The sequence below is a fragment of the Hibiscus syriacus genome, unplaced genomic scaffold (genome assembly GCF_006381635.1).
Source record: "Hibiscus syriacus cultivar Baekdansim isolate YM2019G1 unplaced genomic scaffold, ASM638163v2 tig00111311_pilon, whole genome shotgun sequence".
NCBI classification, from domain to species: Eukaryota; Viridiplantae; Streptophyta; class Magnoliopsida; order Malvales; family Malvaceae; genus Hibiscus; species Hibiscus syriacus.
Genome location: NW_024063054.1, coordinates 1186460 through 1258548, shown reverse-complemented (window position 1 = coordinate 1258548; position 72089 = coordinate 1186460).

The window sequence follows — 72089 nt, the reverse complement described above, 5'->3', positions numbered from 1 at the left end:
CACTATCATCACCACTACACAGAGTACTTCAAATATGGTCAATGTCAATTTTTTTTGGATTCGTACCTTTTCGAGAAGAGTTGCCATTCCAAGAAGTGCCTTTTCACATGGAGTTAGCCAAAGACTCATCTTCATGTAATTCACCTATGACCAGCTCATCTTCAGCTCATACACATAGGAAGTAACTCAAATGATGAAAGGTTACCTTCTACACATTTGACCTTTCATGACAAGTTGTTGCCCATTGAAGACCATGAGACCTAGATGCATGTTGGAAGCTAAGTCACGCCTAGTTGTTGCCTATCTTCATTCCATGGACTTCAAGACATCATCCTATGGTTAAAACCTCACCAAAGCCTTGCAAGAAGACCCATGTGCGTTCAAGTAGGCTGCCATGTGCATCATTCAAGCATGTGCACTCCATGTGACATCAAATTGGCGCCAAAACACCAAGGGATGATTCCTATTCGGCCAAAGACTCTTTCCTCTTCATTTTGGCGCCCAAATAACTTCCAAATGCATTCAAAACATCCTCAGGGCCGAACCAACACATAACCATTTGGCCAAGAGCATTTATCTTTATTAAAATTATGTATTTTCATTAAAATCATGTGTTTTCAAAGGGGTTTCAACCTTAGCTGAACCATCATGTGTCTATTCGGCCTAAACCCTTTGAAAACTATAAATAGGCTATTGTATTTCCATTGTAAACTGAACCCTTTGATAATATAAAATCCTTGTGAGATTATTCTCTCTTCAAGTTCTTTTTAGAACTATATCGATTAAGCAAGCTTAATTCTTAAGTTTGTGGCGTCATTCATTTCCCTTGATACTTCTGGTTCCTAGTTCTTATAACTAGTGGGTCAAAGTCCTTTCATACCATCCCTTATAAAATTTATAAGAAACGGGTATTTGCGCCTTTATAGCATTAGTTCATTCTTAGTTTTATAAGATACTATCTATAACATCACCAACTTCCATATCACGCCATCTTCCATCTCCATTTCACTCAACCCACCACATACCACGTTCAAACACCACCAATCCTTTTCTCTTAGCTTGCATAACACTCACTCTAATTTATATTATCTATTTGTAAGAATATTTAGTTTTTGTTAAAATAATATGTTGCTTTGTAGAAAAAGAATTTTGTTAAGATGAAATGGATGTGAAATCAGGTAATCGTTTAGGTTTTAGTCAGATCTTGTAAGGTCAGGTCAAATTCGTTACATGTCGTGTCAGGTCATTTAGACTCGGATCAGGCCGAGTCTGGGTTAAATCAGTTCAGGTCAATTTTTGGTTGATTTGACATTAGATTCAGTTCGGGTTCAGATCGTGTTAATTTCAGTTCGGATCGATATGAGTTTAGGTCAAAACAGTTCATGTCCGAAGCAGTTAAATACCATGTTAATTCAGGTTCGGATGGATTTCAGTCAGATCTCGTTCAGATCAGGTAGCATCATTGACAGACAAAATTTAGGTCGGATCTGATCGCATACGAATATAGTTTAGGTCGGGTTATTTTTGGGTTAATTATTTTTTGTATTTCAAGAATGACAAATTGTAATTTGTAATTGTATATGATTTGGAGTAAATTACAAAAAAAAATATAAATAATTATGGGTCAATTTTAGTAAAAATATAATTTTAATGACTAAATTGAATAAACTTGAAATTACAAACAATAATTTAAATAAATTAAACAACATGCAAGGATGAGGGATTAAATCGAAATAATTATAAAATGTTAATTTGAAATTAATATAAAATTGACAAAATTGAATCCATTTAAAAATATGGTGAAAAAAGTTTAAAGGGTTTGGAGATTTTGATATAATTATACCGTTTGAAATGTTAAAGTATTGAATTGAGTATATTATTAAGGTGCTGGAAATTTTAGTAACTTATGTGAAATGATCATAATGGTGATTGATCACAAAGAATTAAATGGAAAGGTTGACATGAATTCTAAGAAGAATTCATAATTAGCAAATTGAAAGCAAGTTGGTAAAAGTTGGAGGGTTGATGATGAAAATAAATATTTATAGAATCGAATGAGTATTTTGGGAAGTTTGAAATTATGATGGAAATATGATTTAATTTTATTCCAATTTAGTATCGATTATGTTTTATAGAATTTATTTTATCAGAATTAGATTGTGTTAGTAGAATTCTAATATTCCGTTTGAAATGGTATTATGTATTTGATGTCGTACAAATTACGACAAATCTTGTGATTCCCGTGACTCGAAAGCAAAAGGCAAAGTTCTTAAGTAAAAGAGTATCACATTAAAGTTTCAATAGTGATGCAAATGTGTGTACAATTTATTTAATTATTTATTCTGATTGAGGAAGATTTGTGATAAGTCAACCTCATATTATTATTTTAAAGTATGAATTTTTAAGTATGATTTAATTATAAATATAGATTATTTTCATAATGCTTATATAGAAATTTATGAATGATTTTTTGGTATGACTACCCATTATGTTTTTATATGATATTTTCTGAAAATATATTCCAATGAATTTTCGAATATAATTTTAAAGAATGATCTATAACTTTAGTGAAGGAATATTTCATTAATGATTTCAGAAATGTTATTTGAATTCATTTTCGAACATGATATCTATATTTTAAATATGGATTATTTAGGGTATGAAAGAGTCAAGTTATGATTTTTTATAATGATAAGTTGAAATTATTTCTGATATGGAAATGTGGATTATTATATGAATATAATATGATATGGAAGTCTATAGTATGATGCATTGAGGGTCTAGGTACACTTGGCATGCGATGAAGTTGAGTAAAGTTCTATTTAAGTTATGTTACATTCGTGTACATTACGTATGTCACCGTAAGTGCATATGATATGATTTGCACTTGGAGTACATCTTATGATGATAATGATTAGCACTGTGAAGTTCCTAGTGCACGCATTATGTTTAATCTAATTTGATCCTATGGTAGACAGAGAGGCTGCTGAGGACCCTAAGGTGAAAACCCTAGTTCCTATTTTCTTCATGTGGGCTGTATTGGGCTTTTGATTTGGGCCTTTGTAACAATTTTTAAATTTTTTTATTTATTTTAATAATAATATTATTATTAGTTAATAATAATAATAGTAATAATTATAATAAATAATAATAATAATAAGAACAACAATAATTAATATAGTTATATCAATAAAAAAAAGAGATTACACAAAGAAATGAAAAAGACATGTTATTTAACCCTAGCATGTAAGTATCTAAACCCATCAGTGTTAGAATTGGTTGCATCTTTACCAATCACAACACAAATACAATGTTGTATCTAATAGATAATTTTCATATTTCATAGATGTTATTATGAGGATCAAATCAAACCAAACACAACACAACCTGCTGCAAAAGTTTTATAGGATAATGGTAATTAATGATCTTAAAAAATTAAAATAACACTAATATTTTTACATGAAAAATATGATGTGATCCTGTCTAGCTCCAATTTTCTCCATGACTTGATCACACCATGGATATTATTCAAAGCTAGATCTAAGGGAGTTCTACCTTAGTTTATCTTATATTTACTCATTTATGCATTATCTATTATTATGAGCATACATTGACATATTATACTAGAATTATCATAACATGAGCATTCATTCATTATATGGTTTGCATCACTGATTGATATTCAAGCATATAATCTATAGTTATAATAATAATATTCATTCATTATCATATGATGCATGAGTTATTATTATAACCTATAGTCCACATCTTTATATTATAAGTTATTTACTTTAAATACTTAGCTTATATTATGCTTTCTTTTGTAGGTGCATATTCGGCCACATGATGGGAGTTAAATTTGAGCTTAAATAAGGATAAGGATCTAGGAAAAATTACATAGGATGACTCGGGAGATCATGAAGAACAAATGGTGAAAAGTTGTTAGCTGACCCCCGAGCTTATAGCTGACTTGAGCTGGAATTTTTACCTAGCTGGCCACCACATTTTAGCTGGAGAGTTGCACCATCATCACCACTACACATAGTACTTCAAATATGGTCAATGTCAATTTTTTTGGATTCGTACTTTTTTGTGAAGAGTTGTCATTCCAAGAAGTGCCTTTTCACAAGGAGTTGGCCAAAGACTCATCTTCATGTAATTCACCTATGACCAGCTCATCTTCAGCTCATACACATGGGAAGTAGCTCAAATGATGAAAGGTTACCTTCTACACATTTGACCTTTCATGACAAGTTGCTGCCCATTGAAGACCATGAGACCTAGATGCATGTTGGAAGCTAAGTTACACCTAGTTGTTGCCTATCTTCATTCCATGGACTTCAAGACATCATCCTATGGTTACAACCTCACCAAAGCCTTGCAAGAAGACCCATGTGCGTTCAAGTAGGCTACCATGTGCATCATTCAAGCATGTGCACTCCATGTGACATCAAATTGGCGCCAAAACACCAAGGGATGCTTCCTATTTGGCCAAAGACTCTTTCCTCTTCATTTTGGAGCCCAAATAACTTCCAAATGCATTCTAAACATCCTTAGGGCCGAACCAACACATAATCATTCAGCCAAGAGCATTTATCTTTATTAAAATTATGTATTTTCATTAAAATCATGTGTTTTCAAAGGGGTTTCAACCTTAGCCGAACCATCATGTGTCTATTCGGCCTAAACCCTTTGAAAACTATAAATAGGCTATTGTATTTCCATTATAAACTTGATAATATAAAATCCTTGTGAGATTATTCTCTCTTCAAGTTCTTTTTAGAACTATATCAATTAAGCAAGCTTAATTCTTAAGTTTGTGGCGTCATTCCTTTCCCTTGATACTTCTGGTTCCTAGTTCTTATAACTAGTGGGTCAAAGTCCTTTCATACCATCCCTTATAAGATTTATAAGAAACGGGTATTTGCGCCTTTATAGAATTGGTTCCTTCTTAGTTTTATAAGATATTATCTATAACATCTCCAACTTCCATATCACGCCATCTTCCATCTCCATTTCACGTCTATATAATCACCATCCCATTATTATCTATTCACCACTAAATCATCCTTCATCATCAACAAGGCATACATCCATTACCACCATTGGAGGTCGAATTCATCAACACTTGAAGGATATTTATTCAACTCTTCCGCAGCATACTTTGATATCATTTCTTTCCATTTCCTTTCTTCTTCCATTTCTTATTTATATTTCCATCTTAATCATTTCTTTCTTTTAATTTTGCAGATTACTTATCAATTTAAAGTGTAGCATTTGGTGTCTCTCCTAGATCGGGAAACAACAAGGTTGCCAAGTTCTCCATTATTGAAGAGGCCTGGTTAGCCTTACATCAAAATAATTGATTGGAAAATTCACGAACAAAAGTGGTGAAATTTTATTAATGTAAAAAAATAAAAATAATACAAGAGGATTGTAACTTTCAACGACTCAAATTATTTTTTAATTCTAATATACGTTACTTAGTGAAAAAAGACTTTCATTAAAACGAAATGTTGCCGACATTAGGTCATAAGTTTTGATCCTTGGACGATGCATTCCATCAACCTTTATTAAAATTGATTTATTTATCAACTACTCTCTTCATTAAATAGTATTGCATAAAAGTAGTTGAAATACACCCAAATTCTTGGTAGTGACCAAAATGCAAATTTTGTGACCAAAGTATAAATTTGGAAAAGTTTAGGGACCAAAAATATAATTTTTAAAAGATCTATATTTTGTCTCATAAATAAATAGTTTTTCTCGAAATAAATGTTTTTTTGCGAATAAGATATTTGATTTGGGATTTGTATTAAAAGCTATAAAGTAGTAAAATCCCATAAGAAATCGGATAATCAGATCGAACCGGAATTCCACTAAAATTTGAATGATGCTAGATACAGGTTGAAAATATTATTTCCATAATTTAGAACAATGAAATTTAGGATGGATCAGTGGAATTGAAAATAATTTTCCCTATTTACCCGAAATTGGGAAAATTAAGTGACTAAATTATAATTTTCAAAACTTTCTTGGGCAAAAGAGTAAATTCAAATTTTTTTAATTCATCTTCAACTTTGGAATATTAAATTGGAATATATTTCAATAATTTTATAAAGCCATATGTATTATGAAAAATTGGTAGAAAATTCAAGAAAATCATATCCTTCAACCTCCCATTGTCGTGACCTCCATTGAAGAGTAAGCAAGTTTTTATTTTTCATTTTTAAAACATTTTTAATTGGTTTTAGGATTAAGATGTTATGATGATTGAAATTGCATGAATTTGATCATAGGAGGTTGAATTTATGCTTGAAATTGAATGAACATCAAGTCCTAGTATACTAATTATATTCGGCCAATAAGAGAAAAATAGGGGAAAATATTAAAAAAATTCCTATGATATATATTTGATATTAGAACGATTCTACAAGTTTTAGAAGTTGATTTGGATTAATTTGGAACCTTGAGATAGAAAAAGGGCTATTTTGTAAGTTTTGAGAATTGAGGGGCATTGATGCATAAATGTGTAAATTGGAGTATTCAATGTTGAATTTTTATTATGGAATGATGTAATTTTAAGTTAAATAAGTGATTTGGGATCAAATTATAAATTTGGATAAATTTGGTGATGGAATTTGAATAGTCTCAAAATTTGGTACTTAATTGTGAATTTTCAAATGTGATGGTATTAATTTAGTAAGGAATTTCAATGCTGGAAATTTATATTAGTATTCTGATTTTTAAGTTTAAATATTGGATTTGAGATCATATTGCAAGTTTATTAAAGTTGGCGGTTGAATTCGAAAAGTCTAAGCAAATAGAGGTTTAAATTGCAAGTTTTTTACTGTTAAAGTATTGAAATGAGTATATTACTAAGGGCTGGAATTTTTAGCAACTTATGTGAAATGATCATGATGGTGAATGATCACTACGAATTAAATGGTGAAAACTTTAATGTCACCGACTTCCCCTCCCCCACCCCCGGGTTCATGCCAGTCTATGTGAGGGAGTTGTCTCGCAATGCTGGAGTATGAGGGTTTCAATTTCTCGGAAAGGAACTCGAAATGAGTGGACATCCTAAGGATTCAGTTTTCCTCAAAGTGAACCCCTTTGTCACTCGTGGTGTTCTCTCTTCGACTTAGTTGTTCGGAACCATTATCTCATTGATCATTTTTTACTTTGTGATCTTCAGTAATGGGATTGAATGTTTGTCTGTTTGATTTGATGTTGGATTTGTGTTGTAAGTATGAAACATAGATTTGTGTTTGAAATATAAGGTAGTGGAGAAGATCTGAATATGTGCATCGAGGTTGAAACGTCAGATGAAACTAACAAGAGGTAACATTAGGGACCTTATTAAAAATGAACAAAAAGTTCAATGACTTATTGCAAGTTTTAAAAATTTGGTGACCAAAATGGAAATACCCTAAAAGTTTGGTGATCATTCATGTTGTTTACCTATTTATTAATATAAACAAACTTACTCTTCCATCCATTCCAAAATTTTGTTTTGGTTTTGCTTTATATTATTAGGGTTGCTTATGATTATAAGGGTAGTGCGGTTGTTGGTCGTGCGTTCCCGATCTTAGGCTTTCTGAACGATGGACTCATTGAAGCACATGCGCTATGTTATGGGATTTGTATGGCCATTGAAATGGAGTTTTCATGAGTGATTATTGAAAGTGATTATTTGAATGTGGTGTGTCAGTCAGAGAATGTTTTGAACTCAAGAACACACTGATATGAATTGAAGACACTCAAGTTGATTTCAATGAAGAACAAAAGAAGAAAAGAGAAGAAATAGAAGAAAGTCTAGAAGAGAAAATTAGGGAGAAGAGAGGGTAACAAATTATCACATTTTTCATACCCTTTTCCTTTACCCTCTTTTGCATATATAATAACTAGCTAACAAACTAAACCCGATCAACAAAGCCTTGGGATACCTCCTCCCACGTGTACTTTTACCCATCACGTGCTGTCGACTTGGCCATGGTGGTTATGAGTTTCTTTAACATGGTTTGCCTTTGAGTCATAACAGAGAATCCTACCACTGATGGCTCGATCCTCTGTTTCTACCTGATGGAAGCTAGTCAACTGTTTGATTCTAACCTTCATGTTTTGATCTGATTTTTCATCGACAAATGAATGACGCTGCTTATTTACTAGCGTCTCATGTTTCTATTTCAATTAAGCCTTTTTATTTTGAATATGCTTATCCCGATTGTATTTCAGATGTTCTTATCACTGACGCTATTTTCGAGTGATTAACGCATAGTTAACGTAAAATAAAGTTATATTAAATGATTATCGTAAAATAAATAATAAAAAAGTAAATTATATTATTTAGCCTAGAGTCTTGGTATGCTTTTATTAATATATTCTTATTAAGAAATTGTATGATTTTTATATTATTAAATTTAAAAATATGTAAAATAAAGTTATAATATCTTTTACTTCTTAATAAGTAAACAATATATCAACATAATTAAATAAATTAACCAAACGAAAAAACTGAAAGTTTTATCTCACTCTTAATTTTTCAAAATCAAATTCATGTATTTGTTTTATCTCTATGTTTTATATTAAAAATTAATTTAAAAATTAATTTTAAAAAAATAAAAGTTAAAATAACCAAACGATTCAAATAATAATTTAATATATTTTTGTTAAACTGTAATAAACTAATATAATAATATAAGTAAAAAATAATAAATTTTAATTTTTTGATAACTTATATATTATGATTTTTTTAGAAAAAACATTAAGGATAAAAGTTCCATCTTAGAATGATTTTAAAAGATATGAAACTTTTTTTTTGTAAAAGATATGAAACTTAAATACAAATTAAATCACAATATTCTCAGATTAACTTATCTTTCCAGGCATTCTTTACCCTTCATGAATAAAGTGTTTCACCGCTTTAGCGTTATAAATACAAACTTTAGCGACCCTCAAAATATTACCAAAGAAAAGAAAAAATCACATGAAAAGAAAAAACATTGTGAAAAATAGTTATGGCTGTAAAGAAATTGACGGCGACGAGCTTGATCATGTTGATGATGTTGACTTCTCTAACAGCTTTAGTGCAAGCAACTGATGAATTAGATATTGGTGTAAAAGAAGGGATAGGTGCATGTGCTAAAAAGTGTATTTTTCCATGTGTTTCTCTTCTCATTCCTGTATGCATTGCTACTTGTATGTCTCTTTGTATTTTATCATGCAAGGCTCTCCCTCCAGCTATTGTCAAGGACTGTACCACAGATTGTGCAAACTCCATAATATACAGTTACAAACCCACTGGTATTTATCTACATTCCTATAAGAACACTAAAATATTTCTCTAGTTTGTTATGATAAAAAAATCATGTTATATTGTGCATCAATTATCCTTCTTATTTGAGTTTTTTTATGATACAGATGTTGGAAAAATTAACAACATTGTTGATTCCTGCTATAAGACTTGCAAGCATAACTAAAAGGATTTGAGCTTTTATAATTAAACTTGTTATTTGGTCACATTGTATCTTGAAGTGACTATATAAACAGGGTACTATTGTTTACTCTTATGCCTATCAAATAAATAAGGTGTACCCTTTTATTCTATGTTTCTAATGCATTTTTTTTTTAATTTTTCATATCTTAAGTACTTTTTCATTATTCTTTTATATTTTTTCTTTGTCTTAATTCGTAATTATATATCTCAATTTGGTCAATGCAAAGGTATGATAAACATTTATAAAGTACATGAACATTGTATTCTGGGTGTAGTGTCTCAAATGGCATTATGTAGTCTTGATCCACTCCTAGATATTTTGATCTTTTATAATTTTATTTCTAAAATAAAAGAGTTCAACTATTGACCGTTAACACTAGAGTCTCTAATCATATAATATCTCTTCAATAAATGCATTTATATCACCAAATAAATTCTTCAACTACACTTGAAAATTATATAGAATGGATATGTGTATCAACAATTAGTTTTAAACTTGGGCATGAACTAAAAAAACTCACCTAACACTACCATAACCAAAAAAAATCTAGATTCGAGTCTAAACCTAAATACAGTCAGTCAACCCACCACATACCACGTTCAAATACCACGTTCAAAATTCAGGTCGGATATGATTGGGTACGGATTGAGCTCAAGTCGGGTTATTTTTGGGTTAATTATTTTTTGTCTTTCATTAATGACAAATTGATTGTAATTGTATATGATTTAGAGTAAATTACAAAAAAAATATAAATAATTATGGGTCAATTTTAGTAAAAATATAATTTTAAGGACTAAATTGAATAAACATGAAATTACAAACAATAATTTAAATATATTAAACAACATGCAAGGATGAGGGATTAAATCAAAATAATTATAAAATGTTAAGTTGAAATTAATATAAAAATTGACAAAATTGAATCCATTTAAAAAGATGGTGAAAAAGGTTTAAAGGGTTTGGAGATTATGATATAATTTATAGCGTTTTAAATGTTAAGGTATTGAATTGAGTATATTATTAAGGTGCTGGAAATTTTAGTAAATTGTGTGAAATGATCATAATGATAAATGATCACTAAGAATTAAATGGAAAGGTTGATATGAATTCTAAGAAGAATTCATAATTAGCAAATTTAAAGCAAGTTGGTAAAAGTTGGAAGGTTGGTGATGAAAATAAATATTTATAGAACAGAATGAGTATTTTTGGAAGTTTGAAATTATGATGGAAATATTATTTAATTTTATACCAATTTAGTATCGATTATGTTTTATAAAATTTATTTTATCAGAATTAGATTGTGTTAGTAGAATGCTAACATACCATTTTAAATGGTATTATGTATGTGATGTCGTAAAATTACAACAAATCTTGTGATTCCCTTGACTCGAAAGCAAAAGCCAAAGTTCTTAAGTAGAAGAGTATCATTTTATAGTTTCAATAGTAAGGCAAAGGTGAGTACAATTTATTTATTATTTATTCTAATTTAGGAAGGCTTGTGATAAGTCAACCTCATATTATTATTTTAAAGTTTGAATTTTTAAGTATGATTTAATTATAAATATAGATTATTTCCATAATGCTTATATAGAAATTTATGAATGATTTTTTGGTATGAAATTGCCCAATATGTTTTTATATGATATTTTTTTGAAAATATATTCGAATGAATTTTCGAATATAATTTTAAAGAATGATCTATAACATTTGTGATGGAATATTTTTTAACGGTTTCAGAAATGTTATTTGAATTCATTTTAGAACATGATATCTATATTTTAAATATGGATGATTTCGGGTATAAAAGAGTAAAGTTATGATTTTTATAATGATAAGTCAAAATTGATTCTGATATAGAAATGTTGATTATTATATGAATATAACATGATATTGCAATGGCATGGTTGAAATTATCAAATTTCTTTAGTAGCAAAATGGTAAACTAGTTTAAATGAATTTTAAATTCATTTAATTTTATAAAGCCATATGTATTATGGAAAATTGGTAGAAAATCAAGAAAATAAGCTCTTTCAACCTCCTATTGTCGTGACCTCCATTGAAGAGTAAGCAAGTTTTTTTTATTTTTCATTTTTAAACCAATTTTAATTGATTTTAGGATTAAGATATTAGGTAGAGAAATAATCTACTTAAATTCTCTATCATTTGGTATATTTGGTTCATGGAAAACATGCTTGGATGATGAAATTCATGATTAGGGTTCATGAAGAACATGTTTGATTTTGAAGAATTAAAGCATGATTTTTATGTTATGAGAGTTGTACATTAATTTCCAAGCCTTTGTCATGATTAAAATCAAATATAAATGCTTTTAATCAATTTGGTCAAGTTAGGGTTTATGTAAATCGGTTGAATTTGGATTGAATTTGATGTTATGATGGTTGAAATTGCATGAATTTGATCATAGGAGGTTGAATTCATGCTTGAAATTGAATGAAAATCAAGTCCTAGTATACTAATTATATTCGGCCAATGGGAGAAAAATAGGGGAAAATATTCAAAAATTTCCTATGATATATATTTGGTATTAAAATCATTCTACAAGTTTTAGAAGTTGATTTGGATCAATTTGGAACCTTGAGATATAAAAGGGCTATTTTGCAAGTTTTGAGAATTAAGGAGCATTTATGCATAAAAGTGCAATTTGGAGTATTCAATGTTGAATTTTAATTATGGAATGTTGTAATGTTAAGTTAAATAAGTAATTTGGGATCAAATCACAAATTTGGATAAATTTGGTGATGGAATTTGAATAGTCTCAAAAGTTAGGACTTAATTGTGAATTTTCAAATGTGATGGTATTATGTTAGTAAGGAATTTCAATGCTGGAAATTTATATTAGTATTCTGATTTTTAAGTTTAAATATTGGATTTGGGATCAGATTGCAAGTTTATTAAAATTGGTGGTTGAATACGAAAAGTGTAAGCATGTTTATATTAGTATTTCAATGTTGAATTTTGAATGTTAAAGTATTGAATTTACTATATTATTAAGGTGTTGAAAATTTTAGTAACATATGTGAAATGATTATAATGGTGAAGGATCATTATGAATTAAATGGTGAAAACATTAATGTCACCGACTTTCCCTCCACCACCCCGGGGTTCATGCCAGTCCATGTGAGGGAGTTGTCTCGCAAAAGCTGGAATATAAGGGTTTCAATTTCTCGGCAAGTAACTCGAAATGAGTGGACATCTTAAGGATTCATTTTCCTCCAAGTGAACCCCTTTCTAACTCGTGTTGTTCTCTCTTCGACTTAGTTGTTCGAAACTATTATCTCATTGATTGATTTTTTACTTTGGGATCTTCAGTAATGGAAACAAATGTTTGTCTCTTTGATTTGATCTTGGATTTGTGTTGTTTTGCTGAAACATTGATTTGTGCTTGAAATATAAGGAGAGAAGGTAGTGGAGAATATCTGAATATGTGTATGGAGGTAGACACGTGCCACATCAGATGAAACTAACGAGAGGTAACGTTAGGGACCTTATTAAAAATGAACAAAAAGTTTAATAACTAATTGCAAGTTTTAAAAATTCGGTAACCAAAATGGAAACACCCTAAAAGTTTGGTGATCATTCATGTTGTTTACCCATTTATTAATATAAACAAACTTACTCTTCCATCCATTCCAAAATTTTGTTTTGGTTTTGCTTTATATTATCTGGTTTTGCTTTATATTATCTGGTTTTCTTATTATTATAAGGGTAGTGCGATTGGTGGTTGTGCGTTTTTGATCTCAGGCTTTCGGGACGATGGACTCATTGAAGCACATGCGCTATGTTATGGGATTTGAATGGCCATTGAAATGGATTTTGCATGAGTGATTATCGAAATTGATTATTTGAATGTGGTGTGTCAGTTGGAGAATATTATGAACTCAAGAACACACTGATATAAATTGAAGACACTCAAGTTGATTTCAATGAAGAACAAGAGAAGAACAGAGAAGAAATAGAAGTTAAGTCTAGAAGAGAAAATTAGGGAGAAGAGAGGGTAACAAGTTATCACATTTTTCATACCCTTTTCCTTTACCCTCTTTTGCATATATAATAACTAGCTAACCAACTAATCCCGATCAACAAAACCTTGGGATACCTCCTCCCACGTGTACTTTTACCCATCACGTGCTGCCGACTTGGCCAGGGTGGTTGTGTGTTGCTTTAACATGGTTTGCTTTAAAAATTATTTTTAAAAAATAAAAGTTAAAAAACAAGACTATTCAAATAATAATTTAATTTATTTTTGTTAAACTGCAATAAACTAATATAAAAATATAAGTAAAAAATAATAAATTTTAATTTTTTGATAACTTATATATTATGATTTTTTTTATAAAAAACATTAAGGATAAAAGTTCCATCTTAGAATGATTTTAAAAGATATAAAACTTTTTTTTGTAAAAGATATTAAACTTTTTTTTGTAAAAGATATGAAACTTTTTTTTGTGAAAGATATGAAACTTAAATACATATTAAATCAAAATATTCTCGGATTAACTTATCTTTTCTGGCATTCTTTACCTTTTATGAATAAAGTGTTTCACCGCTTTAGCCTTATAAATACAAACTTTAACGACCCTCAAAATATCACCAAAGAAAAGAAAAAACATAACACGAAAAGACAGAACATTGTGGAAAATAGTTATGGCTACAAAGAAATTGATGGCGACGAGCTTGATCGGGTTGATGATGTTTGCTCCGCTAACAGCTTTAGTGCAAGCAACTGATGAATTAGACATTGGTGTAAAAGAAGGGATAGGTGCATGTGCTAAAAAGTGTATTTTTCCTTGTGTTTCTCTTCTCATTCCTGTACGCATTGCTACTTGTATGTCTCTTTGTATTTTATCATGCAAGGCTCTCCCTCCAGCTATTGTCAAGGACTGTACCACAGATTGTGCAAACTCCATAATCAACACTTACAAACCCACAGGTATTTATCTACATTCCTATAAGCACACTAAAATATTTCTCTACTTTGTTATGATAAAAAAATCATGTTATATTGTGCATCAATTATCCTTCTTATTTGAGTTTTTTTATGATACAAATGTTGGAAAAATTAACAACATTGTCGATTCCTGCTATAAGACTTGCAAGCATAACTAAAAGGATTTGAGCTTTTATAATTAAACTTGTTATTTGGTCACATTGTATCTTGAAGTGACTATATAAACGGGGTACTATTGTTTACTCTTATGCCTATCAAATAAATAAAGTGTACCATTTTATTCTATGTTTCTAATGCATTTTTTTAATTTTTCATATCTTAAGTACTTTTTCATTATTTTTTTTATATTTTTTTCTTTGTCTTAATTCGTAATTATATATCTCAATTTGGTCAATGCAAAGGTATGATAAACATTTATAAATTACAAGAACATTGTATTCTGGGTGTAGTGTCTCAAATGGCACTATGTAGTCTTGATCCACTCTTAGATATTTTGATCTTTTATAATTTTATTTCTAAAATAAAAGAGTTCATCTATTGACCGTTAACACTAGAGTCTTTAATCTTATAATATCTCTTCGATAAATGCATTTATATCACCAAATAAATTCTTCAACTACACTTGAAAATTATATAGAATGGATATGTATAACACTACCATAACCAAAAAAATCTAGATTCGAGTCTAAACCTAAATCCAGTCACTCAACCCACCACATACCACGTTCAAACACCACCAATCCTTTTTTATTAGCTTGCATAAAACTCACTCTAATCTATATTATCTCTTTGTAAGAATATTTAGTTTTTGTTAATATAATATGTGGCTTTGTAGAAAAAGACTTTTTGTTAAGATGAAAGGGATGTGAAATCAGGTAATCGTTTAGGTTTCAGTCAGATTCTGTAAGGTCGGGTCAAATTCATTACAGGTCGTGTCAGGTCATTTAGATGGTACGACTCGGATCAGGTCATGTCTGGGTAAAATCAGTTCAGGTCATTTTTTGGTTGATTTGACATCAGATTCAATTCGGGTTCGGATCGATATCAGTTCAGGTCATTTTTTGGTTGATTTGACATCAAATTCAATTCGGGTTCGGATCGAGTTAATTTTAGTTCAGATCGATATCAGTTCAGGTCCGAAGCAGTTAAATACCCGATTAATTCAGGTTCGGATGGAATTCAGTTGGATCTCGTTCAGATCGTGTCATATCATTGATGGACAAAATTCAGGTCGGATCTGATCTGGTACGGATATTGTTTAGGTCGGGTTATTTTTGGGTTAATTATTTTTTGTATTTATTGAATGACAAATTGTAATTTGTAACTGTATATGATTTGGAGTAAATTACAAAAAATATAAATAATTATGGGTCAATTTCAGTATAAATATAATTTTAAGGACTAAATTGAATAAACATGAAATTACAAACAATAATTTAAATAAATTAAACAACATGAAAGGATGAGGGATTAAATCGAAATAATTATAAAATGTTAAGTTGAAATTAATATAAAAATTTACTAAATTGAATCCATTTAAAAAGATGGTGAAAAAAGTTTAAAGAGTTTGTAGATTATGATATAATTTATACCTTTGAAATGTTAAAGTATTGAATTGAGTATATTATTAATGAGCTGGAAATTTTAGTAACTTATGTGAAATGATCATAATGATGATCGATCACTAAGAATTAAATGGAAAGGTTGATATGAATTCTAAGAAGAATTCATAATTAGCAAATTTTTATAGGATAATGATAATTAATGATCTTAAAAATTAAAATAACGTTAATATTTTTACGTGAAAAATCATTGATTGGAAAATTCACGACCAAAGGTAGTGAAATTTTATTAATGTAAAAAAATAAGAATAATTCAAGAGGATTGTAACTTTCAACGACTCAAATTATTTTTTAATTCTAATATTCATTGCATAGTGAAAGAAGACTTTCATGAAAATGAAATGTTGCCGACATTAGGTCATATGTTTTGATCATTGGACGATGCATTCCATCAACCTTTATTAAAATTGATTTATTTATCAAATACTCTCTTCATTAAATAGTATTGCATAAAAGTAATTGAAATACCCCAAATTCTGGGTAGTGACCAAAATGCAAGTTTCGAAAGTTTTGTGACCAAAGTATAAATTTGGAAATGTTTAGGGACCAAAAATATAATTTTTAAAAGTTGTATATTTTGTCCCATCAATAAATAGTTTGTCTCAAAATAAATGTTTTTGTGCGAATAAGATATTTGATTTTAGATTTGTATTAAAAGCTATAAAGTAGTAAAATCCTATAAGAAATCGGATAATCAGATCAAACTAGAATTTCAATAAAATTTGAAGGATGCTAGATACATGTTGAAAATAATATCTCCACAATTTAGAATAATTCAATTTAGCATGGATCAGTGGAATTGAAATTAATTTTTCCCTATTTACCCGAAATTGGGAAAATTAAGTGACTAAATTATAATTTTCAAACATTTCTTGGGAAAAAGAGGAGATTCAAATTTTGTTGATTCATCTTCAACTTTGGAATATTAAATTGGAAGATATTGCAATAATTTTATAAAGCCATATGTATTATGGAAAATTGGTAGAAAATTCAAGAAAATCATATCCTTCAACCTCCCATTGTCGTGAACTCCATTGAAGAGTAATCAAGTTTTTATTTTTCATTTTTAAACCATTTTAATTGGTTTTAGGATTAAGATATTAGGTAGACAAGTAATCTACTTGAAATTCTGTATCATTTGGTATAATTGGTTCATGGAAAACATGTTTGGAAGATGAAATTCATGATTAGGGTTCATGGAGAACATTTTTGATTTTGAAGAATTAAAGCATGATTTTTATCTTATTAGTGTTGTACATTAATTTCCAAGCCTTTGTGATGATTAAAATCAAATATAAATGCTTATAATCAATTTGGTCAAGTTAGGGTTTATGTAAATTGGTTGAATTTGGATTGAATTTGATGTTATGATGATTGAAATTGCATGAATTTGATCATAGGAGATTGAATTCATGCTTGAAATCGAATGAAAATCAAGTCCTAGTATACTAATTATATTCGGCCAAGAGAAGAAAAATAGTGGAAAATATTCAAAAATTTCATATGATCTATATTTGATATTAGAACGATTCTACAAGTTTTAGAAGTTGATTTGGATCAATTTAGAACCTTGAGATAGAAAAAGGGCTATTTTGCAAGTTTTGAGAATTTAGGGGCATTGATGCATAAATGTGTAAATTGGAGTATTCAATGTTGAATTTTAATTATGGAATGATGTAATTTTAAGTTAAATAAGTGATTTGGGATCAAATTACAAATTTGGATAAATTTGGTGATGGAATTTGAATAGTCTCAAAATTTGGGACTTAATTGTGATTTTTCAAATGTGATGGTATTATTTTCGTATGTAATTTCAATGCTGGAAATTTATATTAGTATTCTGAATTTTAAGTTTAAATATTGGATTTGGGATCATATTGCAAGTTTATTAAAGTTGGTGGTTGAATTCGAAAAGTCTAAGCAAATAGAGATTAAAATTGCAAGTTTTTGACTGTTAAAGTATTGAAATGAGTATATTACTAAGGTGCTGGAAATTTTAGTAACTTATGTGAAATGATCATAATGGTGAAGGATCACTATGAATTAAATGGTGAAAACATTAATGTCACCGACATCCCCTCCCCCACCCCAGGGTTCATGCCAGTCCATTTGAAGGAGTTGTCTCGCAACGCTAGAGTATGAGGGTTTCAACTTCTCGGCAAGGAACTCGAAATGAGTGGACATCCTAAGGATTCAGTTTTCCTCCCAATGAACCTCTCTCTCACTCGTGGTGTTCTCTCTTCGATTTAGTTGTTCGGAGCCATTATGTCATTGATCGATTTTTTACTTTGTGATCTTTAGTAATGGGATTGAATGTTTATTTGTTTGATTTGATGTTGGATTTGTGTTGTAAGGCTGAAACATCGATTTGTGCTAGAAATATAAGGAGAGAAAGTAGTTGAAAAGATCTGAATATGTGCATGGAGGTTGACACGTGCCACGTCAGATGAAACTAACGAGAGGTAATGTTAGGGACCCTGTTAAAAATAAACAAAAAGTTCAGTGACTTATTGCAAGTTTTAAAAATTTGGTGACCAAAATGGAAATGCCCTAAAAGTTTGGTGTTCATTCATGTTGTTTACCCATTTATTAATATAAACAAACTTACTCTTCCATCCATTCCAAAATTTTGTTTTGGTTTTGCTTTATATTATTAGTGTTGCTTATTATTATAAGGATAAGGGTAGTGCGGTTGCTGGTCGTCCGTTCCGATCTCAGGCTTTTGGGACAATGGACTCATTCAAGCACATGAGCTATGTTATGGGATTTGTATGGCCATTGAAATGGAGTTTTCATGAGTGATTATCGAAAGTGATTATTTGAATGTGGTGTTTGAGAATATTATGAACTCAAGAATACACTTATATGAATTGAAGACACTCAAGTTGATTTCAATGAAGAACAAGAGAAGAAAATAGAATAAATAGAAGATAAGTCTAGAAGAGAAAATTAGGGAGAAGAGAGGGTAACAAATTATCACATTTTTCATACCCTTTTCCTCTACCCTCTTTTGCATGTATAATAACTAGCTAACCAACTAAACCCGATCAACAAAGCCATGGGATACCTCCTCCCACGTGTAGTTTTACCCATCACGTGCTGCCGACTTGGACATGGTTGTTGTGTATTGCTTTAACATTGTTTGCCTTTGTGTCATAACAGAGAATCCTACCACTGATGGCTCGATCCTCTGTTTCTACATGATGGAAGCTAGTCAACTGTTTGATTCTAACCTTCATGTTTCTATCTGAATTTTCATCGATAAGCGAATGACGCTACTTATTTACTAGCGTCTCATGTTTCTATTTCAATTAAGCCTTTTTTATTCTGAATATGCTTATCCCGATTGTATTTCAGATGTTCTTATCACTGACACTATTTTCGGGTGATTAATGCATAGTTAACGTAAAATTAAATGATTATCATAAAATAAATAATAAAAAGTAAATTATATTATTTAACCTAGAGTCTTAGTATGCTTTTATTAATATCTTCTTATTAAGAAATTGTATAATTTTTATATTATTAAATTTAGAAATATTTAAAATAATTTATAATATCTTTTACTTCTTAATAAATAAACAATATATCAATATAATTAAATAAATTAACCAAACGAAAAAACTGAAAGTTTTATCTCAGTCTTAATTTTTCAAAATTAAATTCATGTATTTGTGTTATCTCTATGTTTTATATTAAAAATTAATTTAAATATTATTTTAAAAAAATAAAAGTTAAAAAACAAGACTATTCAAATAATAATTTAATATATTTTTGGTAAACTGTAATAAACTAATATAAAAATATAAGTAAAAAATAATAAATTTTAATTTTTTGATAACTTATATATTATGAATTTTTTTTTATATAGAAAAAACATTAAGGATAAAAGTTCCATCTTAGAATGATTTTAAAAGATATAAAACTTTTTTTTATAAAAGATATGAAACTTTTTTTTGTAAAAGATATGAAACTTAAATACAAATTAAATCAAAATATTCTCGGATTAACTTATCTTTTCAGGCATTCTTTACCTTTTCTGAATAAAGTGTTTCGTCGCTTTAGCCTTATAAATACAAACTTTAGCAACACTCAAAATATCACCAAAGAAAAGAAAAAAATAATACGAAAAGACAGAACATTGTGGAAAATAGTTATGGCTGCAAAGAAATTGATGGCGACGAGCTTGATCGTGTTGATGATGTTGGCTCCGCTAACAGCTTTAGTGCAAGCAACTGATGAATTAGACATTGGTGTAAAAGAAGGGATAGGTGCATGTGCTAAAAAGTGTATTTTTCCTTGTGTTTCTCTTCTCATTCTTGTACGCATTGCTACTTGTATGTCTCTTTGTATTTTATCATGCAAGGCTCTCCCTCCAGCTATTGTCAAGGACTGTACCACAGATTGTGCAAACTCCATAATCAACACTTACAAACCCACTGGTATTTATCTACATTCCTATAAGCACACTAAAATATTTCTCTATTTAGTTATGATAAAAAAAATCATGTTATATTGTGCATCAATTATCCTTCTTATTTGAGTTTTTTTTATGATACAGATGTTGGAAAAATTAACAACATTGTCGATTCCTGCTATAAGACTTGCAAACATAACTAAAAGGATTTGAGCTTTTATAATTAAACTTGTTATTTGGTCTTATTGTACCTTGATGTGATTGTATAAACAGAGTACTATTGTTTACTCTTATGCCTATCAAATAAATAAAGTGTACCCTTTTATTCTATGTTTCTAATTCATTTTTTAAATTTTTCATATCTTAAGTATTTTTTCATTATTCTTTTATTATCTTTTCTTTGTCTTAATTCGTAATTATATTTTTCAATTTGGTCATTGCAAAGTTATGATAAACACTTATAAATAACAAGAAAATTCTATTATGGGTGTAGTCTCTCAAATGGCATTATTTAGTCTTGGTCCACTCCAAGATATTTTGATCTTTTATAATTTTATTTCTAAAATAAAAGAGTTGAACTAATGACAGTTAAAACTAGAATCTCTAATCTTATAATATCTCTTCAATAAATGTATTTATATCACCAAATAAATTCTTCAACTACATTTGAAAAATATACAGAATGAATATTCATAAAAAACAATTCGTTTTAAACTTGGGCATGAACTAAAAAAACTCACCTAACACTACCATAACCAAAAAAATTCTATATTCGAGTCTAAACCTAAATCCAGTCACTCAACCCACCGCATACCACTTTCAAACACCACCAATCCTTTTCTCTTAGATTGCATAACACTCACTATAATCTATATTATCTATTTGTAAGAATATTTAGTTTTTGTTAATATAATATGTGGCTTTGTAGAAGAAGACTTTTGTTAAGATGAATAGGGATGTTGAATCAAGTAGTCGTTCGGGTTTCAGTCGGATCCTATAAGGTCAGGTCAAATTAGTTACAAGTCGTGTCAGGTCATTTTGATGGTTCGACTCGGATCAGGTTGGGTATGGGTTTAATCAGTTCGGGTCCTTTTTAGGTTGATTTGACATCAAATTCAGTTGAGGTTCAAATCGAGTTAATTTCAGTTTGGATCGATATCAGTTCAGGTTTGAAGCAGTTAAATACCATGTTAATTCAGGTTCAGATGGATTTCAGTCGGATCTCATTTAGATTGGGTAACATCCTTGACAGACAAAATTAAGGTCGGATCTGATCTGGTACGGATTGGGTTCGGGTCGGGTTATTTTTGGGTTAATTATTTTTTTGTCTTTCATGAATGAAAAATTGTAATTTGTGATTGTATATGATTTGGAGTAAATTACAAAAAATATAAATAATTATGGATCAATTTTAGTAAAAATATATTTTTAAGGACTAACTTGAATAAACATGAAATTACAAACAATACTTCAAATAAATTAAACAACATGAAAGGATGTGGGATTAAGCCGAAATAATTATAAAATGTTAAGTTGAAATTAATATAAAAATGGACAAAATTGAATCCATTTAAAAAGATGGCGAAAATGTTTAAAGGGTTTGGAGATTATGATATAATTTATAGTGTTTCAAATGTTAAGTTATTGAATTGAGTATATTATTAAGGTGCTGGAAATTTTAGTAACTTATGTGAAATGATCATAATGGCGAATGATCACTAAGAATTAAATGGAAAGGTTGATATGAATTCTAAGAAGAATTCATAATTAGCAAATTGAAAGCAAGTTGGTAAAAGTTGGAGGGTTGATGATGAAAATAAATATTTATAGAATTGAATAAGTATTTTGGGAAGTTTGAAATTATGATGGAAATATGATTTAATTTTATACCAATTTAGTATCGATTATATTTTATAGAATTTATACTATCAGAATTAGATTGTGTTAGTAGAAAGCGAACGAACCGTTTGAAATGGTATTATGTATGTGATGTCATAAAATTACAACTTATGTTGTGATTCCCTTGACCCGAAAGCAAAAGGCAAAGTTCACAAGTAAAAGAGTATCGTATTAAAGTTTCAATAGTGAGGCAAAGGTGAGTACAATTTATTTAATTATTTATTCTGATTGAGGAAGGCTTGTGATAAGTCAACCTCATATTATTATTTTAAAGTATGAATTTTTAAGTATGATTTAATTATAAATATATATTATTTCCATAAGTCTTATATAGAAAATTATGAATGATTTTTTGGTATGAAATTTCCCAATACGTTTTTATATGATATTTTTTTGAAAATATATTCGAATGAATTTTCGAATATAATTTTAAAGAATGATTTATAACTTTAGTGATGGAATATTTCTTTAACGGTTTCAGAAATGTTATTTGAATTCATTTTAGAACATGATATCTATATTTTAAATATGGATGATTTCGGGTATGAAAGAGTCAAGTTATGACTTTTATAATGATAAGTCAAAATTGATTCTGATATGGAAATGTTGATTATTATTATATGAATATAATATGATATGGAAGTCTATTGTATGTTGCATTGAGGATCTAGGTACACTTGGCATGTGAGGAAGTTGAGTAAAGTTCAATTTAAGTTATGTTACATTCGTGTACATTACGTATGGCACTGTTTGTGCATATGATATGGTTTGCACTTGGAATGCATCTTATGATGATGATGATTAGCACTGTTAAATGCCTAGTGTGCTCACTATGTTCGATCTAATTTGATCCTATGGTATGCAGAGAGGCAACTATTGACCCAAAGGTTAAAACCCTAGTTCCTATTTTCTTCATGTGGGTTGTATTGGGCTTTTGATTTGGGCCTTTGTAACAATTGTTTTTTGTTGTTGTAATTTTTTATTTATTTTAATAATAATATTATTATAGTTAATAATAATAATAATAACAATAATTAATAATAGTTATATCAATCGAAAAATGGTGATTACACAAAGAAATGAAAAATACATCTAATCTAACCCTAGCATGTAAGTATCTAAACCCATTAGCGTTAGAACTCGTTGCATCTTTACCCATTAGGTCATAAGCTTTGATCCTTTGACGATGCATTCCATCAACCTTTATTAAAATTGATTTATTTAGCAACTACTTTATTCACTAAATAGTATTGCATAAAAGCAGTTGAAATACCCCAAATTCTGGGTACTGACAAAAATGCATGTTTTGAAAGTTTTGTGACCAAAGTATAAATTTGGAAAAGTTTTGGGACTAAGAATATAATTTTTAAAAGTTATATATTTTGTCCCATAAAAAATAGTTTGTCTTGAAATAAATGTTTTTGTGCGAATTAGAATTTTTATTTGGGATTTGTATTAAAAGCTATAAAGTAGTAAAATCCCATAAGAAATCGGATAATCAGATCGAACCGGAATTTCCCAAAAAATTTAAGGATGCTAGATAAAGGTTTGAAATATTATTTCCATAATTTAGAACAATGAAAATTAGCATGGATCAGCGGAATTGAAATTAATTTTCACTATTTACCCTAAATTAAGAAAATTAAGTGACTAAATTGTAATTTTCAAAAATTGCTTGGGAAAAGATGAAATTAAATTATTTTGATTCATATTCAACTTTGGAATATTAAATTGGAAGATATTGCAATGGCATGGTTGAAATTATCAAATTTCTTTAGTAGCAAAATGGTAAACTAGTTTAAATGAATTTTAAATTCATTTAATTTTATAAAGCCATATGTATTATGGAAAATTGGTAGAAAATTCAAGAAAATAAGCTCCTTCAACCTCCTATTGTCGTGACCTCCATTGAAGAGTAAGCAAGTTTTTGTTTTTTATTTTTCATTTTTAAACCATTTTTAATTGGTTTTAGGATTAAGATATTAGGTAGAGAAATAATCTACTTAAATTCTCTATCATTTGGTATATTTGGTTCATGGAAAATATGCATGGATGATGAAATTCATGATTCGGGTTCATGAAGAACATGTTTGATTTTGAAGAACTAAAGCATGATTTTTATGTTATGAGAGTTGTACATTAATTTCCAAGCCTTTGTCATGATTAAAATCAAATATAAATGCTTTTAATCAATTTGGTCAAGTTAGGGTTTATGTAAATCGGTTGAATTTGGATTGAATTTGATGTTATGATGGTTGAAATTGCATGAATTTGATCATAGGAGGTTGAATTCATGTTTGAAATTGAATGAAAATCAAGTCCTAGTATACTAATTATATTCGGCCAATGGGAGAAAAATAGGGGAAAATATTCAAAAATTTCCTATGATATATATTTGGTATTAAAATCATTCTACAAGTTTTAGAAGTTGATTTGGATCAATTTGGAACCTTGAGATATAAAAGGGCTATTTTGCAAGTTTTAAGAATTGAGGAGCATTTATGCATAAATGTGCAATTTGGAGTATTCAAGGTTGAGTTTTAATTATGGAATGTTGTAATGTTAAGTTAAATAAGTAATTTGGGATCAAATTACAAATTTGGATAAATTTGGTGATGGAATTTGAATAGTCTCAAAAGTTAGGACTTAATTGTGAATTTTCAAATGTGATGGTATTATGTTAGTAAGGAATTTCAATACTGGAAATTTATATCAGTATTCTGATTTTTAAGTTTAAATATTGGATTTGGGATCAGATTGCAAGTTTATTAAAATTGGTGGTTGAATACGAAAAGTGTAAGCATGTTTATATTAGTATTTCAATGTTGAATTTTGAATGTTAAAGTATTGAATTTACTATATTATTAAGGTGCTGAAAATTTTAGTAACATATGTAAAATGATCATAATGGTGAAGGATCATTATGAATTAAATGGTGAAAACATTAATGTCACCGACTTTCCCTCCACCACCCCGGGGTTCATGCCAGTCCATGTGAGGGAGTTGTCTCGCAAAAGCTGGAATATAAGGGTTTCAATTTCTCGGCAAGAAACTCGAAATGAGTGGACATCTTAAGGATTCATTTTCCTCCAAGTGAACCCCTTTCTAACTCGTGTTGTTCTCTCTTCTACTTAGTTGTTCGAAACTATTATCTCATTGATTGATTTTTTACTTTGTGATCTTCAATAATGGGATCAAATGTTTGTCTCTTTGATTTGATGTTGGATTTGTTTTGTTTTGCTGAAACATTGATTTGTGCTTGAAATATAAGGAGAGAAGGTAGTGGAGAATATCTGAATATGTGCATGGAGGTAGACACGTGCCACATCAGATGAAACTAACGAGAGATAACGTTAGGGACCTTATTAAAAATGAACAAAAAGTTCAATAACTTATTGCAAGTTTTAAAAATTCGGTAACCAAAATCGAAATACCCTAAAAGTTTGGTGATCATTCACGTTGTTTAACCATTTATTAATATAAACAAACTTACACTTCCATCCATTCCAAAATTTTGTTTTGGTTTTGCTTTATATTATCTGGTTTTTCTTTATATTATCAGGTTTGCTTATTATTATAAGGGTAGTGCGATTGGTGGTTGTGCGTTTCTGATCTCAGGCTTTCGGGACGATGGACTCATTGAAGCACATGCGCTATGTTATGGGATTTGTATGGCCATTGAAATGGACTTTGCATGAGTGATTATCGAAATTGATTATTTGAATGTGGTGTGTCAGTTGGAGAATATTATGAACTCAAGAACACACTGATAAGAATTGAAGACACTCAAGCTGATTTCAATGAAGAACAAGAGAAGAAATAGAAGTTAAGTCTAGAAGAGAAAATTAGGGAGAAGAGAGGGTAACAAATTATCACATTTTTCATACCCTTTTCCTTTACCCTCTTTTGCATATATAATAACTAGCTAACCAACTAAACCCGATCAACAAAGCCTTGGGATACCTCCTCCCACGTGTACTTTTACCCATCACGTGCTGCCGACTTGGCCATGGTGGTTGTGTGTTGCTTTAACATGGTTTGCCTTTGTGTCATAATAGAGAATCCTGCCACTGATGGCTCGATCCTCTGTTTCTACCTGATGGAAGCTAGTCAACTGTTTGATTCTAACCTTCATGTTTCTATCTGAATTTTCATCGAGAAGCGAATGACGCTACTTATTTACTAGTGTCTCATGTTTCTATTTCAATTTAGCCTTTTTTATTTTGAATATGCTTATCCCGATTGTATTTCAGATGTTCTTATCACTGACACTATTTTCGGATGATTAATGCATAGTTAACGTAAAATTAAATGATAATAATATCTTTTACTTCTTAATAAATAAACAATATATCAACATAATTAAATAAATTAACCAAACTAAAAAACTGAAAGTTTTATTTCAGTCTTAATTTTTCAAAATTAAATTCATGTATTTGTGTTATCTCTATGTTTTATATTAAAAATTAATTTTAAAATTAATTTTAAAAAATAAAAGTTAAAAAACAAGACTATTCAAATAATAATTTAATTTATTTTTGTTAAACTGCAATAAACTAATATAAAAATATAAGTGAAAAATGATAAATTTTAAATTTTTGATAACTTATATATTATGATTTTTTTTAGAAAAAACATTATCGATAAAAGTTCCATCTTAGAATGATTTTAAAAGATGTAAAACTTTTTTTTTGTAAAAGATATTAAACTTTTTTTTGTAAAAGATATGAAACTTTTTTTTTGTAAAAGATATGAAACTTAAATACAAATTAAATCAAAAAATTCTCGGATTAACTTATCTTTTCTGGCATTCTTTACCTTTTATGAATAAAGTGTTTCACCGCTTTAGCCTTATAAATACAAACTTTAGCGACCCTCAAAATATCACCAAAGAAAAGAAAAAAAATAACACGAAAAGACAGAACATTGTGGAAAACAGTTATGGCTGCAAAGAAATTGATGGCGACGAGCTTGATCGGGTTGATGATGTTTGCTCCGCTAACAGCTTTAGTGCAAGCAACTGATGAATTAGACATTGGTGTAAAAGAAGGTATAGGTGCATGTGCTAAAAAGTGTATTTTTCCTTGTGTTTCTCTTCTCATTCCTGTACGCATTGCTACTTGTATGTCTCTTTGTATTTTATCATGCAAGGCTCTCCCTCCAGCTATTGTCAAGGACTGTACCACAGATTGTGCAAACTCCATAATCAACACTTACAAACCCACTGGTATTTATCTACATTCCTATAAGAACACTAAAATATTTCTCTACTTTGTTATGATAAAAAAATCATGTTATATTGTGCATCAATTATCCTTCTTATTTGAGTTTTTTATGATACAGATGTTGGAAAAATTAACAACATTGTCGATTCCTGCTATAAGACTTGCAAGCATAACTAAAAGGATTTGAGCTTTTATAATTAAACATGTTATTTGGTCACATTGTATCTTGAAGTGACTATATAAATAGGGTACTATTGTTTACTCTTATGCCTATCAAATAAATAAAGTGTACCCTTTTATTCTATGTTTCTAATGCATTTTTAAAAATTTTCATATCTTAAGTACTTTTTCATTATTCTTTTATATTTTTTCTTTGTCTTAATTCGTAATTATATATCTCAATTTGTTCAATGCAAAGGTATGATAAACATTTATAAAGTACAAGAACATTGTATTCTGGGTGTAGTGTCTCAAATGGCATTATATAGTCTTGATCCACTCCTAGATATTTTGATCTTTTATAATTTTATTTCTAAAATAAAAGAGTTCAACTATTGACCGTTAACACTAGAGTCTCTAATCATATAATATCTCTTCAATAAATGCATTTATATCACCAAATAAATTCTTCAACTACACTTGAAAATTATATAGAATGGATATGTGTATCAACAATTAGTTTTAAACTTGGGCATGAACTAAAAAAACTCACCTAACACTACCATAACCAAAACAATCTAGATTCGAGTCTAAACCTAAATCCAGTCACTCAACCCACCACATACCACGTTCAAACACCACCAATCCTTTTTTATTAGCTTGCATAAAACTCACTCTAATCTATATTATCTATTTGTAAGAATATTTAGTTTTTGTTAATATAATATGAGGCTTTGTAGAAAAAGACTTTTTGTAAAGATGAAAGGGATGTGAAATCAGGTAATCGTTTAGGTTTCAGCGTATTCTGTAAGGTCGGGTCAAATTCATTACAGGTCGTGTCAGGTCATTTAGATGGTACGACTCGGATTAGGTTATGTCTGGGTAAAATCAGTTCAGGTCATTTTTTGGTTGATTTGACATCAGATTCAATTCGGGTTCGGATCGAGTTAATTTAAGTTCGGATCGATATCAATTCAGGTCAAAACAGTTCAGATCCGAAGCAGTTATAATATCTTTTACTTCTTAATAAATAAACAATATATCAATATAATTAAATAAATTAACCAAACGAAAAAACTGAAAGTTTTATCTCAGTCTTAATTTTTCAAAATTAATTTCATGTATTTGTGTTATCTCTATGTTTTATATTAAAAATTAATTTAAATATTATTTTTAAAAAATAAAAGTTAAAAAACAAGACTATTCAAATAATAATTTAATATATTTTTGGTAAACTGCAATAAAGTAATATAAAAATATAAGTAAAAAATAATAAATTTTAACTTTTTGATAACTTATATATTATGAATTTTTTTTATATAGAAAAACATTAAGGATAAAAGTTCCAACTTAGAATGATTTTAAAAGATATGAAACTTTTTTTTAAAGATATGAAACTTAAATATAAATTAAATTACAATATTCTCGGATTAACTTATCTTTTCAGGCATTCTTTACCTTTTATGAATAAAGTGTTTCACCGCTTTAGCCTTATAAATACAAACTTTGGCGACCCTCAAAATATCACCAAAGAAAAGAAAAAAATCACACGAAAAGACAGAACATTGTGGAGAATAGTTATGGCTACAAAGAAATTGATGGCGACGAGGTTGATCGTGTTGATGATGTTGGCTCCGCTAATAGCTTTAGTGCAAGCAACTGATGAATTAGACATTGGTGTAAAAGAAGGGATAGGTGCATGTGCTAAAAAGTATTTTTCCTCTTTTCTCTTCTCATTCTTGTACACATTGCTACTTGTATGTCTCTTTGTATTTTTATCATGCAAGGCTCTCCCTCCAGCCATTGTCAAGGACTGTACCACAGATTGTGCAAACTCCATAATCAACACCTACAAACCCACTGGCATTTATTTACATTCTTATAAGCACACTAAAATATTTCTCTACATTTAGTCATGATAAAAAATCATATTATATTGTGCATCAGTTATCCTTCTTATTGGAGTTTTTTTTTATTATACAGATGTTGGAAAAATTAACAACGTTGTCGATTCCTACTACAAGACTTGCAAGTATAACTAAAAGGATTTGAGCTTTTATAATTAAACTTGTTATTTGGTCACATTGTATCTTGAAGTGACTATATAAACAAAGTACTATTGTTTATTCTTATGCCTAACAAATAAATAAATTGTACCCTTTTATTCTATGTTTCTAATGCTTTTTTTCAATTTTTCGTATCTTAAGTATTCTATTCATTATTCTTTTATTATTTTTCTTTCTCTTAATTCGTAATTATATTTCTCAATTTGGTCAATGCAAAGGTATGATAAACACTTATAAATTACAAGAAAATTGTATTATGGGTGTAGTGTCTCAAATGCATTATTTAGTTTTGATCCACTCCTAGATATTTTGATATTTTATAATTTTATTTCTAAAATAAACAATTAGTTTGAAAATTCTTTTATACATTTGAAAAATATATAGAATGAATATGCATATCAACAATTAGTTTTAAACTTGGGCATGAAATAAATAAACTCACCTAACACTAACATAACCAAAAAAAATCTAGATTCGAGTCTAAACCTAAATCCAGTCACTCAACCCACCACTTGCCACTTTCAAACACCACCAATCCTTTTCTCTTAGATTGCATAACACTCACTATAATCTATATTATCTATTTGTAAGAATATTTAGTTTTTGTTAATATGGAAATTGATTCTTAAATGATTTTGGCTTCTCTAACAGCTTTAGTGCAAGCAACTGATGAATTAGATATTGGTGTAAAAGAAGGGGTAGGCAGAAAGGTAGTTGAGGACCCTAGGTGAAAACCCTAGTTCCTATTTTCTTCACGTAGGTTGTATTGGGCTTTTGATTTGGGCCTTTGTAACAATTATTTTTTGTCATTTTTTATTTATTTTAATAATATTATTATTATTAGTTAAGAATAATAATATTAATAATTATAATAAAAATAATTAATAATAGTTATATCAATCTAAAAATTGTGATTACACAAAGATATGAAAAAACATCTTATCTAACCCTATCATGTAAGTATCTAAATCCATCAACGTTAGAATTGGTTGTATCTTTACCTATCACAACACAAATACGATGTTGTATCTAATAGCAAAATTTCATACTTCATAGATGTTATTATGAGGATCGAATCAAACCAAACACAACCTGGTGCAAAATTTTTATTGGAAAATGATAATTAATTATCTTAAAAATTAAAATAACGCTAATATTTTTACGTGAAAATCATTGATTGGAAAATTCACAAACAAAAGTGGTGAAATTTTATTAATGTAAAATAATAATAATAATAATAATAATACAGGATAATTGTAACTTTGAACGACTCAAATTATTTTTTAATTCTAATAGACGTTGCTTAGTGAAGGAAGACTTTCATTAAAATGAAATGTTGCTGACATTAGGTCATAAGTTTTGATCCTTGGACGTTGCATTCCATCAACATTTATTAAAATTGATTTGTTTAGAAACTACTCTCATCATTAAATAGTATTGCATAAAAGTATTTGAAATACCCCAAATTCTGGGTACTGACCAAAATGCATGTTTTGAAAGTTTTGTGACCAAAGTATAAATTTAGAAAAGTTTAGGAACCAAAAATTTAATTTTTAAAAGTTATATATTTTTCTATAAATAAATAGTTTTTCTCGAAAAAAATATTTTTGTGCGAATCAGAATTTTGATTTGGGATTGAGAAAATAACCTCAATGACAAAAAATGCCTTATAATATACGAATTAACCAACTTTTTTTGGATTTGCCAAAATGACCAACAAATTCGCAACGCGAACTCCAATTTTGCAACCCAGTTTCCAATTTCGCAACGCGAATATGTAAATCGCATTGCGATTTTCCAAATTCACGTTGCGCTTTTCCAAATTCGCAACGCGAATCTGTAAATCGCAACGCGAATTTGTAAATCGCAACACGATAGTCAAATTCGCAACACAAAGTCAAATTCACAACGCGATAGTCAAATTCGCAACACGAAAGTCAAATTTGCAACGCGAATTTGTAAATCGCAACACAGAAGTCAAATTTGCAACGCGAAAGACAAATGTTTTTACGCGAAACACAATATTAATTTCGCAACACAAATGTAAACAGTATTATCGCAAATCATCTCTAGCCTAAAACCCTAAATCACAACTCAATCTCATCTCCATCTCTCACTCTCTACGGCGACATCCGTCCCCATCTCCGACGAAATCCGTCTATCTCCATCTCTCAAAGGAACCCTCACAACCATTCACGATCAGAAATGGAAAATCAACCACCGATGGTTAGTTTTTTTAATCTCTTATTTTTATTTTGAAATTTTTGTATTATTATTAGATTTTTCTTATATTGATGATAAATTTACTGGTAATTTCAATATATATAGATTAACCATTTCACTGAGATTGCTTAGTAAATTCATTCGGTTGCTGCCAATACTGCTAAACTGTTTAGTCTTTAACCCTGTGAAGTTAGTATTTGTCTTTGTTTTGTCTTTTTGTTGAAGAAACCCTAAATCGCAACACAAAAATGAAAATCACAACGCGATTTTAGTTTCGCGTTGCGATTTTCATTTTCGCGTTGTGATTTTCATTTTCGCGTTGCGAATTTAAGTTTCAGAAACTTCTTTTATTCTGCAAATTGAAACTTGAATGAATTGCATTACTTCAACCAAAAAACAAAGACAAATACTAACTTCACAGTGTTGTTAATTTAAGTTTCAAGAATAAACTACTACTCTTTATGTTGTCCTTGAACCTGCACTAAACCTATATGTTGTCCTTTTAAATGTTTATATAAGTGCTTACTTCTGTAATGTTATCTGATGCATTTTGTGAACTATGATGGAATAATGACTTGGTTGAATACCGTGCTAGTTTGAAACATATTTGGTTTTGTTTTCACTGTTTAATATCATGTCTGTTTATAGTGTATAATAAGGCATTTTTGGTATATCTGACTGTATGTTTATTGTTTTTGTAGAAATTTTTTTCGGCTGCATTGACCTTAAGGAATAAATTAAGCCTAGCCACTAAAATTGCGTCGACGCTTACACCTCTACAAAGAAAATTATTTGAGGATACTTGCTTCGGGCCATGGCTGAAAGTGCAACATACGGGTGGAGATGCTATGTTGACGCATTTGTTTCTTCAGACCATGACTAACGATCTACCAGACGGGATACAACGTGGTGAAGAGAAGATATGGTTTCATTTTCCTCCGGCACATACTTGTTTTGGGCGGGAGGAGTTTTTCTTAATCATTGGTCTACGCTTCGGCACGATGATGTAGGTCGGTACACTAGTCATATCGCCCGCCCTTCATGGCTATCTCGGGTTTTTCCTGAGCTGGCAAAGTCGAAGCCGAGTTTACACGTCGACGACTTGAAGAGATTATTTGATAAAGATGGTTTTACTCGGATGGATGACCTTGATGTTATCCGAGTATGCCATTTATTACTTGGGCCTTTAAGGTAAGAATTTCTATATAATGTTTCCAAAATTATAATTAATTATTTAACAATTACTAATGTTTGTGTATTATATTGTTTGTAGATTTGGATATTTGAAGCTTTCCCCAGTATGCAGACATATGCGATAAAAAGATCAAATGATATTCCTAGGGCTATTACCTGGAAGAGGATCCGCATGTTGGATTGGGAAGAGTTATTCCCATATACGATAATGAATAATGTAAGTTAACACACAAATAATACCATATATAAACAAGTTATTACTAGTACAAGTTTAACTTTGTTTGAGCTTTTATATTGTTAGAAGGCCAACTATCCATTAAAGAGGTTGACACCCACAGAGGCTGAGCTTGCCACTGATTGGTGGCAAGCTAGTAAGCGGTTTTTTGATAGGACGGATGATGAGCACCCCCTACTTCGAGAGCCATCACCTGATCGGGCCGATTCTACAGCTCGACACCCGGAGCCATCACCTGATCGAGCCTCTTCTCCACATCAACTTTCACCTATTTCATCACATCATCGAGTCTCTTCTCCACCATCACCTCATGATAGGCGACCGGCAAAGAGGCCACAACATTTATCTCCCTGTTCTCCACCTCCACAAGATGAGTTAGGGGAATTACGTGATGAGGTCGGTGCTTTGCGTCATGAGGTATGTTTCTTCTTCCATCACATCATCAAAATCCGAGTATTCCCCAAGTCAAAGTCTGGGTATTGACCAAGATCAAATTTTGAATACTGACTAGTAATCACAATTTTTTCTGTTGGCTCATAATTGTCTAACTGGTCACTACGAAAACCAGAATTTGGTGTTGAAAGTTGATTGGGATTTAGATTAGGAAAAGGTTGTGGGTTTTGAGATTGTGTTTGATATTGTGTTTGGTATTGGAAATGTGGTGAAACAAAATTTGCTTGGTGATTGGTGGAACCATTAAATTTTGGGTTAAAGAACTTAGTTGATTACTACCCGCTACTGACCCAACTTCACTACTTCTAGGTTCAACAACATACAATGTAACATCATCTTCTTGCGAAACACTAATGTAAGCAATGAATCGTTCAACATCTTCATTGTCGGTTAACAAATAAACTTTACCTTTTCTCTGATAAGATAGCCTAAATCCACTTAGAGGCTCTAAATTCAATTTCTTTGCAACACGTAACATTAGAGTTTCATAATTTAACTTTTTTAATGACAGTTTTGGTTGAAGATTCATGGGTAAAGGCACATATTGTAAAACACCATGAACATTCTCCCATGACCCTCCAAAACACAAATCTATCCAAACGAGCTATAAACTAGATATCATCACTAACTTAGAGAAAAACATACCTTTATTAAGTTGATAGTTGATAATTTGGGAGATAAATCATTGAAAAATTATATAGAAATAAAATTATGTAAAAAAAAATTAGAGATGGGGAAGGATGTCGTTGGATATAGGAACAGATGTCGCCGGAGAGAGTGATAGATGGAGATGGAATGAGTTGCGATTTAGGGATTTAGGTTATGAGTTACTGCTGCTGCGTTGTTCTATACCCAAAACATTTGTGTTGCGAAACAAAAACCTGTTGCGAATTTGAAATTCAGTTGCGAACTTGAAATTCAGTTGCGAATTTGAAATTCCACGTTGCGAATTTGACTATCGCGTTGTGAATTTGACTTCTGTCTTGCGATTTAGAAATTCGCGTTGCGATTAACAGGTTCGCGTTGCGAAATTGGAAACTAGGTTGCGAAATTAGAGTTCGCGTTGCGAATTGTTGGTCATTTCGGCAAATCCAAAAAAGTTGGTTAAATTCGTATATTATAAGACATTTTTGGTCACTGAGGTTATTTTCTCTTTGGGATTTAAATTAAAAGCTATAAAGCAGTAAAATCCCATAAGAAATCAGATAGTCGGATCGAACCGAAATTTCAAAAAATTTGAAGGATGCTAGATAAAGTTTGTAAATATTATTTCCATAATTTAGAACAATGAAATTTAACATGGATCAATGGAATTGAAATTAATTTTCCCTATTTACCCGAAATTGGGAAAATTAAGTGACTAAATTGTAATTTTAAAAAATTACTAGGGAAAAAGAGGAAATTAATTTTTTTTTATTCATATTCAACTTTTTTATTTTAAATTGGAAGATGTTGCAATGGCATAGTTGAAATTACAAAATTTCATTAATGGCAAAATGGTAAACTAGTTAAATGAATTTTAAATTCATTTAATTTTATAAAGCCATATATATTATGGAAAATTGGTAGAAAATTTAAGAAAATCAGATCCTTCAGCCTCCCATTGTCGTGACCTCCATTTAAGAGCAAGAAAGTTTTTATTTTTCATTTTTAAACTATTTTTAATTGGTTTTAGGATTAAGATATTAGGTAGAGAAATAATCTACTTAAATTCTCTATCATTTGGTATAATTGGTTCATGGAAAACATGCTTGGATGATGAAATTCATGATTAGGGTTCATGAAGAACATGTTTGATTTTGAAGAATTAAAGCATGATTTTTATGTTATTAGTGTTGTACATTAAATTCCAAGCCTTTGTGATTATTAAAATCAAATATGAATGCTTATAATCAATTTGGTCAGGTTAGGGTTTATGTTAATTGGTTAAATTTGGATTGAATTTGATGTTATGATGATTGAAATTGCATGAATTTGATCATAGGAGGTTGAATTCATTCTTGAAATTGAATGAATATCAAGTCCTAGTATACTTATTATATTCGGCCAAGGGGAGAAAAATAGGGGAAAATATTCAAAAATTTCCTATGATCTATATTTGATATTAGAACGATTATACAAGTTTTAGAAGTTGATTTGGATCAATTCGGAACCTTGAGATAGAAAAAGGGCTATTTTTGTAAGTTTTGAGAAATGAGGGGCATTGATTCATAAATGTGTAAATTGGAGTATTCAATGTTGAATTTTAATTATGGAATGCTGTAATTTTAAGTTAAATAAGTGATTTGGGATCAAATTACAAATTTGGATAAATTTGGTGATGGAATTTGAATAGTCTCCAAAGTTGGGACTTAATTGTGAATTTTCAAATGTGATGATATTATTTTAGTATGGAATTTCAATGCTGGAAATTTATATTAGTATTCTGATTTTTAAGTTTAAATATTGGATTTGGGATCAGATTGTAAGTTTATTAAAATTGGTGGTTGAATTCAAAATGTATAAGCAAATCGAGGTTGAAATTGCAAGTTTTTGAATGTTAAAGTATTGAATTGACTTTATTATTAAGGTGCTGGAAATTTTAGTAACATATGTGAAATGATCATAACGATGAAGGATCATTAAGAATTAAATGGTGAAAACATTAATGCCACCGACTTCCCCTCCACCACCCCCGTGTCCATGCCAGTCCATGTGAGGGAGTTGTCTCGCAAAGCTGGATTATGAGGGTTTTGATTTCTCTGCAAGGAACTTGAAATGAGTGGACATCTTAAGGTTTCATTTTTCCTCCAAGTGAACCCCTTTCTCACTCGTGTTGTTCTCTCTTCGACTTAGTTGTTCGGAACCATTATCTCATTGATCGATTTTTTACTTTGTGATCTTCAGTAATGGGATTGAACGTTTTTCTGTTTGATTTGATGTTGGATTTGTGTTGTAAGGATGAAACATCGATTTTTGCTTGAAATATAAGGAGAGAAGGTAGTGGAGAAGATCTGAATATGTGCATGGAGATTGACACGTGCCACGTCAGATGAAACTAACGAGAGGTAACGTTAGGGACCTTATTAAAAATGAACAAAAATTTCAGTGACTTATTGCATGTTTTAAAAATTTGGTGACCAAAATGAAAATACCCTAAAAGTTTGGTGATCATTCATGCTGTTTACCCATTTATTAATATAAAAAAACTTACTCTTCCATCCATTCCAAAATTTTGTTTTGGTTTTGTTTTAGATTATTAGGGTTGCTTATGGTTATAAGGGTAGTGCGGTTGTTGGTCGTGCGTTCCCGATCTCAGTCTTTCAGGATGATGGACTCATTGAAGCACATGTGCTATGTTATGGGATTTGTATGGCCATTGAAATGAGTTTTCATGAGTGATTATCGAAAGTGATTATTTTAATGTGGTGCGTCAGTTGGAGAATGTTATGAATTCAAAAATAGACTAATATGAATTGAAGACACTCAAGCTGATTTCAATGAAGAACAAGAGAAGAAAAGCGAAGAAATAGAAGATAAGTCTAGAAGAGAAAATTAGGGTGAAGAGAGGGTAACAAATTATCACATTTTTCATACCCTTTTCCTCTACTCTCTTTTGCATATATAATAACTAGCTAACCAACTAAACCCGATCAACAAAGCCTTGGGATACCTCCTCCCACGTGTACTTTTACCCATCACGTGCTGCCGACTTGGCCATGGTGGTTGTGTATTGCTTTAACATGGTTTGCCTTTGTGTCATAAGTGAGAATCCTTCCATTGATGGCTCGATCCTCTGTTTCTACCTGATGAAAGATAGTCAACTGTTTGATTCTAACCTTCATGTTTCGATCTGATTTTTCGTCGACAAGCGAATAGCGCTGCTTATTTACTAGCGTCTCATGTTTCTATTTCAATTAAGCCTTTTTATTTTGAATATGCTTCTCCTGATTGTATTTCAGATGTTCTTATCACTGACACTATTTTCGGGTGATTAATGCATAGTTAACGTAAAATAATGTTATATTAAATGATTACCATAAAATAAATAATAAAAAGTAAATTATATTATTTAACCTAGAGTCTTAGTATGCTTTTATTAATATCTTCTTATTAAGAAATTGTATGATTTTTATATTATTAAATTTAGAAATATGTAAAATAAAGCTATAATATCTTTTACTTCTTAATAAATAAACAATATATCAACATAATTAAATAAATTAACCAAACGAAAAAACTGAAAGTTTTATCTCAGTCTTAATTTTTCAAAATTAAATTCTTGTATTTGCGTTATCTCTATGTTTTATACTAAAAATTAATTTAAATGTTATTTAAAAAAATAAAAGTTAAAAAAAACAAGACTATTCAAATAATAATTTAATATATTTTTTTTAAACTGCAATAAACTAATATAAAAATATAAGTAAAAATAATAAATTTAAATTTTTTGATAACTTATATATTATGATTTTTTAGAAAAAAACATTAAGGATAAAAGTTCCATCTTAGAATGATTTTAAAAGATATGAAACTTTTTTTTTGTAAAAGATATGAAACTTAAATAGAAATTAAATCACAATATTCTCGTATTAACTTATCTTTTCAGGCATTCTTTACCTTTTATGAATAAAGGGTTTGGAGATTTTGATATAATTATACCGTTTGAAATGTTAAAGTATTGAATTGAGTATATTATTAAGGTGCTGGAAATTTTAGTAACTTATGTGAAATGATCATAATGGTGATTGATCACAAAGAATTAAATGGAAAGGTTGACATGAATTCTAAGAAGAATTCATAATTAGCAAATTGAAAGCAAGTTGGTAAAAGTTGGAGGGTTGATGATGAAAATAAATATTTATAGAATCGAATGAGTATTTTGGGAAGTTTGAAATTATGATGGAAATATGATTTAATTTTATTCCAATTTAGTATCGATTATGTTTTATAGAATTTATTTTATCAGAATTAGATTGTGTTAGTAGAATTCTAATATTCCGTTTGAAATGGTATTATGTATTTGATGTCGTACAAATTACGACAAATCTTGTGATTCCCGTTACTCGAAAGCAAAAGGCAAAGTTCTTAAGTAAAAGAGTATCACATTAAAGTTTCAACAGTGATGCAAATGTGAGTACAATTTATTTAATTATTTATTCTGAATGAGGAAGATTTGCGATAAGTCAACCTCATATAATTATTTTAAAGTATGAACTTTTAAGTATGATTTAATTATAAATATAGATTATTTTCATAATGCTTATATAGAAATATATGTATGATTTTTTCGTATGACTACCCATTATGTTTTTATATGATATTTTCTGAAAATATATTCCAATGAATTTTCGAATATAATTTTAAAGAATGATCTATAACTTTAGTGATGGAATATTTCATTAATGATTTCAGAAATGTTATTTGAATTCATTTTCGAACATGATATCTATATTTTAAATATGGATTATTTTGGGTATGAAAGAGTCAAGTTATGATTTTTTATAATGATAAGTCGAAATTAATTCTGATATGGAAATGTGGATTATTATATGAATATAATATGATACGGAAGTCTATAGTATGATGCATTGAGGGTCTAGGTACACTTGGCATACGATGAAGTTGAGTAAAGTTCAATTTAAGTTATGTTACATTCGTGTACATTACGTATGTCACCGTAAGTGCATATGATATGATTTGCACTTGGACTACATCTTATGATGATAATGATTAGCACTGTGAAGTTCCTAGTGCACGCATTATGTTTGATCTAATTTGATCCTATTGTAGACAGAGAGGCAGCTGAGGACCCTAAGGTGAAAACCCTAGTTCCTATTTTATTCACGTGGGCTGTATTGGGCTTTTGATTTGGGCCTTTGTAACAATTTTTTAAATTTTTTATTTATTTTAATAATAATATTATTATTAGTTAATAATAATAATAGTAATAATTATAATAAATAATAATAATAATAACAACAACAATAATTAATAATAGTTATATCAATCGAAAAAAGTGATTACACAAAGAAATAAAAAAGAAATCTTATTTAACCCTAGCATGTAAGTATCTAAACCCATCAGCGTTAGAATTGGTTGCATCTTTACCAATCACAACACAAATACAATGTTGTATCTAATAGATAATTTTCATATTTCATAGATGTTATTATGAGGATCGAATCAAACCAAACACGACCTGGTGCAAATTTTATATAGGATAATGATAATTAATGATCTTAAAAAATTAAAATAACACTAATATTTTTACATAAAAAATATGATGTGATCCTGTCTAGCTCCAATTTTCTCCATGACTTGATCACACCATGGATGTTATTCAAAGCTAGTTCTAAGGGAGTTCTACCTTAGTTTATCTTATATTTACTCATTTATGCATTATCTATTATTATGAGCATACATTGACATATTATACTATACTTGAATTATCATAACATGAGCATTCATTCATTATATGGTTTGCATCATTGATTGATATTCAAGCATATAATCTATAGTTATAATAATAATATTCATTCATTATCATATGATGCATGAGTTATTATTATAATCTATAGTCCACATCTTTATATTATAAGTTATTTACTTTAAATACTTAGCTTATATTATGCTTTCTTTTGTAGGTGCATATTCGGCCACATGATGGGAGTTAAATTTGAGCTTAAATAAGGATAAGGAGCTAGGAAAACTTACATAGGATGACTCGGGAGATCATGAAGAACAAATGGTGAAAAGTTGTTAGCTGACCCCCGAGCTTATAACTGACTTGAGCTGGAGTTTTTAGCTAGCTGAACACCCCATTTCAGCTGGAGAGTTACACCATCATCACCACTACACAGAGTACTTCAAATATGGTCAATGTCAATTTTTTTGGATTCGTACCTTTTCGCGAAGAGTTGCCATTCCAAGAAGTGCCTTTTCACAAGGAGTTAGCCAAAGACTCATCTTCATGTAATTCACCTATGACCAGCTCATCTTCAGCTCATACACATGGGAAGTAGCTCAAATGATGAAAGGTTACCTTCTACACATTTGACCTTTCAAGACAAGTTGCTGCCCATTGAAGACCACGAGACATAGATGCATGTTGGAAGCTAAGTCACGCCTAGTTGTTGCCTATCTTCATTCCATGGACTTCAAGACATCATCCTATGGTTACAACCTCACCAAAGCCTTGCAAGAAGACCCATGTGCGTTCAAGTAGGCTGCCATGTGCATCATTCAAGCATGTGCACTCCATGTGACATCAAATTGGCGCCAAAACACCAAGGGATGCTTCATATTCGGCCAAAGACTCTTTTCTCTTCATTTTGGCGCCCAAATAACTTCCAAATGCATTCAAAACATCCTTAGGGCCGAACCAACACATAACCATTCGGCCAATAGCATTTATCTTTATTAAAATTATGTATTTTCATTAAAATCATGTGTTTTCAAAGGGGTTTCAACCTTAGTCAAACCATCATGTGTCTATTCGGCCTAAACCCTTTGAAAACTATAAATAGGTTATTGTATTTCCATTGTAAATTGAACCCTTTGATAATATAAAATCCTTGTGAGATTATTCTCTCTTCAAGTTCTTTTTAGAACTATATCGATTAAGCAAGCTTAATTCTTAAGTTTGTGGCGTCATTCATTTCCCTTGATAATTCTGGTTCCTAGTTCTTATAACTAGTGGGTCAAAGTCCTTTCATACCATCCATTATAAAATTTATAAGAAACGGGTATTTGCGCCTTTATAGAATTGGTTCCTTATTAGTTTTATAAGATACTATCTATAACATCACCAACTTCCATATCACGTCATCTTCCATCTCCATTTCACTCAGCCCACCACATACCACGTTCAAACACCACCAATCCTTTTCTCTTAGCTTGCATAACACCACTCTAATTTATATTATCTATTTGTAAGAATATTTAGTTTTTGTTAATATAATATGTGGCTTTGTAGAAAAGGACTTTTGTTAATATGAAATGGATGTGAAATCAGGTAATCGTTTAGGTTTCAGTCAGATCCGGTAAGGTCAGGTCAAATTCGTTACATGTCGTGTCAGGACATTTAGACTCGGATCAGGCCGGGTCTGGGTTAAATCAGTTCAGGTCAATTTTTGGTTGATTTGACATTAGATTCAGTTCGAGTTCGGATCGTGTTAATTTCAGTTCGGATCGATATCAGTTTAGGTCAAAACAGTTTAGGTCCGAAGCAGTTAAATACCATGTTAATTCAGGTTCGGATGGATTTCAGTCAAATCTCGTTCAGATCATGTAACATCATTGACAGACAAAATTTAGGTCGGATCTAATCACGTACGAATATAGTTTAGGTCGGGTTATTTTTGGGTTAATTATTTTTTGTATTTCAAGAATGCAAAATTGTAATTTGTAATTGTATATGATTTGGAGTAAATTACAAAAAAAAAATATAAATAATTATGGGTCAATTTAGTAAAAATATAATTTTAATGACTAAATTGAATAAACTTGAAATTACAAACAATAATTTAAATAAATTAAACAACATGCAAGGATGAGGGATTAAATCGAAATAATTATAAAATGTTAATTTGAAATTAATATAAAAATTGACAAAATTGAATCCATTTAAAAATATGGTGAAAAAAGTATAAAGGGTTTGGAGATTTTGATATAATTATACCGTTTGAAATGTTAAAGTATTGAATTGAGTATATTATTAAGGTGCTGGAAATTTTAGTAACTTATGTGAAATGATCATAATGGTGATTGATCACAAAGAATTAAATGGAAAGGTTGACATGAATTCTAAGAAGAATTCATAATTAGCAAATTGAAAGCAAGTTGGTAAAAGTTGGAGGGTTGATGATGAAAATAAATATTTATAGAATCAAATAAGTATTTTGGGAAGTTTGAAATTATGATGGAAATATGATTTAATTTTATTCCAATTTAGTATCGATTATGTTTTATAGAATTTATTTTATCAGAACTAGATTGTGTTAGTAGAATTCTATTATTCCGTTTGAAATGGTATTATGTATTTGATGTCGTACAAATTACGACAAATCTTGTGATTCCCGTGACTCGAAAGCAAAAGGCAAAGTTCTTAAGTAAAAGAGTATCACATTAAAGTTTCAATAGTGATGCAAATGTGAGTACAATTTATTTAATTATTTATTCTGATTGAGGAAGATTTGCGATAAGTCAACCTCATATTATTATTTTAAAGTATGAATTTTTAAGTATGATATAATTATAAATATAGATTATTTTCATAATGCTTATATAGAAATTTATGAATGATTTTTTGGTATGACTACCCATTATGTTTTTATATGATATTTTCTGAAAATATATTCCAATGAATTTTCGAATATAATTTTAAAGAATGATCTATAACATTAGTGATGGAATATTTCATTAATGATTTCAGAAATGTTATTTGAATTCATTTTCGAACATTATATCTATATTTTAAATATGGATTATTTTGGGTATGAAAGAGTCAAGTTATGATTTTTTATAATGATAAGTCGAAATTAATTCTGATATAGAAATGTGGATTATTATATGAATATAATATGATATGGAAGTCTATAGTATGATGCATTGAGGGTCTAGGTACACTTGGCATGCGATGAAGTTGAGTAAAGTTCAATTTAAGTTATGTTACATTCGTGTACATTACGTATGTCACCGTAAGTGCATATGATATGATTTGCATTTGGAGTACATCTTATGATGATAATGATTAGCACTCTGAAGTTCATAGTGCACGCATTATGTTTGATCTAATTTGATCCTATGGTAGACAGAGAGGCAGCTGAGGACCCTAAGGTGAAAACCATAGTTCCTATTTTCTTCACGTGGGCTGTATTGGGCTTTTGATTTGGGCCTTTGTAACAATTTTTTAAATTTTTTATTTATTTTAATAATAATATTATTATTAGTTAATAATAATAATAGTAATAATTATAATAAATTATAATAATAATAATAATAACAATAATAATTAATAATAGTTATATCAATCGAAAAAATTGATTACACAAAGAAATGAAAAAGACATCTTATTTAACCCTAGCATGTAAGTATCTAAACCCATCAGTGTTAGAATTGGTTGCATCTTTACCAATCACAACACAAATACAATGTTGTATCTAATAGATAATTTTCATATTTCATAGATGTTATTATGAGGACCGAATCAAACCAAACACAACCTAGTGCAAATTTTTTATAGGATAATGATAATTAATGATCTTTCAAAATTAAAATAACGCTAATATTTTTACATGAAAAATATGATGTGATCCTGTCTAGCTCCAATTTTCTCCATGACTTGATCACACCATGGATGTTATTCAAAGCTAGTTCTAAGGGAGTTCTACCTTAGTTTATCTTATATTTACTCATTTATGCATTATCTATTATTATGAGCATACATTGACATATTATACTATACTTGAATTATCATAACATGAGCATTCATTCATTATATGGTTTGCATCATTGATTGATATTCAAGCACATAATCTATAGTTATAATAATAATATTCATTCATTATCATAGGATGCATGAGTTATTATTATAATATATAGTATACATCTTTATATTATAAGTTATTTACTTTAAATACTTAGCTTAGATTATGCTTTCTTTTGTAGGTGCATATTCGGCCACATGATGGGAGTTAAATTTGAGCTTAAATAAGGATAAGGAGCTAGGAAAACTTACATAAGATGACCCAGGAGATCATGAAGAACAAATGGTGAAAAGTTGTTAGCTCCCCCGAGCTTATAGCTGGCTTGAGCTGGATTTTTTAGATAGCTAGAGACCTCATTTCAGCTGGAGAGTTGCACCATCATCACCACTACACATAGTACTTCAAATATGGTCAATGGCAATTTTTTTGGATTCGTACCTTTTCGCGAAGAGTTGTCATTCCAAGAAGTACCTTTTCACAAGGAGTTAGCCAAAGACTCATCTTCATGTAATTCACCTATTACCAGCTCATCTTCAGCTCATACACATGGGAAGTAGCTCAAATGATGAAAGGTTACCTTCTACACATTTGACCTTTCATGACAAGTTACTGCCCATTGAAGACAATGAGACATGGATGCATGTTGGAAGCTAAGTCACGCCTAGTTGTTGCCTATCTTCATTCCATGGACTTCAAGACATCATCCTATTGTTACAACCTCACCAAAGCCTTGCAAGAAGACCCATGTGCGTTCAAATAGGCTGCCATGTGCATCATTCAAGCATGTGCACTCCATGTGACATCAAATTGGCGCCAAAACACCAAGGGATGCTTCCTATTCGGCCAAAGACTCTTTCCTCTTCATTTTGGCGCCCAAATAACTTCCAAATGAATTCAAAACATCCTTAGGGCCGAACCAACACATAACCATTCGGCCAAGAGCATTTATCTTTATTAAAATTATGTATTTTCATTAAAATCATGTGTTTACAAAGGGGTTTCAACCTTAGCCGAACCATCATGTGTCTATTCGACCTAAACCCTTTGAAAACTATAAATAGGCTATTGTATTTCCATTTTAAACTGAACCCTTTGATAATATGAAATCCTTGTGAGATTATTCTCTCTTCAAGTTCTTTTTAGAACTATATCGATTAAGTAAGCTTAATTCTTAAGTTTGTGGCGTCATTCATTTCCCTTGATACTTCTGGTTCCTAGTTCTTATAACTAGTGGGTCAAAGTCCTTTCATACCATCCCTTATAAAATTTATAAGAAACGGGTATTTGCGCCTTTATAGCATTGGTTCCTTCTTAGTTTTATAAGATACTATCTATAACATCCCCAACTTCCATATCACGCCATCTTCCATCTCCATTTCACTCAACCCACCACATACCACGTTCAAACACCACCAATCCTTTTCTCTTAGCTTGCATAACACTCACTCTAATTTATATTATCTATTTGTAAGAATATTTAGTTTTTGTTAATATAATATGTGTCTTTGCAGAAAAAGACTTTTGTTAAGATGAAATGGATGTGAAATCAGGTAATCGTTTAGGTTTCAGTCAGATACTGTAAGGTCAGGTCAAATTCGTTACATGTCGTGTCAGGTCATTTAGACTCGGATCAGGCCGGGTCTGGGTTAAATCAGTTCAGGTAAATTTTTGGCTGATTTGACATTAGATTCAATTCGGGTTCGGATCGTGTTAATTTTAGTTCGGATCGATATCAGTTTAGGTCAAAACAGTTCAGGTCCGAAGCAGTTAAATACCATGTTAATTCATGTTCGGATGGATTTCATTCAGATCTCGTTCAGCTCAGGTAACATCATTGACAGACAAAATTTAGGTCGGATCTGATCGCGTACGAATATAGTTTAGGTCGGGTTATTTTTGGGTTAATTATTTGTTGTATTTCAAGAATGAAAAATTGTAATTTGTAATTGTATATGATTTGAAGTAAATTACAAAAAAATATAAATAATTATGGGTCAATTTTAGTAAAAATATAATTTTAATGACTAAATTGAATAAACTTGAAATTACAAACAATAATTTAAATAAATTAAACAGCATGCAAGGATGAGGGATTAAATCGAAATAATTATAAAATGTTAATTTGAAATTAATATAAAAATTGACAAAATTGAATCCATTTAAAAATATGGTGAAAAAAGTTTAAAGGGTTTGGAGATTTTGATATAATTATACCGTTTGAAATGTTAAAGTATTGAATTGAGTATATTATTAAGGTGCTGGAAATTTTAGTAACTTATGTGAAATGATCATAATGGGGATTGATCACAAAGAATTAAATGGAAAGGTGGACATGAATTCTAAGAAGAATTCATAATTAGCAAATTGAAAGCAAGTTGGTAAAAGTTGGAGGGTTGATGATGAAAATAAATATTTATAGAATCGAATGAGTATTTTGGGAAGTTTGAAATTATGATGGAAATATGATATATTTTATTCCAATTTAGTATCGATTAAGTTTTATAGAATTTATTTTATCAGAATTAGATTGTGTTAGTAGAATTCTAATATTCCGTTTGAAATGGTATTATGTATTTGATGTCATACAAATTACGACAAAACTTGTGATTCCCGTGACTCGAAAGAAAAAGGCAAAGTTCTTAAGTAAAAGAGTATTACATTAAAGTTTCAATAGTGATGCAAATGTGAGTACAATTTATTTAATTATTTATTCTGATTGAGCAAGATTTGCGATAAGTCAACCTCATATTATTATTTTAAAGTATGAATTTTTAAGTATGATTTAATTATAAATATAGATTATTTTCATAATTCTTCTATAGAAATTTATGAATGATTTTTTGGTATGACTACCCATTATGTTTTTATATGATATTTTCTGAAAATATATTCCAATGAATTTTCGAATATAATTTTAAAGAATGATCTATAACTTTAGTGATGGAATATTTCATTAATGATTTCATAAATGTCATTTGAATTCATTTTTGAACATGATATCTATATTTTAAATATGGATTATTTTGGGTATGAAAGAGTCAAGTTATGATTTTTTATAATGATAAGTCGAAATTAATTCTGATATGGAAATGTGGATTATTATATGAATATAATATGATATGGAAGTCTATAGTATGATGCATTGAGGGTCTAGGTACACTTGGCTTGAGATGAAGTTGAGTAAAGTTCAATTTAAGTTATGTTACATTCGTGTACATTACGTATGTCACCGTAAGTGCATATGATATGATTTGCACTTGGAGTACATCTTATGATGATAATGATTAGCACTGTGATGTTCCTAGTGCAAGCATTATGTTTGATCTAATTTGATCCTATGGTAGACAGAGAGGCAGCTGAGGACCCTAAGGTGAAAACCCTAGTTCCTATTTTCTTCACGTGGGCTGTATTGGGCTTTTGATTAGGGCCTTTGTAACTATTTTTTAAATTTTTTATTTATTTTAATTTAATATTATTATTATTTAATAAAAATAATAGTAATAATTATAATAAATAATAATAACAACAACAACAATAATTAATAATAGTTATATCAATCGAAAAAAAGTGATTACACAAAGAAATGAAAAAGACATCTTATTTAACCCTAGCATGTAAGTATCTAAACCCATCAGCATTAGAATTGGTTGCATCTTTACCAATCATAACACAAATACAATGTTGTATCTAATAGATAATTTTCATATTTCATAGATGTTATTGTGAGGATCGAATCAAACCAAACACAACCTGGTGCAAATTTTTTATAGGATAATGATAATTAATGATCTTAAAAAATTAAAATAACGCTAATATTTTTACATGAAAAGTATGATGTGATCCTGTCTAGCTCCAATTTTCTCCATGACTTGATCACACCATGGATATTATTCAAAGCTATTTCTAAGGGAGTTCTACCTTAGTTTATCTTATATTTACTCATTTATGCATTATCTATTATTATGAGCATACAATTACATATTATACTATACTTGAATTATCATAACATGAGCATTCATTCATTATATGGTTTGCATCATTGATTGATATTCAAGCATATAATCTATAGTTATAATAATAATATTCATTCATTATCATATGATACATGAGTTATTATTATAATCTATAGTCCACATCTTTATATTATAAGTTATTTACTTTAAATACTTAGCTTATATTATGCTTTCTTTTGTAGGTGCATATTCGACCACATGATGGGAGTTAAATTTGAGCTTAAATAAGGATAAGGAGCTAGGAAAACTTACATAGGATGACTCCAGAGATCATGAAGAACAAATGGTGAAAAGTTGTTAGCTGACCTCCGAGCTTATAGCTGACTTGAGCTGGGTTTTTTAGCTAGCCGGAGACCTCATTTCAGCTGGAGAGTTGCACCATAATAACCACTACACAGAGTACTTCAAATATGGTCAATGTCAATTTTTTTGGATTCGTACCTTTTTGTGAAGAGTTGTCATTCCAAGAAGTGCCTTTTCACAAGGAGTTGGCCAAAGACTCATCTTCATGTAATTCACCTATGACCAGCTCATCTTCAGCTCATACACATGGGAAGTAGCTCAAAGGATGAAAGGTTACCTTCTACACATTTGACCTTTATGACAAGTTGCTGCCCATTGAAGACCATGAGACCTAGATGCATGTTGAAAGCTAAGTTACGCCTAGTTGTTGCCTATCTTCATTCCATGGACTTCAAGACATCATCCTATGGTTACAACTTCACCAAAGCCTTGCAAGAAGACCCATGTGTGTTCAAGTAGGCTGCCATGTGCATCATTCAAGCATGTGCACTCCATGTGACATCAAATTGGCGCAAAACACCAAGGGATGCTTCCTATTCGGCCAAAGACTCTTTCCTCTTCATTTTGGCGCCCAAATAACTTCCAAATGCATTCAAAACATCCTTAGGGCCGAACCAACACATAACCATTCGGCCAAGAGCATTTATCTTTATTAAAATTATGTATTTTCATTAAAATCATGTGTTTTCAAAGGGGTTTCAACCTTAGCCGAACCATCATGTGTCTATTCGTCCTAAACCCTTTAAAAACTATAAATAGGCTATTGTATTTCCATTGTAAACTGAACTATAAAATCCTTATGAGATTATTCTCTCTTCAAGTTTTTTTAGAACTATATCGATTAAGCAAACTTAATTCTTAAGTTTGTGGCGTCATTCCTTTCCCTTGATACTTCTGCTTCCTAGTTCTTATAACTAGTGGGTCAAAGTCCTTTCATACCATCCCTTATAAGATTTATAAGAAACGGGTATTTGCGGCTTTATAGCATTGGTTCCTTCTTAGTTTTATAAGATACTATCTATAACATCACCAACTTCCATATCACGCCATCTTCCATCTCCATTTCACGTCTATATAATCACCATCCCATTATTATCTATTCACCACTAAATCATCCTTCATCATCAACAAGGCATACATCCATTACCACCATTGGAGGTCGAATTCATCAACACTTGAAGGATATATATTCAACTCTTCCGCAACATACTTTGATATCATTTCTTTCCATTTCTTATTTATATTTCCATCTTAATCATTTCTTTCTTTTAATTTTGCAGATTACTTATCAATTTAAAGTGTAGCATTTGGTGTCTCTCCTAGATCGGGAAACAACAAGGTTGTCAAGTTCTCCATTATTGAAGAGGCCTGGTTAGCCTTACATCAAAATAATTGATTGGAAAATTCACGAACAAAAGTGGTAACTTTCAACGACTCAAATTATTTTTTAATTCTAATATACGTTACTTAGTGAAAAAAGACTTTCATTAAAACGAAATATTGCTGACATTAGGTCATAAGTTTTGATCCTTGGACGATGCATTCCATCAACCTTTATTAAAATTGATTTATTTATCAACTACTCTCTTCATTAAATAGTATTTCATAAAAGTAGTTGAAATACCCCCAAATTCTGGGTAGTGACCAAAATGCAAGTTTTGTGACCAAAGTATAAATTTGGAAAAGTTTAGGGACCAAAAATATAATTTTTAAAAGATATATATTTTGTCTCATAAATAAATAGTTTGTCTCGAAATAAATGTTTTTGTGCGAATAAGATATTTGATTTGGGATTTGTATTAAAAGCTATAAAGTAGTAAAATCCCATAAGAAATCTGATAATCAGATCGAACCGGAATTCCACTAAAATTTGAATGATGCTAGATACAGGTTGAAAATATTATTTCCATAATTTAGAACAATGAAATTTAGCATGGATCAGTGGAATTGAAAATAATTTTCCTTATTTACTCGAAATTGGGAAAATTAAGTGACTAAATTATAATTTTCAAAACTTTCTTGGGCAAAAGAGTAAATTCAATTTTTTTTAATTCATATTCAACTTTGGAATATTAAATTGGAAGATATTTCAATAAATTTATAAAGCCATATGTATTATGGAAAATTGGTAGAAAATTCAAGAAAATCATATCCTTCAACCTCCCATTGTCGTGACCTCCATTGAAGAGTAAGCAAGTTTTTGTTTTTCATTTTTAAAACATTTTTAATTGGTTTTAGGATTAAGATGTTATGATGATTGAAATTGCATGAATTTGATCATAGGAGGTTGAATTTATGCTTAAAATTGAATGAATATCAAGTCCTAGTATACTAATTATATTCGGCCAATAGGATAAAAATAGGGGAAAATATTAAAAAATTTCCTATGATCTATATTTGATATTAGAACGATTCTACAAGTTTTAGAAGTTGATTTGGATTAATTTGGAACCTTGAGATAGAAAAAGGGCTATTTTGCAAGTTTTGAGAATTGAGGGGCATTGATGCATAAATGTGTAAATTGGAGTATTCAATGTTGAATTTTTATTATGGAATGATGTAATTTTAAGTTAAATAAGTGATTTGGGATCAAATTATAAATTTGGATAAATTTGGTGATGGAATTTGAATAGTCTCAAAATTTGGTACTTAATTGTGAATTTTCAAATGTGATGGTATTAATTTAGTAAGGAATTTCAATGCTGCAAATTTATATTAGTATTCTGATTTTTAATTTTAAATATTGGATTTGAGATCATATTGCAAGTTTATTAAAGTTGGCGGTTGAATTCGAAAAGTCTAAGCAAATAGAGGTTTAAATTGCAAGTTTTTTACTGTTAAAGTATTGAAATGAGTATATTACTAAGGGGCTGGAATTTTCAGCAACTTATGTGAAATGATCATGATGGTGAATGATCACTACAAATTAAATGGTGAAAACTTTAATGTCACCGACTTCCCCTCCCCCACCCCCGGGTTCATGCCAGTCTATGTGAGGGAGTTGTCTCGCAATGCTGGAGTATGAGGGTTTCAATTTCTCGGCAAGGAACTAGAAATGAGTGGACATCCTAAGGATTCAGTTTTCCTCAAAGTGAACCCCTTTCTCACTCGTGGTGTTCTCTTTTCGACTTAGTTGTTCGGAACCATTATCTCATTGATCATTTTTTACTTTGTGATCTTCAGTAATGGGATTGAATGTTTGTCTGTTTGATTTGATGTTGGATTTGTGTTGTAAGTATGAAACATAGATTTGTGTTTGAAATATAAGGAAAGAAGGTAGTGGAGAAGATCTGAATATGTGCATGGAGGTTGACACGTCAGATGAAACTAACAAGAGGTAACGTTAGGGACCTTATTAAAAATGAACAAAAAGTTCAATGACTTATTGCAAGTTTTAAAAATTTGGTGACCAAAATGGAAATACCCTAAAAGTTTGGTGATCATTCATGTTGTTTACCCATTTATTAATATAAAAAAACTTACTCTTCCATCCATTCCAAAATTTTGTTTTGGTTTTGCTTTATATTATTAGGGTTGCTTATGATTATAAGGGTAGTGCGGTTATTGGTCGTGTGTTCCTGATCTTAGGCTTTCTGAACGATGGACTCATTGAAGAACATGCGCTATGTTATGGGATTTATATGGCCATTGAAATGGAGTTTTCATGAGTGATTATTTGAATGTGGTGTGTCAGTCAGAGAATATTCTGAACTCAAGAACACACTGATATGAATTGAAGACACTCAAGTTGATTTCAATGAAGAACAAGAGAAGAAAAGAGGAGAAATAGAAGAAAGTCTAGAAGAGAAAATTAGGGAGAAGAGAGGTAACAAATTATCACATTTTTCATACCCTTTTCCTTTACCCTCTTTTGCATATATAATAACTAGCTAACAAACTAAACCCGATCAACAAAGCCTTGGGATACCTCCTCCCACGTGTACTTTTACCCATCACGTGCTGTCGACTTGGCCATGGTGGTTGTGTGTTGCTTTAACATGGTTTTCCTTTGAGTCATAACAGAGAATCCTGCCACTGATGGCTCGATCCTCTGTGTCTACCTGATGGAAGCTAGTCAACTGTTTGATTCTAACCTTCATGTTTCGATCTGATTTTTCATCGACAAACGAATGGCGCTGCTTATTTACTAGCGTCTCATGTTTCTATTTCAATTAAGCCTTTTTATTTTGAATATGCTTATCCCGATTGTATTTCAGATGTTCTTATCACTGACGCTATTTTCGAGTGATTAACGCATAGTTAACGTAAAATAAAGTTATATTAAATGATTATCGTAAAATAAATAATAAAAAAGTAAATTATATTATTTAGCCTAGAGTCTTGGCATGCTTTTATTAATATCTTCTTATTAAGAAATTGTATGATTTTTATATTATTAAATTTAGAAATATGTAAAATAAAGTTATAATATCTTTTACTTCTTAATAAATAAACAATATATCAACATAATTAAATAAATTAACCAAACGAAAAAACTGAAAGTTTTATCTCACTCTTAATTTTTCAAAATCAAATTCATGTATTTGTGTTATCTCTATGTTTTATATTTAAATATTATTTTTTTTAAAATAAAAGTTAAAATAACCAGATGAATCAAATAATAATTTAATATATTTTTGTTAAACTGCAATAAACTAATATAATAATATAAGAAAAAAATAATAAATTTTAATTTTTTGATAACTTATATATTATGAATTTTTTAGAAAAAACATTAAGGATAAAAGTTCCATCTTAGAATGATTTTAAAAGATATGAAATTTTTTTTTGTAAAAGATATGAAACTTAAATACAAATTAAATCACAATATTCTCAGATTAACTTATCTTTCCAAACATTCTTTACCCTTCATGAATAAAGTGTTTCACCGCTTTAGCCTTATAAATACAAACTTTATCGACCCTCAAAATATCACCAAAGAAAAGAAAAAATCATAGGAAAAGACAAAACATTGTGAAAAATAGTTATGGCTGCAAAGAAATTGATAGCGACGAGCTTGATCGTGTTGATGATGTTGACTTCTCTAACAGCTTTAGTGCAAGCAACTGATGAATTAGATATTGGTGTAAAAGAAGGGATAGGTGCATGTGCTAAAACGTGTATTTTTCCATGTGTTTCTCTTCTCATTCCTGTACGCATTGCTACTTGTATGTCTCTTTGTATTTTATCATGCAAGGCTCTCCCTCCAGCTATTGTCAAGGACTGTACCACAGATTGTGCAAACTCCATAATCAACACTTACAAACCCACTGGTATTTATCTACATTCCTAAAAACACACTAAAATATTTCTCTACATTTAGTAATGATAAAAAACCATGCTATATTGTGCATCAATTATCCTTCTTATTGGAGTTTATTTTTATGATATAGATGTTGGAAAAATTAACAACATTGTTGATTCCTGCTATAAGACCTGCGAGCATAACTAAAAGGATTTGAGCTTTTATAATTAAACTTGTTATTTGGTCACATTGTATCTTGAAGTGACTATATAAACAAAGTACTATTGTTTACTCTTATGCCTATCAAATAAATAAAGTGTACCCTTTTATTCTATGTTTCTAATGCATTTTTTTTTTAATTTTTCATATCTTAAGTATTTTATTCATTATTCATTTATTCTTTTTTCTTTGTCTTAATTCATAATTATATTTCTCAATTTGGTCAATTCAAAGGTATAATAAACACTTATAAATTACAGGAAAATTGTATATTGGGTGTAGTGTCTCAAATCGTATTATGTAGTCTTGATCCACTCCTAGATATTTTGATCTTTTATAATTTTATTTCTAAAATAAAAGAGTTCAACTATTGACAGTTTACACTAGATTCTCTAATCTTATAATATCTCTTGAATAAATGTATTTATATCACCAAATAAATTCTTCAACTACATTTGATAAATATATAGAATGAATATGTATATCAACAATTAGTTTTAAACTTGGGCATGAACTAAAAAAAACTCACCTAACACTACCATAACCAAAAAAATCTAGATTCGAGTCTAAACCTAAATCCAGTCAGTCAACCCACCACATACCACGTTCAAATACCACCAATCCTTTTCTCTTAGATTGCATAACACTTACTCTAATCTATATTAATTATTTGTAAGAATATTTAGTTTTTGTTAATATAATATGTGTCTTTGTAGAAGAAAACTTTTGTTAAGATGAATAGGTATGTGAAATCAGGTAATCGTTCAGGTTTCATTCGGATCCTGTAAGGTCATGTCAAATCAGTTACAGGTCGTGTCATGTCATTTTGATGGTTAGACTCGGATCAGGTCGTGTCTGGGTTAAATCAGTTCGGGTCATTTTTAGGTTGATTTGACATCAGATTCTGTTAGGGTTCGGATTGAGTTAATTTCAATTCGGATCAATATCAGTTCAGGTCTGAAGCAATTAAATACCAGGTTAATTCAGGTTCGGTTGGATTTCAGTCGGATTTCGTTCAGATATGATCACATCATTGACAGACAAAATTCAGGTTGGATATGATTGGGTACAGATTGAGCTCAAGTCGGGTTATTTTTGGGTTAATTATTTGTTGTATTTCAAGAATGACAAATTGTAATTTGTAATTGTATATGATTTGGAGTAAATTACAAAAAAAAATATAAATAATTATGGGTCAATTTTAGTAAAAATATAATTTTAATGACTAAATTGAATAAACTTGAAATTACAAACAATAATTTAAATAAATTAAACAGCATGCAAGGATGAGGGATTAAATCGAAATAATTATAAAATGTTAATTTGAAATTAATATAAAAATTGACAAAATTGAATCCATTTAAAAATATGGTGAAAAAAGTTTAAAGGGTTTGGAGATTTTGATATAATTATACCGTTTGAAATGTTAAAGTATTGAATTGAGTATATTATTAAGGTGCTGGAAATTTTAGTAACTTATGTGAAATGATCATAATGGGGATTGATCACAAAGAATTAAATGGAAAGGTGGACATGAATTCTAAGAAGAATTCATAATTAGCAAATTGAAAGCAAGTTGGTAAAAGTTGGAGGGTTGATGATGAAAATAAATATTTATAGAACATAATGAGTATTTTGGAAAGTTTGAAATTATGATGGAAATATTATTTAATTTTATACCAATTTAGTATCGATTATGTTTTATAAAATTTATTTTATCAGAATTAGATTGTGTTAGTAGAATGCTAACATACCATTTTAAATGGTATTATGTATGTGATGTCGTAAAATTACAACAAATCTTGTGATTCCCTTGACTCGAAAGCAAAAGCCAAAGTTCTTAAGTAGAAGAGTATCATATTAAAGTTTCAATAGTAAGGCAAAGGTGAGTACAACAAATCTTGTGATTCCCATAATGCTTATATAGAAATTTATGAATGATTTTTTGGTATGAAATTGCCCAATATGTTTTTATATGATATTATTTTGAAAATATATTCGAATGAATTTTTGAATATAATTTTAAAGAATGATCTATAACATTAGTGATGGAATATTTCTTTAACGGTTTCAGAAATGTTATTTGAATTCATTTTACAACATGATATCTATATTTTAAATATGGATGATTTCGGGTATAAAAGAGTAAAGTTATGATTTTTTTAATGATAAGTCAAAATTGATTTTGATATAGAAATGTTGATTATTATATGAATATAACATGATATTGCAATGGCATGGTTGAAATTATCAAATTTCTTTAGTAGCAAAATGGTAAACTAGTTTAAATGAATTTTAAATTCATTTAATTTTATAAAGCCATATGTATTATGGAAAATTGGTAGAAAATTCAAGAAAATAAGCTCCTTCAACCTCCTATTGTCGTGACCTCCATTGAAGAGTAAGCAAGTTTTTGTTTTTTATTTTTCAATTTAAATATTATTTTTTAAAAAATAAAAGTTAAAATAACCAGACGAATCAAATAATAATTTAATATATTTTTGTTAAACTGCAATAAACTAATATAATAATATAAGAAAATAATAATAAATTTTAATTTTTCGATAACTTATATATTATGAATTTTTTAGAAAAACATTAAGGATAAAAGTTCCATCTTAGAATGATTTTAAAAGATATGAAATTTTTTTTTGTAAAAGATATGAAACTTAAATACAAATTAAATCACAATATTCTCATATTAACTTATCTTTCCAGGCATTTTTTACCCTTCATGAATAAAGTGTTTCACCGCTTTAGCCTTATAAATACAAACTTTATCGACCCTCAAAATATCACCAAAGAAAAGAAAAGAAAAATAACACGAAAAGGCAGAACATTGTGGAAAATAGTTATGGCTGCAAAGAAATTGATGGCTACGAGCTTGATCATGTTGATGATGTTGACTTCTCTAACAGCTTTAGTGCAAGCAACTGATGAATTAGATATTGGTGTAAAAGAAGGGATAGGTGCATGTGCTAAAAAGTGTATTTTTCCATGTGTTTCTCTTCTCATTCCTGTACGCATTGCTACTTGTATGTCTCTTTGTATTTTATCTTGCAAGGCTCTCCCTCCAGCTATTGTCAAGGACTGTACCACAGATTGTGCAAACTCCATAATCAAAACTTACAAACTCACTGGTATTTATCTACATTCCTATAAGCACACAAAAACATTTCTCTACATTTAGTAATGATAAAAAATAATGCTATATTGTGCATCAATTATCCTTCTTATTGGAGTTTATTTTTTTGATATAGATGTTGGAAAAATTAACAACATTGTCGATTCCTGCTATAAGACTTGCGAGCATAACTAAAAGGATTTGAGCTTTTATAATTAAACTTGTTATTTGGTCAAATTGTATCTTGAAGTGACTATATAAACAGAGTACTATTGTTTACTCTTATGCCTATCAAATAAATAAAGTGTACCCTTTTATTCTATTTTTCTAATGCATTTTTTTTAATTTTTCATATCTTAAGTATTTTATTCATTACTCATTTATTCTTTTTTCTTTGTCTTAATTCATAACTAGATTTCTCAATTTGGTCAATTCAAAGGTATAATAAACACTTATAAATTACAGGAAAATTGTATATTGGGTGTAGTGTCTCAAATCGCATTATGTAGTCTTGGTAGATATTTTGATCTTTTATAATTTTATTTCTAAAATAAAAGAGTTCAACTATTGACAGTTAACACTATATTCTGTAATCTTATAATATCTCTTAAATAAATGTATTTATATCACCAAATAAATTCTTCAACTACATTTGAGAAATATATAGAATGAATATGTATATCAACAATTAGTTTTAAACTTGGGCATGAACTAAAAAAAACTCACCTAACACTACCATAACCAAAAAAATCTAGATTCGAGTCTAAACCTAAATCCAGTCAGTCAACCCACCACATACCACGTTCAAATACCACCAATCCTTTTCTCTTAGATTGCATAACACTTACTCTAATCTATATTATCTATTTGTAAGAATATTTAGTTTTTGTTAATATAATATGTGGCTTTGTAGAAGAAAACTTTTGTTAAGATGAATAGGTATGTGAAATCAGGTAATCGTTTAGGTTTCATTCGGATCCTGTAAGGTCAGGTCAAATCAGTTACAGGTCGTGTCATGTCATTTTCATGGTTAGACTCAGATCAGGTCGTGTCTGGGTTAAATCAGTTCGGGTCATTTTTAGGTTGATTTGACATCAGATTCTGTTCGGGTTCGGATTGAGTTAATTTCAATTCGGATCAATATCAGTTCAGGTCTGAAGCAATTAAATACCAGGTTAATTCAGGTTCAGATGGATTTCAGTCGGATTTCGTTCAGATCTGGTCACATCATTGACAGACAAAATTCAGGTCGGATATGATTGGGTACGGATTGAGCTCAAGTCGGGTTATTTCTGGGTTAATTATTTTTTGTCTTTCATGAATGACAAATTGATTGTAATTGTATATGATTTAGAGTAAATTACAAAAAAAATATAAATAATTACAGGTCAATTTTAGTAAAAATATAATTTTAAGGACTAAATTGAATAAACATGAAATTACAAACAATAATTTAAATAAATTAAACAACATGCAAGGATGAGGGATTAAATCAAAATGATTATAAAATGTTAAGTTGAAATTAATATAAAAATTGACAAAATTGAATCCATTTAAAAAGATGGTGAAAACGTTTAAAGGGTTTGGAGATTATGATATAATTTATAGCGTTTTAAATGTTAAGGTATTGAATTGAGTATATTATTAAGGTGTTGGAAATTTTAGTAACTTGTGTGAAATGATCATAATGATAAATGATCACTAAGAATTAAATGGAAAGGTTGATATGAATTCTAAGAAGAATTCATAATTAGCAAATTTAAAGCAAGTTGGTAAAAGTTGGAAGGTTGATGATGAAAATAAATATTTATAGAACATAATGAGTATTTTGGGAAGTTTGAAATTATGATGGAAATATTATTTAATTTTATACCAATTTAGTATCGATTATGTTTTATAAAATTTATTTTATCAGAATTAGATTGTGTTAGTAGAATGCTAACATACCATTTTAAATGGTATTATGTATGTGATGTCGTAAAATTACAACAAATCTTGTGATTCCCATGACTCGAAAGCAAAAGCCAAAGTTCTTAAGTAGAAGAGTATCGTATTAAAGTTTCAATAGTAAGGCAAAGGTGAGTACAATTTATTTATTATTTATTCTGATTTAGGAAGGCTTGTGATAAGTCAACCTCATATTATTATTTTAAAGTGTGAATTTTTAAGTATGATTTAATTATAAATATAGATTATTTCCATAATGCTTATATAGAAATTTATGAATGATTTTTTGGTATGAAATTGCCCAATATGTTTTTATATGATATTTTTTTGAAAATATATTCGAATGAATTTTCGAATATAATTTTAATGAATGATCTATAACATTAGTGATGGAATATTTCTTTAACGGTTTCAGAAATGTTATTTGAATTCATTTTAGAACATGATATCTATATTTTAAATATGGATGATTTCGGGTATAAAAGTGTAAAGTTATGATTTTTATAATGATAAGTCAAAATTGATTCTGATATAGAAATGTTTATTATATGAATATAACATGATATGGAAGTCCATTTTATATTACATTGAGGGTCTAGGTACACTTGGTATGCGAGGAAGTTGAGTAAAGTTCAATTTAAGTTATGTTACATTTGTGTATATTACGTATGGAACTGTTGGTGCATATGATATGATTTTCTCTTGGAGTGCATCTTATGATGATGATGATTAGCACTGTGAAGTGTCTAGTGCGCACATTATGTTTGATCTAATTTGATCCTATGGTATGTAGAGGGGCAGCTATGGACCCAAAGGTAAAACCCTAGTTCCTATTTTCTTCATGTGGGCTGTATTGGGCTTTTGACTTGGGCCTTTGCAACAATTATTTTTTGTTTTTGTAATTTTTTATTTATTTTAATAATAATATTACTCTTAGTTAATAATAATAATAATAATAATAAATAATAATAATAACAATAATTAATAATAGTTATATCAATCGAAAAATGGTGATTCACAAAGAAATGAAAAAGACATCGTATCTAACCCTAGCATGTAAGTATCTAAACCTATTAGCGTTAGAATTGGTTGCATCTTTACCTATCACAACACAAATACAATTTTGTATCTTTACCTATCATTGATTGGAAAATTCACGAACAAAAGTGGTGAAATTTTATTAATGTAAAAAAATAAGAATAATACAAGAGGATTGTAACTTTCAACGACTCAAATTGTAACCCCCTCAAACCGATGCGGATAGCTCGATCTGATCTGGAGTGTCACATTAGGGCCACCGGAGCGACCTACTGTAAAAATAGCGGAAAATTTAAAACTTTTCTTAAAAAATGTAAAATCATTAATGATTTATTATTATTCAGAAATAAAATAGGTTTTTCAAACTCAAATATAAAACAAAATACAATCCACATGCCCCCTAATCACATGTACCATACTCTGCAAGCAACGCCGGAAGAACTCCCTTACTGATGTTGATAGCTGTACTCGTACAATTCTTTTAACCTGCAATGGTGAGTAATAGAGTGAGCTTCGGAAAGCTCAGTAATACAGAACTACCAGATGATGCTACATGACATGCAGATAAATGGGAAGCTATAATTTCCTTATTGAATCAAACGTATGCTAGTTGCAGAATAATTTGGGGTTCTATTAGTAGTTCATCGAGTAGAATCCATGAATCTCAGTTTATAAGAAACCTTTCATACAGTTACATTTTCATGAGGTCGAATAGGATATCTAGTGTGTTCCATCAGTACGATAAAATCATAATAGGTACACTAATCAAATGATAGTTCAGTAAAATCTCATAAATCATATTGTAGTGGATCTTTTTAAACTCGTATTTTAAACCATCTTACAAAGAGTTAACCTAAGGGAACATCTTAGGGCCTGAGAGCCTACCCAAGATAGATTTCGGGGCTGTGGGGCCTACCTAAGAACACATCTTAGGGCCGCAGGGCCTACCCGAGAATGATCTCAGGGCCACAGAGCCTACCTAAGAGTCACATTAGGTCCATAAAAATTTTCCAGCTTGATCAGAGCTGTACTTTACAAATCTGTATCTCCAAGATACAGTTTATACAATGATACAAATCCATAAGCCATCACCGTTAAGTCGGTGCATCCATAAAACAGTAACCATATATTTCAGTGTACCACATATTAAAACAATAAAACAATTTTTCAAAATATAAGGAACACACTAGAGAATCCAAATATTTTTCAGATGTATTTTGTAGTTATCAATATGGATAACATGAACTTGTGCAATTTGATCAGATTCCAGTAATAAGATCTTATTGAAGAGAATCGATTTATAATCGATCTAATCAGACATTTCAGATTGATACTTTAGAATTCCACTAAGTTTCTATGTGCATCAGGAAAACGTTTAGGAACATTTATACATAATAATTCTAAATTTAGATTTATTGCAAGTGGTTTCATTACCCAAACAATCAGGGGTATTCAGGAATATACTTTGAATTCATAGGATTTCAGCCCAATTGAACCAAATGAGGTATTCTGAATCTTTTCCTTATGCATTACTTACGTTTTCAAACATGACCGAAGTGATTTTAGATGAAAATAATGAATCAAAGATTCAAGTCATTTACAATCTATGACTATCAATCGTATTATCAAACAACTCGAGTTACACAACTCTCAAACTGATTCATGTCAACAAGTCAATTCATTATCCTTCCAGTGTATTCACTCTTTAATACCATAATACAGATCCATAGTTCATCCCCATAATCATCGCTGAATAGATATCCCAATTGTCTTTATTTCATTTCCATGTTTCAACGATATCAAGAAATACGGACGTACTTGATTCATGGTTCATAACCCATAAAGACAAATCATCATGTAAGTTCAACAGTATTTCCAAACTCATCCAAATCACTTATTTAATCTTCATTCATTGAGGTTATTTAGTTCATTTAACAATCATGTCTATTCTTGTTACTTCAGAGTTTTTCAGAGTAATTCAGACGTTTCTGAATTCCAAATACATATTGTATTTCCATTCAGTTTAATTTGGTCTTCGTGGTTTATTTGTCAAACAAACGTCCAATTCTTAATACTGAATGCGATCTAGAGTTTAGCTGAGCTGAATACTTCCAAAATTATCATCGAGCTAAACTTGAGTAGACGAACACGCATTCAAGTAATATCTATGCCGTTCAGGTACTGACATATCATTAAAGTTGATCGGCTTACTAAAGCTGTGTTCCATAACTTTTTAAAGGTAGTCCAATGCTTATGCTTATTTGGATTCCTTAATTAATCCAATGCATTTACTTATAATATGACATAATGGTATTTTGGTAATTTTGGTGTTCATTTTTATTCCATTTATTTCAGAGCTCGAAGATATCCAATCATTCTTGAGCTTGGTGGTATTCTTGGGTCATTTCCATTACAGGGGTATTTTGGTCATTTTATAGATTCAACATATTTCAATCATTTCCTTCCGTCCGATCTTACTATTAAATTCAATCTTATCATTTATTTCAATCCTTTCGAATAATTATGACAACAGAACACCCCGACAAATTATTCTTCAGGTATTTACTCATAACTCGGATATTTCTGGGTCAAGTGTCTTCTCAGATTTTACAAACGGAAAATCATAAATTTTCCTGAACTAAGTCAGGATCTTAATAATCAAATCTATACTTAATCGAGTTAAGTACGAATCCTCAAAGTATTTTCTCATTCAGGGTACTAGGACTATTTTACCTCTCAAGGGCATTTCCGTAATTTCTTAACCAAATAATTTCAATATTAGCTCTTAACGAAAATAATTATAATTTAGAGATCCTATGATCAATTGCTTTCCCGAATATTCTCTTATTTTGAAATGATTACTTAATAGAATTCTAATATCTTGCACAAACCCTCTAGGGGTTAAAAGCCGGTTATTCCTATTTTGTAAGCAAAATCTAGCATTTCTTAAGCACATCTGTAGTTTTATCATATCAATATATCCTTTCAGAGTTATTAATCAACTTCCAGGGACAATTCTTGACATCTTACAACTTAAGGGTATTTTCGTAATTTTACCCTACCAGAGTATTATCATAATTTCCCATCCAAGTACCTTTAACATTTAACCTTTGATGAAATAAACTATAAGTTACAAATCCATGTTGATTTCTTTATCACTAAGCACAAAACTTGTAATTTAATTCTAACAATCCCTCAATTTCTTATAAAAATCATCTGAACCATAATCAATTATTGAACCCTTTTACCGTATTCAGATCGAGTGTAAAAACTAATTAACTACACAAATGAGTCCAACATTATCTTAATCATGCATTTACCAATATTCACATGTTCCATAAAGCATAAAGAGCTAGCAAAGTATTACCTCGATTTTTGTGCAATACTGATCGACCATAAAAATTCCATTCGAACGCCTTTGATCTTCAATTCAACTTCCAATAATTCCTCAGATACATATTAACATAAATTATATCAAAAAGAGAGCTTAATTACGATAAACGGATCGAATCGGGTGATAAATTAGTGAAAAATAGCTTACCGGGTTCGAATTTGACGAAATGGACTTTGGATTCAGATTCAGGACGTCGAAATTATAAAATATGACTTTTCAGAAATTTTGAATTTTTGGTCAAAATCAAAGTCAACGGGTTTGATTGGCAATTTCGAGGCCTTTGGGTTTGAATTTCGAAAAACGGACTGCGGAATCGGATTTGGAAAGTCGAAAAAATGTCAGGATAGGTATACTCGGTCAAAGTAAAAGGTCGTTTAATGCTCGGTCAAAGCCCGTCAAAGTTTTGGTCAACTTTGGTAACACCGGTCAACGGTCAACGGGTCGGGGTGGGTCAACGGGTCGGGTCGGGTCGGGTGAACGGGTTGGGTCGGGTTGTAACCGGTCAAACCGGTCAAAACAGTTCCAAAACCGGTCAAACCGGTCACTTTTGCCTTCCCCACGTGCAGTGGCGGCACATGGGGGCTCGTGAACAGTACCCTGATGTTGGAAAATTCCCGGAAAAATTCCTAAAAATTAAATTAAGCGATTTTGAGATACTTACAAAGCTCGATTCAAATTTTTGAACGGTAGAGAGTTCGATTTCAACTAATCGGAAACTTTGATCGCTTCACCTCCTCACGCGCCACCGTCGACGGAGACCAAGGATGACACCGGCGGACTCGGAACGATCCAAGGAACACGATGGTGCGGGAGGTGTCGTAAACGGATGCTCGGATCGTCGTGAATCGATGAAAAACCAACTGAAATCGGGTTATTACTGATGATACTTCCAATTGAAATTAACGACGAATGGCGACGATTCATGAAGAAAGGTTTGAGGGGTTTTGTTCCTCGCTCGACAACGAACACGATGGTGGTTTCGACGCGTCGATCGGAGGTCAGACGGTGAATAGATCGGAGTTAGAAGAAGGGTTGTTGGAGAAGAGGAAAATGATAATCTACAGAAAAACATACGGGAGGGGTTATAATTCATTTCAAAAGAAAAATGGGTAAACTATGAGTTTAGCCATTGAATTTCCTACACTTCTTAAAACGGTCTGCTAACTTTGAAATTTTACAATTTAATCCACCGTTTCTTTTAAAAATACCAATTAAATCCACCACTTTATAATTTCTTAAATTTAGCCCCTAAATTGGGGTGTTACACAAATTATTTTTTAATTCTAATAAACGTTGCTTAGTGAAAGAAGACTTTCATTAAAATGAAATGTTGCTGACATTAGGTCATAAGCTTTGATCCTTGGACGATGCATTCCATCAACTTTTATTAAAATTGATTTATTTAGTAACTACTCTCTTCACTAAATAGTATTGCATAAAAGTAGTTGAAATACCCCAAATTCTGGGTAGTGACCAAAATGCATGTTTTGAAAGTTTTGTTGCCAAAGTATAAATTTGGAAAAGTTTAGGGACTAAAAATATAATTTTAAAAGTTATATATTTTGTCCCATAAAAAAATAGTTTGTCTTGAAATAATGTTTTTGTGCGAATCAGAATTTTTATTTACGATTTGTATTAAAAACTATAAAGTAGTAAAATCCCATAAGAAATCAGATAATCAGATCGAATCGGAATTTTCCAAATATTTGAAGGATACTAGATAAATGTTTGAAATATTATTTCCATAATTTAGAAAAATGAAATTTAGCTTGGATAAGTGGAATTGAAATTAATTTTCACTATTTACCCGAATTAGGAAAATTAAGTGACTAAATTGTAATTTTAAAAAAATTCTTGAGCAAAAGAGGAAATTCAAATTTTTTTTATTCGTATTCAACTTTGGAATATTAAATTGGAAGATATTGCAATGGCCTGGTTGAAATTATCAAATTTCTTTATTGGCAGTAAACTAGTTTAAATGAATTTTAAATTCACCTAATTTTATAAAGCCATATGTATTATGGAAATTTGGTAGAAAATTCAAGAAAATAAGCTCCTTCAACCTCCCATTGTCGTGACCTCCATTGAAGAGTAATCAAGTTTTTATTTTTGATTTTTAAACAATTTTAATTGATTTTAGGATTAAGATATTAGGTAGAGAAATATTCATCTTGAAATTCTCTATCATTTGGTATAATTGGTTCATGGAAAACATGCTTGGATGATGAAATTCATGATTAGGGTTCATGAAGAACATGTTTGATTTTGAAGAATTAAAGCATGATTTTTATGTTATTAGAGTTGTACATTAATTTCCAAGCCTTTGTGATGATTAAAATCAAATATAAATACTTATAATCAATTTAGTCAAGTTAGGGTTTATGTAAATTGGTTGAATTTGGATTGAATTTGATGTTATGATGATTGAAATTGCATGAATTTGATCATAGGAGGTTAATTCATGCTTGAAATTGAATGAAAATCAAGTCCTAGTATACTAATTATATTCGGCCAAGGGGAGAAAAATAGGGGGAAATATTCAAAAATTTCCTATGATATATATTTGATATTAGAATGATTCTACAAGTTTTAGAAGTTGATTTGGATCAATTTGGAACCTTGAGAAAGAAAAAGGGCTATTTTGCAAGTTTTGAGAATTAAGGAGCATTTATGCATAAATGTGCAAATTGGAGTATTCAACGTTGAATTTTAATTATGGAATGCTGTAATTATAAGTTAAATAAGTAATTCGGGATCAAATTACAAATTTGGATAAATTTGGTGATGGAATTTGAATAGTCTCAAAAGTTTGGACTTAATTGTGAATTTTCAAATGTGATGGTATTATATTAGTATGGAATTTCAATGATGGAAATTTATATTAGTATTCTAATTTTTAAGTTTAAATATTGGATTTGGGATCAGATTGCAAGTTTATTAAAATTGGTGGTTGAATACGAAAGTGTAAGCAAATAGATGTTGAAATTGCAAGTTTTTGAATGTTAAAGTATTGAATTTACTATATTATAAAGGTGCTGAAAATGTTAGTAACATATGTGAAATGATCATAATGGTGAAGGATCATTATGAATTAAATGGTGAAAACATTAATGTTACCGACTTCCCCTCCACCACCCCTGGGTTCATGCCAGTCCATGTGAGGGAGTTGTCTCGCAACGCTGGAATATGAGGGTTTCAATTTCTCGGCTAGGAACTCGAAATGAGTGGACATCTTAAGGATTAATTTTTCCTCCAAGTGAACCCCTTTCTCATTGATTGATTTTTTACTTTGTGATCTTCAGTAATGGGATCGAATGTTTGTATGTTTGATTTGAAGTTGGATTTGTGTTGTAAGGCTGAAACATTGATTTGTGCTTAAAATATAAGGATAAAAGGTAGTGGAGAATATTTGAATATGTGCATGGAGATTGACACGTGCCACGTCAGATGAAACTAACGATAGGTAACGTTAGGGACCTTATTAGAAATGAACAAAAATTTCAGTGACTTATCGCAAGTTTTAAAAATTTGGTGACCAAAATGGAAACACCTTAAAAGTTTGGTGATCATTCATGTTATTTACCCATTTATTAATATAAAAATACTTACTCTTCCATCCATTCCAAAAGTTTGTTTTGGTTTTGCTTTATATTATTATGTTTGCTTACTATTATAAGGGTAGTGCGATTAGTGGTCATACGTTCCCGATCTCAGGCTTTCGGGACGATGGACTCATTGAAGCACATGTGATATGTTATGGGATTTGTATGGCCATTGAAATGGAGTTTTCATGAGTGATTATCGAAAGTGATTATTTGAATATGGTGCGTCAGTTGGAGAATATTATGAACTCAAAAACACACTGATATGAATTGAAGACACTCAAGCCGATTTCAATAAAGAACAAGAGAAGAAATGGAAGACAACTCAAGAAGAGAAAATTAGGGAGAAGAGAGGGTACCAAATTATCACATTTTTCATACCCTTTTCCTTTACCCTATTTTGCATGAATAATAACTAGCTAACCATCAAAACCCGATCGACAAAGCCTTGGGATACCTCCTTCCACGTGTACTTTTACCCATCACGTGCTGCCGACTTGGCCATGGTGGTTGTGTGCTGCTTTAACATGGTTTGCCTTTGTGTCATAACAGAGAATCCTTCCACTGATGGCTCGATCCTGTGTTTCTGCCTTATGGAAGCTAGTCAACTGTTTGATTCTAACCTTCATGTTTCGATCCGATTTTCCATCGAGAAGCGAATGGTGCTGCTTATTTACTAGCGTCTCATGTTTCTATTTTAATTAAGCCTTTTTATTTTGAATATGCTTATCCCGATTGTATTTCAGATGTTCTTATCACTAACAATATTTTCGGTTTTTCGGGTGACTAATGCATAGGGGTGTAAACGAGCCGAGTTGAGCTAGAGTATTGCTGAAGCTCGACTCGAAAACTCGCGAGCTTAAAATTTTCAAGCTCGACTCAAACTCGAAATCCTGAACTGAAGCTCGTGAGTAGCTCGAAAAGGCTCGAAATGAGAAAAAAAATTTCTTAAACTTAACTCAATTAAAGCCTCAAACTAAAATTCGAACATAAACCTTAAATACATGAAATCTTACTGTATTTTTAAAAAAAATCAATACATAAATATTAATATTATTATTAATTTATTTTTTAAATAAAATCTAAATATATTATATTTTCAAGTTGCTCACGAGCTTTTCGAGTCGAATATCGAGTAGCTCGTTTCAGCTCGTTAAGAACTCGAGTCGAGCTCGAGTTAAATCCATTCGATTCGTGTATTTATCGAGCCTTGATCGAGTCGATCTCGAATAACTTGCGATCTGTCTCGTCTCATTTACAACCCTACTAATGCATAATTAACGTAAAATAAAGTTACATTAAATGATTATCATAAAATAAATAATAAAAAGTAAATTATATTATTTAACCTAGAGTCTTAGTATGCTTTTATTAATATCTTCTTATTAAGAAATTGTATAATTTTTATATTATTAAATTTAGAAATATTTAAAATAAAGTTATAATATCTTTTTCTTCTGTGAACACCAATTTTCGCCCAAACTACCCAAACAGCCCATGATTTTCAGCACACTCAACCACCACAGCAACAAACCCGATTTCATACGATTCAAAGGAAGCAGAAATTAGTATCCCTAGTTCAACTAAGAGTCTAAAACAGGGTGTTTACAGATCTATAAATACATGCAACAAACGATGAAAAAGGAGGGACTGGAATCTGTTTGCTTGCTGTGGACCAAAGGTTCTTGGCTTTTTACTACCACCACTCTTCCCCTTCATACGAAACCTCTCTCTCTCTCTCTCCATTGACCACTCGAATCGAAAATCACAACAGAACTCAAACAGAAGCAGCGATGTTCCCATATATGTTCATGCACAAACCCCGAAAACATACATTCCTAAAACCGCCATTTTTGTCGAGAAAATCACCAGCCTCGAGTAAGTATTACACTTACGGTAACTCAACACAAAGGCCACCACATGGAAACGGCGGCAATACCCTAATCAGAATCGACGGGAAAGGTTTCACGGCCAATCGGTGCTGCCCAGCCGCGATCCAAGCCAGCTGTGCTTTCCCGGAGAAGATACACCTTACCATGGCCACGAATAGCCGAACACGGCGGAATAAGAGACGGGTTTGCTAGCCCAAAGCTCGCGGGTTTGTTGATAACCCGCTCCAACGACGATGGCGTCGAATGGGGTTGCGAAGGGGTCATGAGGAATGGCCAGTGAACCTACCTTGATGATGAATGGCAGCGCGACGATGAAAAAATTCCACGAACGGCGTTGCTAGGGTCTGAAGCGAGACACCGAAAGGTCTCAACGGCGTGTAAAGAAAGAAGAAAAAGGCTAGGTTATTTGAAAAACACGTGCAAAATGAATGGGAAAAGCAATCTGTTTGGCTTTGGGCGTGAAAATAAAATGGAAAACCCATGTGTTTTTAACTTTGGAGGATAAATTCTCTCCATGATCCTTCAAACATCATTGGTTCCTTTAAATCCCATAAATTTCTTTTTTCTTTTAATTTAGTCCCTTATTATATTGTTTTAACTATTTCTCATTATTTGGTTTTACATATCCATATTTGTGTTTTATTCATTTCATTCTCGAATTATTTTATTTACTAATTATAGTCTCTAACTTATTTTTGTTTATGACTTGCAGGTTACATTTATTTTATTTTGGCCTTTTCCTTTATTTTATTTTTTTATTCTTAATTTATTTAATATTCTTTTTTTCCTTCCTAACATTTTTATTGTTATTTTCTCATTTTATTCATTTATTATTTCTTTCCTTCAATTTATTTAATATTTATTTTTCAATCTAACCTTTTTTGACCTTTTAAAGGTAATTTCAATTAATCAAAGGTAAGTAATTCGAATCGAACGTTTTAAATTTCAATTTAAAATTTTAATTTTTGCGATTAAGACAACCGACAAATTAATTGGTACCGAAATGATAGTTCAAGGGTGCTAATCCTTCATTGTTTGTAACCGACTCCCGAACCCGACACATTTATAGTAAAACATAGATCAATGGTGTCCGATCTACCAAAATATTTTTAAAATGATCGGTGGCGACTCTAACCCATTATTCAAGTCGAAGCCCAATTCCGAACCCAACCGAAACACGGCCGCGACAGCTTGGCAACTCCGATGGGGGGAGGTAAGTGAGTCAGGCCAAAATTAATTTTCAGTTGTCTTTCTATGCGAAAATGGTAAATTTAAATTTTAATTTATTTATTCGATTCCAATTATTTACCTTTGATTATTTTTCAAATAAATAGTTGTACTGACATTTTTTTAATGATTTCAGATTTTTGAAAAATTTCTATCTCTGGATCTATACCCGAGCTTCGAACCCTTTTTTAAGTGAGAGTGAAAGCGACGCCTTCGTGAGAATTTATTCTCCGCACAAGCCTAGCAAGTAACCTTCGGGATTCATATACCTTATGTCTTCGTGTGAATTTATTCACCACACAGACATAAGGCAATGTATCATCTCGAGTTTAACTTAGTCTACACAAGATTGTAATGGACTTAGGACTAAGGGTCTGGCAAGCCCAACGAGGCACCAGTAAGGAGAACTTGGGTACCTTCTTTAGAACCTAAACTGGGAGAATACAGGGAATTAGAGCCCACCTCAAAACCTCATTTCAAGCACTAGGTTGCTTTGATATTATTTCCTGCTTTATTTCATGTTCAAAGCATGTGAACTAAAAACTTATGTGGTTAGGACTGGTTCAAAATTAACATGTGGGATAGAGATCATGTCCGGGTAGGAATAATAAGCATGTAGGGTAGATATCATGCGGGGTAGGACTTTTTCATTTTCATTATTGTTTTGATTTACCTACTAACTCTTTTCATTTTTGTTCTATTTCATTTTTATCATTTGCCTCATTCAAAATAGGTGTTGATCCACCAAAAAATGTTCGTTAAACGTAAATAATTTGTATTAATGGATAAAGGGGTTATAATATAAGAGGTGAAAAACACAAAAGTTTGGTTCAGAAGGGTCCAGGATTTATGTCGAGCACACCAAAAGTCAACTTTTTGAGTTGGAAAAATTTGCAGGGACAGACAAGAAAAATGTTATTGACCTGGAGAATCCCTTCAAAGACAACAAGAACAAGATATCGAAACCCTAGCTAAGCTGTAGACCATTGTTGACGAATTCAAGAAACAAATAGATAAACTTCTGATAGTTGAAGACGAATCAAACAGTCTGAAGTTGTTCGAGGTATATACCTTTAAAATGTTTTTTGTCTCCTAAGACGTAACACATTTGTCCCCAATAAGGATTATTTATAATAACAGACACATTTTTGGATCAATGACTCGAACATTTCATACATAATGCATTTTTTGCATATTTCACATTTTTTTCATTCATATTAACTATCAAGATTTGGACACACCTCATCCATATAACACTCTTTAAAATAGAAAAGAGCGGGAATTTTACGATGAAAGCAAGGACATTCCCGAAGTAGAAATTTGTGCGTCTAAGGGTATTTCAAAAGAAGCCATCACTAGTAAAGCAATTAAGAAATGGGGAGTAAGTACAGATGAAGGCCATAATCCAACTAATGGGGCATCCTAATAAGGCCTTATTCCACTTTACAACATCCTGTTTGATTTTTTTTTAACTTTCTCATATATATTTTTTAACTTGCTTTCGAACTCTCATAATTTACTTTTTAAGGATATTTCAATGAATTTATGCTAAGCGTTGAATCAAATTTACAACTTGAAATTCTTTGAATGTCAAATGAGTTGAGAAACTTTGTAAATGATTCAGAGTTACAAATCTTTGACAAAGTAACACGAT